Below are 72,089 nucleotides of genomic sequence, written 5' to 3' on the forward strand. Positions count from 1 at the left end.
CTGTGCTAATGCATTTATTCACAACCGGTTTCGATCATGGAGCACTTCACAGTCGAAAAATATCTACTGCAACAAACCCTTTACTACTACCACATTTACTATTAGCACGTTACATCTGTATACGTTGATGGTTAGCTGCAGTTCCCTGCACTAAGAGTCCATCCTCCGCAGATCATCCTGCATTTCACTAAAACTTTCTAGGTTTTAGATTCTGTATCTGCAACGGCATCCCGCTCGAACAGATTCATTGAGATTTCGACGTCATCCACTAAACTATTTACATAGATAGTAAGTGGTAATGGTTGTATAAAACTCCACCTGCCAATGTATGGAATTTCTTTGTTTGTTTGTAGTAATAATTTTTGTAAGAATGACTACAGCCTGTGTTTACATAATGGATAACAGGCTATAATGTAATAAATATGTAAATAAATGAAATAAATAAATAAGTTGGTTTAAATTCATAAGCATATGATAAGGAAAATAACGTCTTATTTGAAAAATTATAACAATATTCTGTAACTCTCTGGAATAATAACTAAATTGCCTACATTCATAGCTCTGTAGTATGAGTAAGGTTTACTTCCTTCGCTTATCTAAATAAATATTACTTTCACTTAATATTTTTTAATTTTTTAAAACACTGATGGAAGTCAGTGAAAACAATGAAATATTTGAAAGACGCGTTTATTAAAAGGTGACCGGTTCTGATCATCACATAATCGTCTTCAGACCTTCAGCCGTATTGATGGACAAAGGCTGTGCATGGAGCAGGAATCGCTGAATGACAGCAGCCAACTGCAGAGTAATCCACAGAACTGAAATCTGCAGACCAGTTGACTATTGCGATTCAGAGGTTCCTTCTGCAAGCAGAGCCATTGTCCATCAGTGTGGGTGAAGATTTGAAGTTGATCATGTGATGATCGAAACCTGTCACCTTTCAGTGTCTTGCGATCTAGACTTTTATAACTAATTTCAAATATTGCTGTAATAGCTAAAGAGAAAAGCCCTTGCACGTCAGTAATAGGGATGGGCCCAAATTTGAGCTCAATGGTACTCTATTCGGGATGCCTCTCTAATCATTAAAATTTCTCTCCTTTCCTGAACATATGGTCAGGAATGCAAGCGTTTTGTCAAGTGGCGAGATGTGGTCACTTAGCTCTATCCAGGCGCAGGAATGGACCGAAAATTGAGCTCTATGTGACTCCCTTCGAAATTTCTCCTCTTCTTTTCGTAACACATTATCCACTATGCGAGCGGTTTATGAAATGGCGAACCATAGTCAACACTACGCGGTAAGCAAAGGAAGCAGCCCTCATCCTATGTTACTTCTCACGCTAGCGTGTACGTCGCAGCGGGCGCGGATTTGACGCGTCGTAAAGTGGGCGGTCTGTGCGGACGTGTGGGCCGCTTCCGGCGCCCATATTTTTATTGCGCTTTACGGCTCGGCGGGTGGGGCGAGCTGTTTCCGACAAACCGCGGCTCCGCGGCCGCAGCCCACCTGTTTAGGCATTCGGCGCGCGCCGTCCGGCTGCAGCCATTACTGGCGGCGGGCTGGTGGCGGGTGGCGGGTAGCGGCTGCGCCCCTGAGCAATGGCCTACGGCGCGGGCCTGCCTAATGCCGCCCCGCACACCCCACCAGCCAGGCTCTCGTCGCGCTCGGATGCATCAGAGTCCTTCGTCCGAGGTTGCTCTGACTGGCTCCCACACGATACCGACTTCTAATCGTCTTATTATCACAGTTCTGGACTCTAAAAAGCACACGATTACATGGAGAGAGCGTCATGTTTACCTCCTCAGCCTAAAGATGCGTTTACAACTGTTCGCCTTGCTCCTACACGCACACGCACCAGGAGGCATGCGTGTAGGTGTGCACCCCTCTTGCTCAACATGTGCGCATGCGTGATTCCATTCACAGCTAGATAGAGCCACTTACGACATTCCACTGATAATACAATGAGGTAACAAAAGTCATGCACATATACATATGGCGGCAGCATCGCGGAGCTGTCCAATCCTACCGCAACGCAACTTCAACCAACTCTTTCTCCCAGACAATGGGATCCATTCCAATATTTATCCCTGCTACCAACTTTAATTCTTCTCCACCTAACCCACTCCACATCAGGGCTCCTCTGTCCTTTCCCTCTACGTCCACCATGTTCCTTTGCTCTTGCAACCACTGTCTTTCCACACGACACACTACTCTTCACCCTCTGCCGTTCCCACCGATTGTATTTTTCCCACTACACCAGCTCCTACTTCTCATCTCCACAGTTTTCCTGTCTATTAGATGCCTCTGTTTTTTCATACAATGAAGGCGTTCACGAACGGATGTTTCAGCTGCGAGAATTCTTCCGGGTTGTATGGCCGTGGTCCATGGAACTCTTTTATCCCTGACGTTTCATCCAAAACTTTGATGGACAGCGGATATTTTCCCAGCCGATTTCACTGCTCTTTTCAGACTCTGTCTCACCTCCAGTCAGTTCCAGTGGGAGGACGAGTTTTATGAGCAGGTGTGGCCATGGGTAACACGTTGAGTCCCACGATCGCCAATTTTTATATGGAAAAATTCGAACAATTACCTCTGGAAAAATCGAATAAGAAACCATTGTGATGGTGTCGATACTTAGATGATACATTTGTGGTTCGGTCACATGGCAGAAAAGCGTTAGAGGAATTCTTTTGTTATTTAAATAGTATAAATTCTAAAATACAGTTTACCATGGAAATGGAAAAAGACAATGCAATATCTTTCTTGGATGTCTTCGTTACGAGACAGACTATTGATAGCCTGAAATATAAAGTCTTTCGGAAGGTTACACATACCGACAGATACTTGCATAAGGATTCCAATCATCAACCACAACAGTAAAGAGGTGTAATTAAAAGTCTAGTGGACAGAGCTAAAAGGATTTGTGCGCCGGAATACCTGGACGCCGAGTTAAAACATGTAAAGCAGGCTTTTCAGAAGAATGGTTATACAACTAAGGAAATAAATAGTTTTGCGACCGAATAACAGGAGGCCTAAGGACAACGATAGGACACACCGATGGAAGAACACGGTTTCTTTACCCTTCATCAAAAACGTAACGGATAAATTCGGCAAGATTTTGAGGAAACATAACGGTCAACCGATTTTCAGACCAACTAAGAAAATAGGCCAAGCACTTCGTCCCGTTGAAGATAAACGTTCCCCTTTGTCTGTTAGTGGTGTATACAAGATTCCGTGTACATGGGGTAGGGTCTACATTGGAACTATAAAGAGAAGTGAGAATGCACGGTTGAAGGAACATAAATGTCTTAGCCGACTAGGAAAACCAACAAGTCAGCCGTCGCGGAACATGCTCTTCAGTCGGGTGATCACGTAGTGAAATTTTCAGAAACTGAAGTTATATGTAGTATGACGAACTATTATCCACGGATATAGAGAAGCCATCGAAATATATAAACATGGGGACAATTTTAACAGAAAAGAAGAAGCTATGAAACTCAGTGATACAAGGACCGTGGAGCTACAGAATTGATGAGAAGTTTTTATCTTTGACGTACTATGATCGATAGTTATATTTTATCCTTGACAAGGTTTATCTCTGCTATCACGTGAAATCCGGACCACGCACACTTTCCACGGTATTTGGACCGTTCTTTCACGTCCGACTTGTCAGTTGGCAACACTCAGCACAACCAGGAGCACCTCCGAAGACGTCCAACGTAGCTTTGGACGAAACGTCAGGGATTGAAGAGTTCCATGGTCCACGGCCATACAACCCGGAAGAATAATTGGCAGCCTATGTTTCTACCCACACCCCCTCAGTCCTATTGCACATATTCTCTCCCCTGGCAATACTCCTCACCGTAACACACGTCCTTCAGATTTTAACAGACAGTGCAGTGTTTCTATCTGAAGATTTTCATCTTCCTGAGATGTGTTTTTAAAATGTATACATTTACGTTTTTTAACATTCTGTCTTTGATTTTTTAATTTAAAATAAAAAACAGCAACAAGTTTTGTTTGTATTTCTCATTGTAATTTTGTTTTAATTCGCTTGACTGAAGAGCGGAGAATTGTACCGCTGACAGTCCACCCCTCGTCCATATGGGGCGAGGGAGATGAAAGAAAAAAAAGCGGAGCTGTCATGTGTATTCTTTCGATTTATGTGAAATGTTTGCTATGTCATTATGATCGAGTGACGGGAATCAACAGACTCTCAACGTGCAGACTCTCAACGTGGAATGGGAGTTCGAGCTCTAAGCATGGGAACTTCCTATTCGGAAATGTCTAGGAAATTCCATATGCCGAGATCCAAAGTGTCAAGCGTGTGCCGAGGACACCACATTTCAATAGTGCCCTCTGATTGTGGAGAACGCAGTGGCAGACGCCTTTCCAATAACGACCGACAGCAGCGGTGTTTGCGTAGTTTTCTATGCTACCAAATAACCGACTATGACGAACTATTATCCACTATATAGAGAAGCCATCGAAATACACTCCTGGAAATGGAAAAAAGAACACATTGACACCGGTGTGTCAGACCCACCATACTTGCTCCGGACACTGCGAGAGGGCTGTACAAGCAATGATCACACGCACGGCACAGCGGACACACCAGGAACCGCGGTGTTGGCCGTCGAATGGCGCTAGCTGCGCAGCATTTGTGCACCGCCGCCGTCAGTGTCAGCCAGTTTGCCGTGGCATACGGAGCTCCATCGCAGTCTTTAACACTGGTAGCATGCCGCGACAGCGTGGACGTGAACCGTATGTGCAGTTGACGGACTTTGAGCGAGGGCGTATAGTGGGCATGCGGGAGGCCGGGTGGACGTACCGCCGAATTGCTCAACACGTGGGGCGTGAGGTCTCCACCGTACATCGATGTTGTCGCCAGTGGTCGGCGGAAGGTGTACGTGATCCTACGCAGTGCCGTAGGGGACCGCACCGCCACTTCCCAGCAAATTAGGGACGCTGTTGCTCCTGGGGTATCGGCGAGGACCATTCGCAACCGTCTCCATGAAGCTGGGCTACGGGCCCGCACATCGTTAGGCCGTCTTCCGCTCACGCCCCAACATCGTGCAGCCCGCCTCCAGTGGTGTCGCGACAGGCTTGAATGGAGGGACGAATGGAGACGTGTCGTCTTCAGCGATGAGAGTCGCTTCTGCCTTGGTGCCAATGATGGTCGTATGCGTGTTTGGCGCCGTGCAGGTGAGCGCCACAATCAGGACTGCATACGACCGAGGCACACAGGGCCAACACCCGGCAACATGGTGTGGGGAGCGATCTCCTACACTGGCCGTACACCACTGGTGATCGTCGAGGGGACACTGAATAGTGCACGGTACATCCAAACCGTCATCGAACCCATCGTTCTACCATTCCTAGACCGGCAAGGGAACTTGCTGTTCCAACAGGACAATGCACGTCCGCATGTATCCCGTGCCACCCAACGTGCTCTACAAGGTGTAAGTCAACTACCCTGGCCAGCAAGATCTCCGTATCTGTCCCCCATTGAGCATGTTTGGGACTGGATGAAGCGTCGTCTCACGCGGTCTGCACGTCCAGCACGAACGCTGGTCCAACTGAGGCGCCAGGTGGAAATGGCATGGCAAGCCGTTCCACAGGACTACATCCAGCATCTCTACGATCGTCTCCATGGGAGAATAGCAGCCTGCATTGCTGCGAAAGGTGGATATACACTGTACTAGTGCCGACATTGTGCATGCTCTGTTGCCTGTGTCTATGTGCCCGTGGTTCTGTCAGTGTGATCATGTGATGTATCTGACCCCAGGAAAGTGTCAATAAAGTTTCCCCTTCCTGGGACAATGAATTCACGGTGTTCTTATTTCAATTTCCAGGAGTGTATATTAACAGAAAAGAAGAAGCTGCGTGAATAACCTCAGAAATCATCGCGGAACGTACGAAAAAGGCATCGTGCAAGCTGGTGGTGGCACAATAATGGTATGGGTTGTGTTTACATGGGATAGACCGGGCCCTCTGACCCGTTTGAACCGATCATTGACTGGAAATGGTTGTATTCGGCTACTTGGAGACCATCTGCAACCATTCATTGGCTTCATGTTCCAAACAACCGGCCACAACTGTTTGCGAATGGTTCGAGCGCACAATCTGTCCACCCAGATCTCCCGACATAAACCACCACCACCACCATCATCATCATCATCATCATCATCATCATTTAAGACTGATTATGCCTTTCAGTGTTCAGTCTGGAGCATAGTCCCCCTTATAAAATTCCTCCATGATCCCCTATTCAGTGCTAACATTGGTGCCTCTTCTCATGTTAAGCCTATTACTTCAAAATCATTCTTAACTGAATCCAGGTACCTTCTCCTTGATCTACCCCGACTCCTCCTACCCTCTACTGCTGAACCCATGAGTCTTTTGGGTAACCTTGCTTCTCCCATGCGTGTAACATGACCCCACCATCTAAGCCTGTTTGCCCTGACTGCTACATCTATAGAGTTTATTCCCAGTTTTTCTTTGATTTCCTCATTGTGGACACCCTCCTGCCATTGTTCCCATCTACTAGTACCTGCAATCATCCTAGCTACTTTCATATCCGTAACCTCAACCTTATTGATAAGGTAACCTGAATCCACCCAGCTTTCGCTCCCATACAACAAAGTTGGTCGAAAGATTGAGCGGAGCACAAACAGCTTAGTCTTGGTACTGACTTCATTCTTGCAGAAGAGAGTAGATCGTAGCTAAGCGCTCTGTGCATTAGTTTTGCTACACCTCGCTTCCACTTCTTTCACTATGTTGCCATCCTGTGAGAATATGGATCCTAAGTACTTGAAACCGTCTACCTGTTCTAACTTTGTTCCTTCTATTTCGCACTCAATCCGTTTATACCTCTTTCCCACTGACATTCGTTCGTTTTGGAGATGCTAATCTTCATACCATAGTCCTTACATTTCTGATCTAGCTCTGAAATATTACTTTGCAAACTTTCAATCGAATCTGCCATCACAACTAAGTCATCCGCATATGCGAGACTGCTTATTTTGCGTTAACATATCTTAATCTCACCCAGCCAGTCTATTGTTTTTAACATATGATCCATAAATAATATGATCAACAGTGGAGACAGGTTGCAGCCTTGTCTTACCCCTGAAACTACTCTGAACCATAAACTCAATTTACCGTCAACTCTAACTGCTGTCTGACTATCTATGTAAAAACCTTTAATAGCTTGCAAAACTTTGCCTCCTATTCCATAATCTCGTAGAACAGGCAATAACTTCCTCCTAGGAACCCGGTCATATGCCTTTTCTAGATCTATAAAGCATAGATACAATTCCCTGTTCCACTCGTAACACTTCTCCATTGTTTGCCGTAGGCTAAAGGTCTGGTCCTGACAACCTCTAAGAGGCCTAAACCCACACTAATTTTCATCCGATTTGTCCTCAACTAATACTCGCACTTTGCTTTCAACAATACCTGAGAAGATTTTACCAACAACGCTGATTAAAGAGATATCTCTGTAGTTGTTACAATCTTTTCTGTTTCCATGTTTAAAGATTGGTGTGATTACTACTTTCATCCAGCCTGAAGGAACCTGTCCCGGCTGGCCGGGGTGGTCGAGCGGTTCTAGGCACTACAGTCTGGAACCGCGCAACCGCTACGGTCGCAGGTTCGAATCTTGCCTCGGGCATTGATTTGTGTGATGTCATTAGGTTAGTTAGGTTTAAGTAGTTCTAGGTTCTAGGGGACTGATGATCTTAGAAGTTAAGTCCCATAGTGCTCAGAGTCATTTGAACCATTTTTGAACCGGTCCCGACTCCCACGCCATTTCAGTTATCCTGTGTAGCCATTTAAGACCTGACATTCCACTGTATTTGATGAGTTCCGACTTAATTTCATCCACCCCAGCCGCTTTATTGCACTGCAATCTATTGACCATTTTCTCCACTTCCTCAAATGTGATCCTATTACCATCATCATTCCTATCCCATTGTACATCGAAATCTGAAACATTACTGTTCGTATTTTCACCTACATTGAGCAACTCTTCAAAATATTCCCTCCATCTGCCCAAGGCATCAACAGGATTCACCAGCAGTTTTCCTGACCTGTCCAAAGTACTTGTCATTTCTTTCTTACCTCCCTTTCGAAGACTGCTAATTACACTCCAGAATGGTTTTCCAGCGGCTTGACCCAAATTCTCTAACCTGTTTCCAAAGTCTTCCCAAGATTTCTTCTTGGATGGTGCAATTATCTGTTTGGCTTTGTTTCTTTCTTCAACATAACTTTGTCTGTCTACCTGAGTTCTAGTATGTAGCCATTTTTGATACGCCTTCTTTTTCCTTTTACAGGCTGCCTTGACTGTGTCATTCCACCAAGCTGTTTGCTTCATCCTATCTTTACACACTGCTGTTCTAAGACATTCTTTAGCCACTTCCAGTACTGTGTCCCTGTACCTTGTCCATTCCTTTTCCAATGACTGTGATTGACTACATACAACTAACTGGTAGCTTTCTGAGGTCACTGTTATGTACTTGTGCCTGATTTCCTTATCCTGAAGTTTCTCCACTCTTATCCTCCTACATATGGACCTGACCTCCTGCACTTTCGGCCTCACAATACCAATTTCACTGCAGATTGAATAGTGATCAGTGTCATCAAAGAATCCCCTGAATATACGTGTGTTCCTCATAGCCTTCCTGAATTCCTGATCTGTTATTACATAGTCAATGACAGATCTGGTTCCCGTGCCTTCCAAAGTATACCGGTGAATGTTCTTATGTTTGAAAAAGGAGTTTGTGCTTACTAAGCCCTTGCTGGCACAGATATCCAAGAGTTGTTTCTCGTTCCTGTTGGCCTCCATATCCTCTCCAAATTTACCCATAACCTTTTCATACCCGTCTGTTGGATTTCCAATCCTGGCATTAAAATCACCCATAAGCAGAACACTGTCCTTGTCCTTTACTCTAACAACCACATCACTGAGTGCGTCATAAAAACTATCCATCTTATCTTGATCTCTCCCTTCACAATGCGAATATACTGGCGCAATCCTAGTTTTCTTGCTACACACTGTCAAATCTATCCACATCAGTCGTTCGTTTACATACCTTATTGCAACTATGCTGGGTTCCATTTCTTTCCTGATGTAAAGCCCTACACCCCGTTGTGCTATTCCTGCTTTGACTCCTGTCAGGTAGACCTTGTATTCTCCCACTTCCTCTTCTTTCTCACCCCTCATCCAAATGTCACTAACAGCTAAAACGTCCAACCCCATCTTACCTCTGCCAGCTCTACCTTCTTCCCAGAGTAGCCCCCATTGATATTAATAGCTCCCCATCTCGTTACCATTCGTTTCCCGAGTTGTATCTTAGGAGTCCCTGGTTTGTCAATTAGAGGTGGGACTCTGTCACCTCCAAAGTTCCACGGCATTTTACTTTGATTGTTGCCAGCATCATATTTAAAGTACCAGGGAAGCAGGTTTCTATCCTTACTTGTCCCCGGTCCCCTTGAATATTACCCCTAACGGTTGAGGGACTAACCGGTGGATTTGGTAGTTTTTGCCGTCTGAGCACAAAGGTGACCACGACTCGGAATATGTCCGAGATGCCCAGCCTTATTCCAAAGTAACTGGTATCCTGACTGTCAGGACCACTTACTTGGCTACTCATACGTTGCCGGTGGTTCATGAACTAGGACACGACAACAGGAACCCACACCATGAACCACCGACATGAACCCTATCGAAAATTTCTGAGCCATAATTGAGAGATCAGTATGTATACAGAATCCTGCACCAGCAACACTTTTTCAATTATGGATGCCTATAAATGCAGCATGACTCAGTATTTTTGCAAGGACTTCCAAAGACTTGTTGAGTCTACGCCATGTCGAGTTGCTGCACTACGCCGTGCAAAAACAGCTCCGATACGATATTGGGAGGTATCCCATGACTTTTGCCAGCTCATTGTTGTCCGATTTGTCAGGAGCAGCTGTCAATGGATCCGTTATATCCATACAACTATATAAAGAAATGTCGTTATTTAACGTTGTTACCAAAAATCTCGAAAAGTTATGGACTGATTTACTACAAATTTTTACATGATGCTGTAATAAGCGTCCAGACGGACATAAGCTACATGTCTTTAACGTCTGAGCTAGCAAAACAGATGTATGAAATCCATACTACGATCCAAAGACAGGTCAATGTTTATAGTTATTACGTAAAATGTGGAATAGTTCTTAACCGATTTCCTTCACGTTTTTACCCACACGCTAATGAAAGTTCCAAAGGACAGAGACTACATGTTTTTTAATGTATATGGTATATAAAATTAGAAGTTGTTAGCAAATATCTCGAAATGATATTCACCAATTTACTTTAAATTTTATATGACACTCTAACGAACATTTGGACAGACATCAGCTACATTTTTTAATATATAATTTATGATAATAAATACATGCATAATACATTGTAGGGAAAAGTTGTCATCAAAAAACTCCAAATTTATTGACCGATTTAATTCATATTTTTACACGATAGCCAAATAATTATTCAGATAGCTATATATTTTATGTATGAATGTATAGTTTCGCGGCGATATGAGTTAAATAAAATTTTCTCTGGCTTCCAGCCGCGTCAGGTGGTTAAAATCCCACGAGCTTTCGACCGAGCTCTCCTCAGTCATTGTCAAGTGGTAAGACTGACTGCTGTGTCGCTGTGGCCGCGTCGTTATTTAGCCGGACTGCTGGCTATGACATCACTGGTGCTCTCTTCCTCGCCATATATGGTAATGTTTTCGTCCCGCGTCCGTCACGCCCGGGTATTTTCTCATAAGTGTTCAATTACATCTTTGAGTTTCATTTTAGTTTACCTGTAGCCTCCAAATTCTACGAAAGAGTGGTTGTATGACGTGCAAGACATTGAACTGAAATCCAATTTTCCACACGATTTGGGGATCTGGTCGACAAACATAATGATTCTACAGTAACCATGGAATAGAGGAAACAGCTATTTCAGTCATAACCACGATTTAAGCATTCTTTTATTTTATGTCATCGACGCGGGCGACTTATGAATCAAAGCTGCTATCAAAGAAACAAGGACAGCTTCTGCAAATCCAGGGCTCCGGCATCACTCCTCTTCTTTAACATATATCCATCAGAAGTGGGAAGGAAGGCATGTTGTTTTGTCCACGTTTGCGGTTGTTGTTTCCAGACTGCACTCGCTTGTGAGAAACTGTTGACAGTCAACCCGTTTTACTCTTTATAACCACCGAACCCACAAACAAAGAAATGCTGGGTAACGCTCTTGAAGTCCATCTGCTTCTCGTTAGCTCACTTGGTCAAAGTTGTAACGCGAAAGCAAATGGGAATGCGAGGGGAAAACGGAATCTTTTAACAGGTGTAAACTCCTGGATGTTGGTGTACATACGGCGTTTGTACGAGAATGCTGTCTCCACAAAGGCAACATCGCGCCTATAAATGAATTTAAAAAAGCCTTCCATTGATATCCTACAACTAAAGGGATACATTAGATGAGGTATCTAGTCATAAAGATTTTCTACTCTAGCTTAATTACGAGATCGATAATGTAGAACAGACATCTTTCTAAAATGAGTACAACTGAATACCCTAAAATTATTTATTTTCAAACAACAGAAAAATCCTGCAGCCGTTGTGGCCGAGCGGTTCTAGGCGCTTCAGTCCGGAATCGCGACGCTGCTACGGTCGCATGTCGAATCCTGCCTCGGGCATGGATGTGTGTGATGTCGTTAGGTTAGGTTAGGTTAGGTTTAAGTAGTTCAAAGTATAGGTGACTGATGATCTCAGATGTTAAGTCCTATAGTGCTCAGAGCCATTTGAACCATTTTTGAACCAACAGAAAAATCCAAAAATGTATAAAGTTAATAGAAAAATTAATACTACTCGTAATCGGGATTTGATTTAGGACGAATGCATGTGACTTTCCTCAGAATTGCGAAGCCATTTATGAGGCAGACATACTAAGTTAGCTGATACTCAATAGCCCCGAGAAACAGAACAACTCCGTTCTCACTGGCAATGACAGTGAAGAGCTCAGAGAATAATCAAACGGAACTCCACATATTTATTGTGATCGTTTCCCTACTTGCCGAGACGTGATTCGTATATCATCGATTACAGTGATATTACAGCGTCGGTTTGCTCAATGCCGTTTGTCACTGTGCAGAGGATGTACGCTGCGTACCTACAAATTATGTCCACACAGCGGACGTAATATACCGTCCGCAAACTCCTAGAGCTGAAACTACTTCAGTACAACACAGAACACGGGTGAGGATTTCTGTTTGGTCATAAGCCAAGAACAGAAAATCAACTGAAATATTCATTGCAAAGAAGCTCTTCCGTATGCCTCAGACAAAGACTCATCACTCTACTTACAGAAAAACTACGAGGGCAGTTCAGTAAGTAATGCAACACTTTTTTTTCTGAAACAGGGGTTGTTTTATTCAGCATTGAAATACACCAGGTTATTCCCCAATCTTTTAGCTACACAACACTATTTTTCAACGTAATCTCCATTCAATGCTACGGCCTTATGCCACCTTGAAATGAGGGCCTGTATGCCTGCACGGTACCATTCCACTGGTCGATGTCGGAACCAACGTCGTACTGCATCAATAACTTCATCATCCGCGTAGTGCCTCCCACGGATTGCGTCCTTCATTGGGCCAAACATATGGAAATCCGACAGTGCGAGATTGGGGCTGTAGGGTGCATGAGGAAGAACAGTCCACTGAAGTTTTGTGAGCTCCTCTCGGGTGCGAAGTGTGTGAGGTCTTGCGTTGTCATGAAGAAGGAGAAGTTCGTTCAGATTTTTGTGCTTACGAACACGCTGAAGTCGTTTCTTCAATTTCTGAAGAGTACACAATACACTTCAGAGTTGATCGTTTGACCATGGGGAAGGACATCGAACAGAATAACCCCTTCAGCGTCCCAGAAGACTGTAACTATGACTTTACCGGCTGAGGGTATGGCTTTAAACTTTTTTTTGGTAGGGGAATGGGTGTGGCGGCACTCCATTGATTGCCGTTTTGTTTCAGGTTCGAAGTGATGAACCCATGTTTCATCGCCTGTAAAAATCTTTGACAAAAAATTGTTACCCTCAGCCACATGACGAGCAAGCAATTCCGCACAGATGGTTCTCCTTTGCTCTTTATGGTGTTCGGTTAGACAACGAGGGACCCAGCGGGAACAAACCTTTGAATATCCCAAATGGTGAACAATTGTGACAGCACTACCAACAGAGATGTCAAGTGGAGCACTGAGTTGTTTGATGGTGATCCGTCGATCATCTCGAACGAGTGTGTTCGCACGCTCCGCCATTGCAGGAGTCACAGCTGTGCACGGCCGGCCCGCACGCGGGAGATCAGACAGTCTTGCTTGACCTTGCGGCGATGATGACACACGCTTTGCCCAACGGCTCACCGTGCTTTTGTCTACTGCCAGATCACCGTAGACATTCTGCAAGCGCCTATGAATATCTGAGATGCCCTGGTTTTCCGCCAAAAGAAACTCGATCACTGCCCGTTGTTTGCAACGCACATCCGTTACAGACGCCATTTTAACAGCTCCGTACAGCGCTGCCACCTGTCGGAAGTCAATGAAACTATACGAGACGAAGCGGGAATGTTTGAAAATATTCTACAAGAAATTTCCGGTTTTTTCAACCAAAATTGGCCGAGAAAAAAAATGTGTTGCATTACTTATTGAACTGCCCTCGTATTTACCTCGCTCCTTGCGGTGAAATTAACTCTTTACAAATTTTAACAGTGAGACTCTTCACTGATATTCTTGTCCGCGAAGTCTCTAACTTTCTCCCCGCGCGATGTGTCCTCTTTCGACTGCCGTAGAAGAGTTTCCTTACACGCCGTACGCTGGTTTCCTGCGAAGCTTGTAGCGCCTGCATGTGCGCTCCCTGCAATGAATCCTGCAACCCGTTACAAAAGCAGTGCCTACCGCTACGGGGGTCATGAAACGGCCAGTCGTCTGCAGTTCATACTCCGTGTATAAGAACATTCTACAACTCCTCCTACAACTAAGGACTCCAACAATCAAATTCATTTTTCTGTATTTTGGTGGGAAACACTGCTCGCCGTTTCCCGCGAGAACATGTGCGAAGGGTCAAGTCGAGTCCGCCATTCGTGACCCCTGAGAATTCGTCCATACTAAACCGATACCTCCTTCTCTTGTAAGATGCTATAGCTCTTCACACCCAGCTTCTTGCATCTGTCTGTTTTTAAAGGCAGAAGTGAGTCTTCCATCTGCTCACAAGCATCGCCATGAGGGTGAGCACCAGCGGGGCTGTAAACCCACTGCCTCCACACTGTTCTCTTCAGAGAAGCAAGAACATCCCACCTAGTCAAATATGACATGGCTTCTTTCCTAATATCCCATCTGGCTATCATCGCTTTCACAGGAACGTGAAACCGTCACTGCTACCTGCTTCAGCGTCCAGTTCAGGTTAATACTCAAGCGTGCAACACCACAGAAAATGTTAGTCTGTTTCAACCAATGAAACGATAAATTATTCGAATACCCATCGTAAATCACGATTTCATATCGAATGAAATATGCAAATAAACTTATCGAATATTACATGTATGGAGACAAAATATTGCCGGCTTGAGCAGGGAGACATAATAACACAAGATGTCAAATGAAGAGAACCGCGAGGAAGTGTATCGCTGTTGCAACAACGGGACAGACTGTGGTGCCTGTGCAAAACATGCGTGAATTTGCACTGTTGCAAGTGCCCTCTTGCCTCATTGTGCAATTTCCGCATGCACCTAGTGCGAACGGAAAGTTGCACTAATGTAAACTGAACAGGTACACTGAAGGTATTTCTGTTAGAACAGCGTGGCGAGGAAAACCTCGACAGAGGCTAAAGCCTCCAGGATCCCGGATAACTTACACGTTATTCGAATAAACACAGCATCAGCCACCTTTTTATATAGTTTTATTATATATAACAATACATTTAGGGCTTTTACACATCTTCGTCTTACGTTACAGAATTAGATCTTTGTATATACACTACTGGCCATTAAAATTTCTACACCACGAAGAGGACGTGTTACAGACGTGAAATTTAACCGACAGGATACGATGCTGTGATATGCAATGGTTAGCTTTTTAGATCATTCACACAAGGTTGGCGCCGGTGGCGACACCTACAACGTGCTGACATGAGGAAACTTTCCAACCGATTTCTCATACACAAACAGCATTTGACCGGCGTTTCCTGGTAAAAAGTAGTTGTGATGCCTCGTGTAAGGAGGAGAAATGCGTACCATTACGTTTCCGACTTTGATAAAGGTCGGATTGTAGCCTATCGGTTTATCCTATCGCAACATTGCTGCTCGCCTTGGTCGAGATCCAATGACTGTTAGCAGAATATGGAATCGGTGGGTTCAGGAGGGTAATACGGAACGCCGTGCTGGATCCCAACGGCCTCGTTGTACTAGAAGTCGAGACGACTGGCATCTTATCCGCATGGCTGTAATGGATCGTGCAGCCACGTCTCGATCCCTGAGTCAACAGACGGGGACGTTTGCAAGACAACAACTATCTGCACGAACAGTTCGACGACGTTTGCAGCAGCATGGACTATCAGCTCGGTGACCATGGCTGCGGTAACCCTTGACGCTGCATCACAGACAGGAGCGCCTGCCATGGTGTACTCAACGACGATTCTGGGTGCACGAATGGCAAAATGTCATTTTTTCGGATGAATCCAGGTTCTGTTTACAGCATCATGATGGCCGCATCCGTGTTTGGTGACACTGCGGTGAACGCACATTGGGAGCGTGTATTCGTCACCGCCATACTGGCGTATCACCCGGCGTGATGGTATGGGGTGCCATTGGTTACACGTCTCGGTCACTTGTTGTTCGCATTGACGGCACTTAACAATGGACGTTACATTTCAGATGTGTCACGACCCGGGGCTGTACCCTTCATTCGATCCCCGCGAAACCCCACATTTCAGTAGGATAATGCACGACCGTATGTTGCAGGTCCTGTACTGGCCTTTCTGGATACGATACAGGAAACGTTCGACTGCTGCCCTTGCCAGCACATTCTCCAGATCTCTCACCAATTGAAAACGTCTGGTCAATGGTGGCCGAGCAACTGGCTCGTCACAATTCGCCAGTCACTACTCTTGATGAACTGTGGGGTCGTGTTGAAGCTGCATCGGCAGCTGTACCTGTACACGCCATCCAAGCTCTGTTTGACTCAGTGCCCAGGCGTATCAAGGCCGTTATTACTGCCAGATGTGGTTGTTCTGGGTACTGATTTGTCAGGATCTATGCACTCAAATTGCGTGAAAATGTAACCACATGTCAGTTCTAGTATAATGTATTAGCCCAATGAATACCCGTTTATCATCTGCATTTCTTCTTGGTGTAACAATTTTAATGGCTAGTAAAAATGGTTCAAATAAAAATGGTTCAAATGGCTCTGAGCACTATGGGACATAACTTCTAAGGTCATCAGTCCCCTAGAATGTAGAACTACTTAAACCTAATTAACCTAAGGACATCACACACATCCATGCCCGATGCAGGATTCGAACCTGCGACCGTAGCGGTCGCGCGATTCCAGACTGTAGCGCGTAGAACCGCTCGGCCACTCCGGCCGGATTTAATGGCCAGTAGTGTACATCGATTTTAACCACTGCAGTTTGAATCCTGCAGCTGCGGTCTACAGCTGAAGTGAAGTTACAGTCTTTTGCACATTCTAAAACTACTTCTAAGAGGAAAAAAAGAGTCAGTTATAAACTTAATACTACTGCCCATAAAACCTGCCTAATAGGATTAAAATTTTGGATGAATATACGATGCAGGCAGTACATCAGTTGCGTCGTTGTACTTTAACTACTCGTAATTAAGTAGTTAGGTCTCTATATTTTGCGTCTTTGCAAGCGAAACTAATCGAGTGGTCACGTGCAGAGGAATGTGTCACTGGCTGAAGAATATTCTGTTGAAAGAGAAAGTTCAGTACACCACTGTGCAGTTTCACAAACTCGTCTGTTTGATGACATACCTGCGAAACCTTCGATTTCATCAGCGCGTTCTATTCGATGCGACGCGTCCTTCGGAGCTGGTTGACTGTAAAGTGACACTTCTGTTCTCCACGGCACAATGAAGATTCAAAATTTACGTGGCTAATGATCTATCGTTTCTTATTGGGTCATTGTTATGGCAGTATTAAATTCTAGCTGTTCCCACCCATGAGTTGCTATCGCTCAATCTGGTCAAATGGAAAAGACAGAAAAGAGAAATCACACTATTCTAATATGTGTGAGAAATGGATACACGTCCTAAGCCCCTTCTTGCTCCTGTGTCGTCCATCTCCTCTTCCTCCTTTCTTTGTCTATCTCCTCCTCCTCCTGCCTCTCTCTCCTCCACTCTCTTTCCATCTCCTCTCTCCCAATTTCTCTGTCCATTACCCCCTTTCTCCGTCAATCTTCTCCTCCCCTGTTCTCTCTGTCTCCTCCGTCCCTTCCCTTTCCCCTCTCTGGCCACCACCTCCTCTCCCCTTTCTATGTCCATCTTCTCTTCCCGCTCTCTCCATCTTCTCCTCACTCCTCTCTCTGAGATGTCCTCCTTTTCGCTTCCTATGTCCATTATTGTTATTGCAAATTCTGATCTGAAGTAGTATTCTAATAATAAACCTTCATAAATACAATTTTCCTGTTTGCTGACAACGTTTTACTGTTACACACAAGGTGGAAAGAAGTCGTGTCACGATATCTTAACCCTGGATATTGATGTCAGTAGTAACCAAAACTACTAATGTTGTGTAGGTCGACGACGCATCATTTTTAAACTGCGTAAACTTGGCTCCACGCGCTCCTATTGGCCGAGGGATTCACCTGTTGCCGTTCGTCGGTTGACGGGCAGCGCTATGGTTGGAGGTTCACAAATACAAATGCCCTTCGCCTCGTCACTGCCGCAACGTGATACGCACACATGTCGAATAGGCCTTGCTGTTCGTCTCCACCTGACGTCAGAAGCATTTACACGTAAGCTATGCTACGGAGCACACACGGGTCACCTGCGATTTAGTCATCTAACAATCATGGCGGCACAATGTTCGTTTGAAGAACAACGAGATATGGTTTTTGTTTATGGACTAGCCGACTGTAATGCCCTTGAAACTCGACGGTTGTATGAGTGACGGTTCCCAGCAAGACGCCACTCACGCCCACAAACGTCTACAGCAATTCACCGGCGACTTGGCGAAACAGGCTCGTTAGCGGGATATCATGGTGACTCTGGAAGACCTAGAACACGACGGGATGCTGCATTAGAAGAGACTGTTCTCGAGCGCTTCGACGAAGCACCTACGACGGTTGGACACATGTGGGTCACTTGTCGGTTAGTCTGGAAGCTTTAGCGGGATGACAGCCAGCATCTATTTAGTTTCAACCCTGTGCAAGACGTAAATCCTATGGCTGTAGTTTCTGCGACGCGTTGCACGACTTCCCCGCCGTTGTGTTGTTTACCGACGAGTGTCTGTTCCATCGGGATGACCTTTGGAACACTCGAAACATTCATTACAGAGCAAGGGGAAATCCTCACGTCACGTATGTCCACGGACGCCAAGAACGACTTCCTCTCAGCATTTGGGCAGGCATTGTGGGTGACCATCTGACTGGGCCGCTCCGTCTACCTCCTCGACTTACTGGGGCAAATTACCTTTACTTTTTGCAAGAAACTCTACCCGGCCTCCTGGAAGATGTACCCCTGGACATACGGCTACGGATGTGGTTGCAGCATGATGGGACGCCCGCACGTAACAGTCGTGCTGTGCGTGGATATTTAAATGAACGCTTGGGCGGCCGAGTAATTGGCAGAAGTGCTCGTGGGACATGGTCCCCGTGATCACCAGGCCTCACGCCAAAGGACTTTTTCCTGTTTGGATTATTCAAGGTTCTAGTTCACCCATCCGGATGCGAACCATCTAGAAACGAAGAGGAATTAATGAATAACATTGAACATGCCGCTAACCACATCAGGGCAATGCCAGGAATCTTTGAAAGGGTTCTGCAAAACACCATTTGACGTTACCAAGCTTGTGTCGCGTCAGAGGGTTTCCAGTTAGAGCACCTGCCTTAAGTAAACAGTGTCCTATCTACAAAAAAAGGCCCTTTTCAGGACCGACACAATTAGTAAAAGACTTTCTGTACGCGTACTAAAAGCTGTTGACGGCTGTTATTAATCGTTTCTTAAAGTGCATCTGCAAATATGGTTTTACAGCTTTCCGGCAAGGGACATTATTCGTGGTATGTTTTATTGCGTCTGTGCTATTGTTGGCGTTATTTTCATGTAAGACACAATCGACTTCGGCTACGGCTAGTCAGCGAAAATGAACAAACGTAAAGCTAACATATAAAGATTTCATCATCATAAACTAAAGGCTATGCCTTGTCGATTTAGTCACGTCCCTCTCTCCATTGTCATCCTCTTCAATTCTTCATACGATTTTATCCCCATATCTTCTTTGATATTATGAAAATAAGTTGCTCTTGGCATGCCTCTTGGTTTTTTCCCTAAAACTTTTCCTTCAAACACACTCTTTAGAAACTGGTTGTGTCTCATTGTGTGCCCTATCACTTTTTATTTTCTTCTTCCTATATAATTTAGCAGCGTTCTGTTCTCATTCACTTCTCTTAAGACCTGTTCATTACTTTTTCTATCTACCCAGCTTGTTTTCGTCATTCTCCTCCATTTCCACATTTCCATTGCTTCCAGTCTCTTTTTCTGTGCCTTTCGCAGAGTCCACGCTTCACATTCGTATGTTACGGCACTTCAGAAAAAAGTTTTGGCAAACTTTATCCTACTTTCTAGGCTTATATGATTGTTAGTCAATTCCTTTTATTTTGGAAAGCTTGCTTTTCCAGGGCTATTCTTCTCTTTACATCTGTGATACATTTATTGTCGTCAGTGACAGTGCTTCCCAAATAACAGAAGTTCTCAACCTGGTCTAGAACATCATCGTATAGTTTAATATTAACTTCACCATTTTCTGTTCCTTCCCTACAAGAATAGTTTTGGTTTTCTTATTATTTATTTTTAGATTAAATTCTCTTAGTATTTTGCAAAGTTTTGCAACATAAACTCCATTTCCTTTACTGAGTCAGCAAGTACTACTATATAATCTGCAAAACGGATACAGTGTATTCGTTCTCCGTTAATTTTAATTCCTTTGGTTATTCTTTTCAATTTTTCAATGGTTTTTTCTATAAATAAGTTGAAGAAATATGGTGATAATTGGCATCCTTGCCTTACTCCCCTCCTTATTTTTGCTTTCTTTTTCACTCCATCCACTTCTATCTCTGCTTCCTGCTTTTTATACAGGTTCCAGATTAATGTTCTGTCCCTCCGATCAAGATTTATTTCCTTCATTGTTCGGAATAACAATTTCCAATCAACCGTTCCAAATGGTTTTTGTAAATCTATAAAGGTCAAGTTGGTTTTCCTATTAGCTCCAATTCGTCTTTCTAATACCATCCTCAGAGCTAGTATTGCCTCTCTAATTCCATTTTCGGATCTGAAACCAAATTAGTCTTCTCCTAGGTATGCCTCAATTTTCTTCTTTATTCGATTTTTTCTTATCTTGGAAGTGTGGGATAGTAAGGAGATAGTTTTATAGTTCTCACAGTCCAGAGCATTTCCATTTTTGGGGATTATTACTGTTTTGCCGTTGCGCAAATCTGTGGGTGGTTCTTTTCCATCTTCATAGTACTCTTTAAGAAGTTTATAAAAGTACTCTTTTGTTGATTCTCCAATTTCCTTCAGTATTTGTGCTGGGATGTTATCTGTGCCTGTCGCTTTGCCATTACTTAGATCATTCAAGGCCCTGTTGAATTCCTCTTTAGATATAGGTGGCCTATCATGTCGATATCCAAACTGCTCTCTTCTTCCAGAATTTCCCCCTCATTAGCAATATCTTGTCCTTCATATAGTTCCTCAATATACTCTTTCCATCTTTCGCATACATCCTCTAATTCGGAAAGTAGGTCACCGTTTTTATTCTTGACGATATTAGTTTTTGTTCTTGGCTTAATCTGAATTGATTTAACTCTAGAGTAGGCTCTATGAATTTGACCTCCACTTAGATCTTGTTGAATTTCCTTACGTTTGTCCTGCATCCACTATTCTTTTTCAAATCTACACTTCTGAGCAATTGCATTTTTTACTCTTTTGTATTTATCGAAATCTTTTTTCCTTAGTCTGTTTCTTTCTTAATAAGGCCTAGTATTTCGTGGTCATCCATGGTTTCCTCGGCTTTAGTTGCCTTAATCCTACCAGTTCTTTAGCAGCTACTTCTACGGTCTCTTTAAATCCTTCCCATCCTTCCCTGTTACCTATCAGGTTATCGGTCAATTCTTTCATGTCCACAGCTACTTGCTTTCCCTTAAGTTTTTCTACAAACCATCTGTGTTGGTTAGTTCTTTTATGTTTCTTAAATCTGCTACTATAGTCTGCTATCACTAGAACATGGTCACTGTCTATATCATATCCAGGGTATGAGTGGCTAGACTTTATTTGATTCATAAATTTCTTCGTGACTAGGATATAATCTAGCTGATACCTTTTGCCATCTGCTGGACTTTTCCGTGTATATCTTCTTCTCTTGGACATTTCAAAACACGTATTGGTGACTATCATCTCATACTGTTCACAAAAATCTAGATAGCTTTCTCCTTTAGCATTCATTTTTCCTGGCCCGAACTTGCCATTCCATAATCCTTTGTTATCTTCACCAATCGATGCATTGAAATCACCAGTTATGATAAGATTGTCCTTTTCTTTAGCCAGTTTCATTAAGTCATCAATTTGCTCATGTACTACTTCTACTGTCTCATCCTTGCGATTTGTTGTTGGTAAGTAAACGGCAATTACACACAAATCCGTGGGTTGTGCTTTAATTTTAATCATCATTATCTTATCACTGCAGTGATATGATAGATTTAGCCACTGTTAATGATTTACATAACGGTGCTTCTGTTATACAACCTCATGATCGGATTTACTTTACTCTTCAATTTCAAAGAAAAAGGAGTGAATAGCGAAAACCTTGCAAGATGAGACAATGAAATGGCCGTATTTTATGCATGTGTGTTTTTTCCTAGCCCCTTAAATTTTTAGCACTTTTTCAGGTGTAGCAGTGGAATACTCCATTTCTTTCTCTCTGAAGATAAACACTGAGTGTTTACCGGCACTCGTGTTCATTCAACAAAAAGCCAGACAATGGATTCATAAAGATGCATCGGAGGAATCATATGTATTCGGTGGCTCAGCCGCAAGACGAATAACCTGTATCCGCGAGCTCTGGTCTCGTGAATAATTCATGGATCACGTACATGTGTCACTGCTCCCTTAGCGGCCTCGTGGTTGGAATTCTCGAGGCTCGCGTGACTGGGAATAAGGCATGAAATGTGCAAGTGAAGCCACCCAGGGTAGTTCAAGAGCGCCGCGCCTTCGAGGCATGCAGTGGGACCACACAGAGACAGCGGTATGCTGCTGGAAACAAAATTAGTTTACAGAAAGCTTAGTTGGTAACTTTCGCCCGTGGCTTTTTATTTTATTGACGCGTGGTATAGACAACACACATCCACTGTCACATTACAAGTTCAGTTACGTCTACACTCTGCGGAAGGCGCTTCTGGTGTCACAATATTCCTCTTCCCCCCCCCTTCCCCCCCTCCCGTTTCCTAGTCCAATAAATACTGTTACGTGGGGAGAAGAGCTATCGATAACCCTCCGTGTGAATTCCGATTTCTCCGATTTTCTCTCGTAGTTACTTATAGAAACGTAAGAAAATGGTTCAAATGGCTCTAAGGACTAAGGGACTGAGGTCATCAGCTCCCTAGACTTAGAACAACTTAAACGCAACTAACCTAAGGACATCACTCACATCCATGCCCGAGGCAGGTTTCGAATCTGCGATCGCAGCAGCAGCAGCAGCAGCGCGGTTCCGGACTGAAGCGCCTTAAACGCTCGGCCACAACGGTCGGCTATAGAAACGTGTGTGGGAGGTAGTAATACATGACCCGTCTCGTCTTGGAACGTACGCTCTCGACATTTCAACAGTAAACCTTTGCGTGGAGCGCAGCACCTCATTTTTAACATCCACCGCTGTAATTTCTTGAACATCTGCGTAATGCTATCGATCCAACTAAACGATCCCGTGATGAAATGCGTCGCTCCTTGTTGAATCTTCCCCCTTCTATTAATCCAGTGCGGTAAGAATCCCCCAGAAACGAACGGCCCTGAAAATTCGGTAAGCCACTTCCTTCATGGATGAATTTTATTTTCTTAAGTTACTCCCAATAAATCTCAGAGTAAATGCGTCGTGTCTTGCCATTTGTTTTCTGTGATGTATTGGAACGGAGCAAATAAATAAGGGGACAGCCTCTTTAGCGTCAGGTGCTGGGGTTGCGGTGAAAACTGGCATGGGGTGAATGGCGAAGAGGGAAGCGGGTGGGATTTTGAGAGACACTATAGTCCTGTTTGAAAGGCGCAGGGCGGGACGTGGGGGCGTGGAATGTGACACGGAGAATTCCGTCGAGAGTCTGGCTTCAGGCTAAAAGCATTGACCGCCCATGGGGTACGAGGGACAGTCTATCCAGCCCCGCACGTCTAAATTTTCCTGGAGTGTACCAGAAAACGGAGTCAACGAATCACTGCCCTGCATTTAAACTGTGTATGTTCTGTTTACTATGAAAAGTAATTCATATATTCATAACATGTAGCAAACGAGGGTCTGGCTGCCACAGAATTATTTGAAAGATTAACTGGTTTTTCAGGGTCGCATAATGACATCACAGGCTGAAATAACACGGAGAGAGCCATTGGTCCTTGACTGGCTGACACAAAATTCGTCGTGTGGGCCAGTATGTAGACGATATCTGGGTCCAGGTAATTTTCAACATCTTCTTACCGTACCACATCTCTCACTCCCTCTTAGCTATCTCCATCACAAGCTGTTTTGCTAATAAGGTTGCGGAACACCTTCATTTCGTTTTCTTTATGGCCCCCAATTTGTATGTTAAGTTTATCACTAATCTAATTTCTGCTAGTCCTTACTAATTTCTTGTACTTCGGTACATTCTCAGTACACAGTTTGTGTGCTCATTAGACTGTTCATTCAATTCTTCTTCGCTTTTACTGTGGACGGCAACGTCATCAGTGAATCTTATCAAATTGATGTTTTTTCACCTTAAATTTTAATGTCAGAATTGAGCCTTTATTTTATTTCCATCATTACTTCTTGCATGTATAGATTGAACAGTTGGGTGAAAGACTGCATCTCTGTCTTACACCTTTTTCATTGTTCCTTCTTGCTTCTTGTAATTGTTGCATTTTATCCGTCTTTCGCGATACCCTGCAACTATTTTTCTGGGAATTTTAACATCTTTCATCAGTTTACATTGTCGAACGCTTTTTCTAGGATGAGAAAACGTATAAACGCGTCTTCATTCTTCTCAGGTTTTGCTTGTGTTATCAAGCGTCACTATGATGCCTTTCCCTTTGATAAAGCTCAACGTCGTCACGCATGAGATTATCATCTTTCATTTCTTTGTACTAATTAACATGCTGTATTTAGAAATATATGAAGATATTGAACGGTTAGCTCAGTATGTAAAGTAAGATGGAAATATAATAGTCATGCAGGACTGGAACACGGTTGCAGTAAAAGCAACAGAAGAAAGGTTTACGGGAGAACATGGACCTGGCAGTAAGAACGAGAGTGGAGAAAGACTAATTGAGTTCTGCAGTAAATTTCAGATGGTAACAAGGAATTCTCTGTTCAAGAATAACAAGAGGAGGAGTTATAGTTGGAAAAGACCAGCAGACACGAAGGACTCCAGATGGATTGTACATGGTCAGTTGGAGATTCCGAAATCAGATACAGGACTGTAAAGCGTACACACTGGTGTATACGGACTCAGATCACATTTTGGTGACGGTGAAGAGCACATTGATGTTTAGGAGAATCGTCCGAAAGAATCAGCGAGGTAGGAAGTGGGCTACTGTAGCGCTGCGGAAAGACGAGATGCGTTTGAAATTCACTGAAGATGTGGAATATCAGAGTAGGCAGCTCGGATGAAGACTAGTGAGCATCTCAGAAAAGGACAATCACTGGTGCTGGGCAGACAGACATAGGTACAAGCAAGGTAATTACGAAGGAACCTTGGTTGAAAGATAAAATACTTCAATTGATCGACAAAAGGGAGAAATGCAAAAATGTTCAGAGAAAGACAGGAATACAGCAATATATGTCCCTTAGCATGCAGCTTTACTGTATGATCACATGATGATGGCGTCCTCTTGGGTAAAATATTCCGGAGGTAAAATAGTCCCCCATTCGGATCTCCGGGCGGGGACTACTCAAGAGGATGTCGTTATCAGGAGAAAGAAAACTGGCGTTCTACGGATCGGAGCGTGGAATGTCAGATCCCTTAATCGGGCAGGTAGGTTAGAAAATTTAAAAAGGGAAATGGATAGGTTGAAGTTAGATATAGTGGGAATTAGTGAAGTTCGGTGGCAGGAGGAACAAGACTTCTGGTCAGGTGACTACAGGGTTATAAACACAAAATCAAATAGGGGTAATGCAGGAGTAGGTTTAATAATGAATAGGAAAATAGGAATGCGGGTAAGCTACTACAAACAGCATAGTGAACGCATTATTGTGGCCAAGATAGATACGAAGCCCACACCTACTACAGTAGTACAAGTTTATATGCCAACTAGCTCTGCAGATGACGAAGAAATTTAAGAAATGTATTATGAAATAAAAGAAATTATTCAGATTATGAAGGGAGACGAAAATTTAATAGTCATGGGTGACTGGAATTCGAGTGTAGGAAAAGGGAGAGAAGGAAACATAGTAGGTGAATATGGATTGGGGGACAGAAATGAAAGAGGAAGCCGCCTGGTAGAATTTTGCACAGAGCACAACATAATCATAACTAACACTTGGTTTAAGAATCATGAAAGAAGGTTGTATACACGGAAGAACCCTGGAGATACTAAAAGGTATCAGATAGATTATATAATGGTAAGACAGAGATTTAGGAACCAGGTTTTAAATTGTAAGACATTTCCAGGGGCAGATGTGGACTCTGACCACAATCTATTGGTTATGACCTGTAGATTAAAACTGAAGAAACTGCAAAAAGGTGGGAATTTAAGGACATGGGACCTGGGTAAACTAAAAGAACCAGAGGTTGTACAGAGATTCAGGGAGAGCATAAGGGAACAATTGACAGGAATGGGGGAAATAAATACAGTAGAAGAAGAATGGGTAGCTTTGAGGGATGAAGTAGTGAAGGCAGCAGTGGATCAAGTCGGTAAAAAGACGAGGGCTAGTAGAAATCCTTGGGTAACAGAAGAAATATTGAAATTAATTGATGAAAGGAGAAAATATAAAAACGCAGTAAGTCAAACAGGCAAAAAGGAATACAAACGTCTCAAAAATGAGATCGACAGGAAGTGCAAAATGGCTAAGCAGGGATGGCTAGAGGACAATTGTAAGGATGTAGAGGCCTATCTCACTAGGGGTAAGATAGATACCGCCTACAGGAAAATTAAAGAGACCTTTGGAGATAAGAGAACGACTTGTATGAATATCAAGAGCTCAGATGGAAACCCAGTTCTAAGCAAAGAAGGGAAAGCAGAAAGGTGGAAGGAGTATATAGACGGTCTATACAAGGCCGATGTACTTGAGGACAATATTATGGAAATGGAAGAGGATGTAGATGAAGATGAAATGGGAGATACGATACTGCGTGAAGAGTTTGACAGAGCACTGAAAGACCTGAGTCGAAACAAGGCCCCCGGAGTAGACAATATTCCATTGGAACTATTGACGGCCGTGGGAGAGCCAGTCCAGACAAAACTCAACCATCTGGTGAGCAAGATGTATGAAACAGGCGAAATACCCTCAGACTTCAAGAAGAATATAATAATTCCAATCCCAAAGAAAGCAGGTGTTGACAGATGTGAAAATTACCGAACTATCAGCTTAATAAGTCACAGCTGCAAAATACTAACACGAATTCTTTACAGACGAATGGAAAAACTAGTAGAAGCCAACCTCGGGGAAGATCAGTTTGGATTCCGTAGAAACACTGGAACACGTTAGGCAATACTGACCTTACGACTTATCTTAGAAGAAAGATTAAGGAAAGGCAAACCTACGTTTGTAGCATTTGTAGACTTAGAGAAAGCTTTTGACAATGTTGACTGGAATACTCTCTTTCAAATTCTAAAGGTGGCAGGGGTAAAATACAGGGAGCGAAAGGCTATTTACAATTTGTACAGAAACCAGATGGCAGTTATAAGAGTCGAGGGACATGAAAGGGAAGCAGTGGTTGGGAAGGGAGTAAGACAGGGTTGTAGCCTCTCCCCAATGTTGTTCAATCTGTATATTGAGCAAGCAGTAAAGGAAACAAAAGAAAAATTCGGAGTAGGTATTAAAATTCATGGAGAAGAAATAAAAACTTTGAGGTTCGCCGATGACATTGTAATTCTGTCAGAGACAGCAAAGGACTTGGAAGAGCAGTTGAATGGAATGGACAGTGTCTTGAAAGGAGGATATAAGATGAACATCAACAAAAGCAAAACAAGGATAACGGAATGTAGTCTAATTAAGTCGGGTGATGCTGAGGGAATTAGATTAGGAAATGAGGCACTTAAAGTAGTAAAGGAGTTTTGCTATTTGGGGAGCAAAATAACTGATGATGGTCGAAGTAGAGAGGATATAAAGTGTAGGCTGGCAATGGCAAGGAAAGCGTTTCTGAAGAAGAGAAATTTGTTAACATCCAGTATAGATTTAAGTGTCAGGAACTCATTTCTGAAAGTATTCGTATGGAGTGTAGCCATGTATGGAAGTGAAACATGGACGATAAATAGTTTGGACAAGAAGAGAACAGAAGCTTTCGAAATGTGGTGCTACAGAAGAATGCTGAAGATTAGATGGGTAGATCACATAACTAATGAGGAAGTATTGAATAGGATTGGGGAGAAGAGAAGTTTGTGGCACAACTTGACCAGAAGAAGGGATCGGTTGGTAGGACATGTTCTGAGGCATCAAGGGATCACCAATTTAGTATTGGAGGGCAGTGTGGAGGGTAAAAATCATAGAGGGAGACCAAGAGATGAATACACTAAGCAGATTCAGAAGGATGTAGGTTGCAGTAGGTACTGGGAGATGAAAAAGCTTGCACAGGATAGAGTAGCATGGAGAGCTACATTAAACCAGTCTCAGGACTGAAGACCACAACAACAACAACAACATGTCCCTTAGGAAAGAAGAAATTGCAAATGCAGGGCAGCCAAGCCGAAATGCCTACATCAAAGATGTGAAGAAATCGAAAAAGTATTTTTCGTCTGGAGAACTGATTCGGCATTGAGAACAGTCGAAACAACCCTCTGCGAAATGAAAAACACTTGACAGTTCCACAGTTAAAAGCAGGTAGGGAAAAAAGTTCATTGAAGGTGTCTCTGAGGGGAAGGATTTGCCTGATGACGTGTTAGATGAAGAAATCGGAGTCGATAGGGTAGTGATACGGGATCAAGTATTAGAATCAGAACGTAAAAGAACTTGGGAAGACTTTCGATTAAATGAGTTAGAGGGTATAGATAACATTCCATCAGAATTCTAAATTAATTGGGAGAAGTGGCAACTAAATAACTATTCACATTGGCGCGTAGAACATATGAGGCTGGCGATGCACCATTTGACTTTCGGAAAAATATCATCCATGCAGTTACGAAGTCAGAAGGGGAGATAGGTGCGAAAGCTGTCGCACAATTAGCTCAGCTCATGCATCCAAGCTGCTGACAAGAATAGTACATAGAAGAATTGAAAAGAAAGTTGAGGAACAGTTACATGACGATCAGTTTGGCTTTAGGAAAGATAAACAGCGAGGCAGTTCTCGCGTTGCACCTGATAATGGAAGCTACGTTGAAGGAAAATCAAGACAGGTTCTCAACAGTCATCTACCAACAATAAGCGTTCGACTATGAAAATGGTGCAAGCTGTTCGAAATTTTGAAAAAAATAAGGGTAAACAATAGGTAAAGACGGGTAATATTCAATATGTACAAGAAGCAAGAGGGAGCAATAAGACTGGAAGACAAAAACAAAGTGCTCGGATAAAAAAGGGGTAAGACAGAGATACAGTCTTTCGCCCCTACTGTTCAACCTATACATCTTAGAAGCAATGGCGGAAATAAAAGAAAGTTTCAAGAGCGGGATTATAATTCAGTCTGAAAGGATATTAATGATGAAATTTGCTGATGACATTGCTATCCTCAGTGGGTGTGAAGAAGATTTATAGGATTTGCTGTACTGAAAGAACAGTCTAACGAGTACAGAATATGGACTGAGAGTAAACCGGAGAAAGACAAGGGTAATGAAATGTAGGAGAAATGAAAATGGTAAGGAACTTATCATCAGAATTGGAGATCACGAAGTAGATGAAGTTAAGAAATTCTGCTACGATGGGAGTTACCCGTGACGGACGAAACAAAGAGGACTTAAAAAGCGGATTGGCAGAGGTAAAGAGGGCATTCCCGGCACAGAGAAATCTGCTGGTATCAAACATTTGTCTTAATCTGCAGAAGAAAATTCTGAGAATGTACGTTTGGAAGTGCACCATGGACAGTAAAGAAATCTTGAACGGTCGAGAATCGAGGCGTCTGAGATGTCGTAACGCGGAAGAATGTTGTAACTCAGGCAGACTGATAAGATAAGGGATAAGAAGACCTGAGCAGAATAGGCGAATATACGGAAAAACGCTAACAAGAAGGAGGACCGGATGGTAGGACATCTGTTAAGACAACAGTGAGTAACCCCCATGGTAGCAGAAGAAACTCTAGAGGGTAAAAACTGTAGGGGAAAACAGAGATTTGAACACATCCAAAAAATAAATAAGGACGTGGCTTGCAAATGCTACCCTGATATTAGCGCAGGAGAGGAGTTCGTGGCGAGCTGCGCCAAACCAGTCAGAAGACTAGTGATACAAAAAAGAAAATGTAAAAGACAGGTAGCTCAACATGTGGGCGTTCTGAAGTTAATCCATGTAAAATTTGCACTGTGTGACAAGTGACAAGTGCAGGTGTTATGTAATTTCGTTATTATCTTGCTGTTATAGCGAGAAGTTGAGAAAAACAGTTGTCACACTGATGTTGGTAATTCCATAGTTTCGCCGCGCAGGATTAGCCAAGCGATCTAGGCGCTGCAGCCATGGACTGTGCGGGTGGACCCGGCGGAGGTTCGAGTCCTCCCTCGGGCATGGGTGTGTGTGTTTGTCCTTAGGATAATTTAGGTTAAGTAGTGTGTAAGCTTAGAGACTGATGACTTTAGCAGTTACGTCCCATAAGATTTCACATACATTTGAACATTTGAATTCCATTGTTTAGCCAAATGGTTTCAAAGATATTTCTTGCCGCAATACGGAAAAGGTAGAGGCGATCAGTGTTCACTCGTAGATCTGCTCTGTGGAACAGGGAGTGTGGGGAAGCTACGAGGGCGGGCTGATTAAAGCGGAACGAGCAGAGCAGGGTGGAAGAGAGCAGAGGTGGCAACTTGTAGCCACTGATAGCTGCCGACGATCGCGAGCTTCCAGCGTCGGGTCCGGGAGCCGCCCAGAACAATGGAGTCTGCGCTGAGAGCTTCGCTTTTATGCGCGGCAGGCGTCAGGCTACGGCGACAGGAAACGGAAGGCGGCCCGACGGCGCTTATCTCGCGAGATAAGGTCGGGCCCTCTGCTCCCCGGACGCGTGCCCGCGGGATGCGTCCCCCGGGACACGCGGGCCCCAGCCACGTGGGACTCTGCCGGGCTGCTGGACACCGACTTGACATCGTGAGCAGTCACGCCTCTCACCTACTGCAACTTCTCTGTAGCAGTCACCGCATAATAAAACGGGGCGACAGAGTGGACGTGCTGTCAATTGAGTCATTTGGGTCTATGAGCTGGAATGGTGCTAAATGTTCCAGTTAATGAAATTCTTTTAATGTTTCCATAATAATTTCTTTGACCACTAGGCCTCTCTCTCTGCTTCGGTATTCATAATTCCATAAACAGTTAATTTCGTGTAGAATAAAAAGAATGTTCAAATGTGTGTGAAATCTTATGGGACTTAACTGCTAAGGGAATCAGTCCCTAAGCTTACACACTACTTAACCTAAATTATCCTAAGGACAAACACACACACCCATGCCCGAGGGAGGTCTCGAACCTCCGCCGGGACCAGCCGCACTGTCCATGACTGCAGCACCTCAGACCGCACGGCTAATCCCGCGCGGGTCGTGTAGAATAGATGTGTGGGAACAAGCTCCTATTTTGATTTATTAAATTCACAAGACACTTCGGACAATCAGACACCTACCTTTGCTTTATTTCACGAGTTCATTGGTATGCTACCTTTAACAATAACTCTCCCACCATTATTTGCACTAGTCGAGAAAACTGGCGTTGCCCAGTAGTTGTTTATAGCTGGGCGTCTATGTCTGTATCATGTAGCATTTGGGCTTGTGTGTAATGTGTATGTGGTGTGCGTACTGTAAGACCAGATTAGTTCACTTGTCGCTCTAACGAAGTAGGCGAGTGTCGGCAATATATCTCGTGGTCTTATCGTGGCGTGTTTATCTTCTGCCGTTAGGTCAGACGATAGAAATGCCACTTGCACGCTTAGAGTAGCAGATTGACGGTGACCAACTTTAAACAGAACTTGATTAATTTTCACACACATTTATTAAAATAATAAAAAGCATAGATATTACGTAACTTGATTCTGGATGCTGTTTACAATTGACAATCTAAAGTTCCTTTGGTCTTGGTACGTTAATTTTATTCTCACATATATCTGATACTTGACAAAGTGTCTATACATTTATCTTCATGGCTATGTACAGGAATATGGTAATCTTATTAGGCGCAGACTGAAACTTGACTATAGACTGGTACAGACTAATGCAGACTGTTACAGACTGGTGCAGACAAATGCAGACTGACTAGTCGGAGGTCTGTACACTCGTTATAATAACTAGCGCGTTCATGTACCACTGCGCGAGTGTGATCCGCGAGGAGAAAAGGTTCTACGCTAGAACCAATCTCATTGGCCGCGTTACATATTAATACGCTGATCGGCGGAAGCAGAGTTTGGTCCGTCTTTAAGGCAGCGCCATCTCGTAGTGCGGAGACGGACGGGCGCTGCGCCTGCGCTGTTGTACTTAGCGGGGCGCGCTCTAGTAGGAAAGTTGTGTACGCGCTGACTACGCGGAACTATGTACACAACAGTTTATGATGTCGTATTTCCTGAATTATGTGTCGTACAGTGGTACTTGTAGGTACATTCAACGGCATGTGTGGATACTGTCAGCGGAATTTATTGCGAATAGCATTACTAGCAAAGAAGTAATAAATTTTAACGTCAGCCAAGATGCGACAGTTTTTCACACATCTCATTGTTTATGAGGTTACATCCTAATCTCTGAGTCGTACCATGGTATAATTTTCCAGTTATATTCAGTGGTATGTGTGCATACCGTTTGTAAAGTATGTCGCAGTTACAGTTAGTTCTAAGGAAGTAATGAATAGTGGAAAGGTGGTGAGCGCTAAGTGTTTTTCCCTTCATAATTAATTAGGAGGTCTCGCAAAGGAAAAATTTCTTAAGAATTTGAAATTATGTGCAAAGTTTGTTGCAAGTCACTACGCGCTGTTATTTTGAAATAGGGGATGAACAAAGTTTGGGAATCCATTCGTCTCGGTGTGCCCTTCTTTTTCACCCCCACCCCCGCCGTTTTGATAGGTAGATGGTTCTTACTCCCAAAGCGATTGTCGCCTCACAGTAAAGCATATGTGTACCAAGTTTGTTTGAAATCGGTACAGTGATTTAGGAGAAGATGTAGAATACACACACACACACACACACACACACACACACACACACACACACACACACACGCACACACACCAGTGAATAAGGAGAAGATTGAAATACACACTTTTTTATATTATTTATTGACTACATATGCCACTGTACGCACAGACTTTCATGTAACGATGCATTAAATCTCATATACATCAGGTCACAGTAATGGCGGGCAAGAAAGCGAATGTGTCTGATATACACTCCTGGAAATGGAGAAAATAACACATTGACACCGGTGTGTCAGACCCACCATACTTGCTCTGGACACTGCGAGAGGGCTGTACAAGCAATGATCACACGCACGGCACAGCGGACACACCAGGAACCGCGGTGTTGGCCGTCGAATGGCGCTAGCTGCGCAGCATTTGTGCACCGCCGCCGTCAGTGTCAGCCAGTTTGCCGTGGCATACGGAGCTCCATCGCAGTCATTAACACTGGTAGCATGCCGCGACAGCGTGGACGTGAACCGTATGTGCAGTTGACGGACTTTGAGCGAGGGCGTATAGTGGGCATGCGGGAGGCCGGGTGGACGTACCGCCGAACTGCTCAACACGTGGGGCGTGAGGTCTCCACAGCACATCGATGTTGTCGCCAGTGGTCGGCGGAAGGTGCACGTGCCCGTCGACCTGGGACCGGACCGCAGCGACGCACGGATGCACGCCAAGACCGTAGGATCCTACGCAGTGCTGTAGGGGACCGCACCGCCACTTCCCAGCAAATTAGGGACACTGTTGCTCCTGGGGTATCGGCGAGGACCATTCGCAACCGTCTCCATGAAGCTGGGCTACGGTCCCGCACACCGTTAGGCCGTCTTCCGCTCACGCCCCAACATCGTGCAGCCCGCCTCCAGTGGTGTCGCGACAGGCGTGAATGGAGGGACGAATGGAGACGTGTCGTCTTCAGCGATGAGAGTCGCTTCTGCCTTGGTGCCAATGATGGTCGTATGCGTGTTTGGCGCCGTGCAGGTGAGCGCCACAATCAGGACTGCATACGACCGAGGCACACAGGGCCAACACCCGGCATCATGGTGTGGGGAGCGATCTCCTACACTGGCCGTACACCACTGGTGATCGTCGAGGGGACACTGAATAGTGCACGGTACATCGAAACCGTCATCGAACCCATCGTTCTACCATTCCTAGACCGGCAAGGGAACTTGCTGTTCCAACAGGACAATGCACGTCCGCATGTATCCCGTGCCACCCAACGTGCTCTAGAAGGTGTAAGTCAACTACCCTGGCCAGCAAGATCTCCGGATATGTCCCTCATTGAGCATGTTTGGGACTGGATGAAGCGTCGTCTCACGCGGTCTGCACGTCCAGCACGAACGCTGGTCCAACTGAGGCGCCAGGTGGAAATGGCATGGCAAGCCGTTCCACAGGACTACATCCAGCATCTCTACGATCGTCTCCATGGGAGAATAGCAGCCTGCATTGCTGCGAAAGGTGGATATACACTGTACTAGTGCCGACATTGTGCATGCTCTGTTGCCTGTGTCTATGTGCCTGTGGTTCTGTCAGTGTGATCATGTGATGTATCTGACCCCAGGAATGTGTCAATAAAGTTTCCCCTTCCTGGGACAATGAATTCACGGTGTTCTTATTTCAATTTCCAGGAGTGTAGTTCTGTGGGGTACTAAATAACTGTCTTCTTCAGATAGAAGAATTAATATTATGACCTGTAGACTATGTAATCTTATTTCTGAAGTTACATATACATATATGAAAATAGTAACTGTACTCGAAAGAACAGATACCATTGATGACCTTGCAGCTTCTCTAGAATAAATGGTAATCTATCCCGGATAGACCGCCTGTCCCGTAAGCAGGAGATCCCGGGTTCGAGACATGGGCACACATTTTCAGCTGTCCCCATAGAGGGATGTCAACAACACCTGTCGGCAGCTGAGGGTTTCAATTAAGTATCATTTATTCTAGAGTAGCTGCACTGTCAACAATGGTATCCTTTCTTTCGAGAACAGTAACTATCTTCATATATAGTTAAAAGGCTACCCGGCTATTGACCTTGGTCTGTGCGAATGCGCACACGTTGCCCGAACTCTTACGGGAATCGTTACCTTAGCGGGCGCGAGTAATGAGTGAATGGGAAAAGTATCTATTAGGAACATTACTTATGTAGATTGTGGAGAGTTGGGAATGTGGGTTTCACGGGAAGCGGGCCAGGGATAAGCCCCTGCAGACGCGCTCTTCATCTGTGTCCTCGGTGACTCAGATAGATAGAGCGCCTCCCATGTAATCAGGAGATCCCAGCTTCGAGTCCCGATCGGGGCACACATTTTCAGTTGTCCCCATCGAGCTAAGTCAACAGCACCTGTCGGCAGCCGAGGGTTTCAATTAATTATCATTTACTTATAGATATTCTCCTTAATATAATATTACACGTACCGTCAGAGTGAAGCTTATACCTGTAAAGCGATTCCAGTGTTTCGATCACTTTGGCTTCCTCCAGTGTTTTACTTTCTGTCCCTCCACGATTACCTGGCTATCCTGTGCCAATCTCTTTACAGTAACATTTACACAAAACATCCTTAATTATTTATTTTGCATGCTGCAGTGTCAGTCTTTCGTTGCAATGTTTCCCTCCTATGGCTCCCATAGTACCGTGTAAATAATTTCCTGCTTCTTGACACATGTCCTACCAAGTTGTCTCTTCTTAGTGTTTCCCACATACATACATGAGCGAGAAGTTAACGTGAGTCAGCGGTTACAGTAAGTGCATGTAAGTTCGCGAGTCTCGACGTGAGCATGAATCTCTTTTTATTTTTCAATCTCTCTTATTTTTCCTTCATGGTCGCCGACCGCGGTGGACGAGCGGTTCTAGGCGCTTCAGTCCGGAACCGCGCGACTGCTACGGTCGAAGGTTCGAATCCTGCCTCGGGTATGGATGTGTGTGATGTCCTTAGGTTAGTTAGGTTTAAGTAGTTCTAAGCTCTAGGGGACTGATGACCTCAGATGTTAAGTCCCATAGTGCTCAGAGCCATTTTTTTTTTTGTTAAGTTCCTTAGTGCTCAGAGCCATTTGAACCTTCGTGGTCAGTCCGCGAAATATACCTAGGAGGAAGAAATATACTGGTTGACTCTTCCTGGAACGTATGTTCTCGGTGACAGAAGGATAAATTCGACAATTCTTATTAAATTTCCCGTTGGTCTTTATAAGTTTCAATTGTTATCGGAGTGTTCGTCTGATACGACTGAGACCTACGTCGGGGGCTTATTGAGAACTGCATAACACCCAAACGCACACACACACACTTGAGAACAGATTACCCGTTTTCCATCCCACGCCGCTCCACACTTTGCAGGGGGCGACGTTGTGTTGCGTAGACGCAGATCGAGGGAAGAGGCTCGCCATCCGGAAGTGAGGCGGCAGCAGCTGCGAAAGAGCGGCCAGCCGCCTTATTAAAAGTTAGCCGCATCCGAATAACTGCCGCCTCCACTCCCGCGGTCTGCATTATTAATTTGCGACGGCGCTCCAGGGACACTGCGCTCATCTCAAGTAGCCATTGATTTACACTTAAGAGCACACTTTTTCTCGAGTTCCGCCAACTTCTCCTGGCGGATACCTCTCGTTTTTCTTTCGCAGTTTAAAACGTCGCTAAGAAATACGTCTGGGACAGCCATAGTTGCGTCTGCCTTTTTTCTCCCATATTTTATTGCTACCGAAATCCTTACCAACCGTAGGGAAGGCGTTTCTGAATCATCACCTACTTGCGATTAATTCTGTTTCACGTGCAACGTCATGGCGGTAGCCTGGTGGCTTCGTCATCGAAGCGGTGCTCTGTGTTATGAGCGAATGTGCTTTGAGTTCAACTACTTGTAAAATAGGTTCCTAAACTGAAGTTTGTAAGTGCTGAGTATTGGTTTGTTATATTTGTGGCAACGGGGCGTGTGGCAGGGTGTGTTGTGGGGAGCAGGCGTAATTGCGTCAGTGCACACTGTGGGCGTGATTAAGCAAAGTAAACAGACGTTGATTGTATTCGCCACAAGCGTGAAACAGTTGTTTATTCAGTGGTTTTCAGAATTGATTGGGTACTGAATTCTTGTGATTGGACCAGTGGTTCACTAAGATTTTGTTGTGTGACTGCCATAAATGAATAAATTGTCATGTGTGTAAAAAACAGTAATACATATTTTCTAAAAAAAAAGTTATTCAGACGTAAGTGTATGTAGGTTGATAGGTTTATTGGTAGCTAATGTTTTAGCTCTCAGGTATTGATAGTAACAGTAGAGCAAGGTGATAGTAGAGGCTATATTGCTGATCCTAAAAGAGTTGAGTATTCTTTGGCATCATAAATGCTATATTTTTTCTGATTATAACAGTCTGCCAAACTTGTTTGTTGGCTAGTGACCTAGTGTGTGGCCAGACTGAATTTGTTCTGTGTTTGACATTGTTTTGTAGTTGTCATAAGGATATTTTCTGCTTGGTTACTTTAGCTCTACTTCAGTTCTTTCAATGTGCAGAAAATTTTATTGATTTCATTGTAAATGGTTTATGTTGTGTTAAATGAAAATTTTAATGCAAAATAAAATAACTAATAAACTGAGCCCTACATCTGTGCAACCCCAGCCCAGCTCCACTGCACCTAAATCTCCTGCTACATTTTGGTAACAGAGTGTGGTTGTGGGTTGTACTGGCAGGAGCATAGTCTGATATCATTACAGTATAAATAAGATACTGTGTCTTGCTTTCTTGTGTGTTGTTTCAGCGACTGGAATGAGGGATGTATTGAGTGCAGCTTAGCTTAGAGAGGATGAACTGGTATGTGAATTGACTGGTTCCAGCCGATATGGAGACAGCAATCCCAGCAGCTTTGGAACGTAACGGAACAGGTAGTGCAGCTGACTGAAAGGCAGGGGGTCATCTGGTGTGGATCCTCATGGTCAACAGCATGCACTCTACAGTGTGCTCTGAAACACTTAGGCCTGCACCAGGATTGAAGTCTGTCATCAGATCTACTTACAGAGTTTGCAAGCCTCTGACATCCATTTTCTGTGATGAGGCATGGATGTCTAGCACTTTTACACTTTCGCTCCGTCGCCATTCTTCAATCGCTTTCCACAGATATTCACGGCAGTGGCGTGTGAACCGCAGATCATCTTCACTGTTTCTAGAATGCACGTTCCGGATTGTTGGGCTACAACAATCTGACCGTTGCTGAAGTGGATCATGTCAGAGGATTTCCCCATTTTCGGGAGGTGTCGTCGGATTCCCTGTTTATCTCTTTCTTTCAAGTTTACCCTGGCGTTTATCCAGTCTGGTAACGGGTCCATTTGTTCATAATGTGGCCAATGTTTGTTTCATTCACTTTGTAACTAGATGCCCATCCTAGCGTCGTAATGGTCAAGCTAACGTAAGCTGCGGATGTCGTGTGGGTCGTCTATCTGTCTGTTATCGTATTTTATCACAGCAGTAGGGTTATCTTTTATGGGTGTTCACAATGTAAGCTGTAAACGGAACTGGCGTGTACTACCACATTCTCTTGCTGCTTTTGGCAGCTTCAGAATCTTTGTTCATATCCTTAGAATAATTTTTATCATGTCAAACACTAGCATCTGCCTCCATGGCTGCCAGGTACATGTTTTTGATAGCTATGTGGAGGAGACAAGTACAGCTCCCGTTATTGCCAGGGATTTTTCCATGGTGGGACAATTCTGCCTCTCGGTGTCAATTTTGGAGCTGCTACAGTGACTAGTGGTGGCTTCAAAGCCTGATAAGTTGACAAAAGACTGGCAGAGCGTTTTACCAACCGCACACACTGCATGCCACGTCCGAGTGACGCCACTGGGAGAGGAAGGACAATGTGGCAGCCACTCCATAAAGTATGGTCCGTCATGTTCGGAAGGCAGAGCTGGTACAAACTTTACGCTCTACAGTCCAATGATATCTATTCAGTGCTACCATTTTCTAAAATTCAGTGTGTACTTCTTTGTTCTCCTTACGCTTGCAGGAATGCGTTGTCGAACTCCTTGTGAAACTTGTTTCCAGCACTAAAGTGTATCTCTCGACCTGGATATAGGAACTCAGTGTTTGTGTTTAAAAAATGTAATGGAGGCAAGAAAGTGATAAATATTTCGAGCTAGCTTTATCAGAGAGAAATGAGATGTAGTAACAAAGAATATGTTGCAGCAACTACGAACCATGTTAGTTCGAGCATTAAGGATTAAGCCGATGAAATAACGGAAATGGTAACTATTTTACAGTATTACTTCAACTGAAGATGGGAAAGCAAGAAATAAGTTACGATGGGGAAAGTAAAACAAGAAAAGTATTTATAGTTGCTGGACTTTTCGAAGGAAATGAAATCCATGGTTTCCAACTTCCATCATCTCAGGGGGAACCGTTGTTTGTTGTTACGTCAATGAGAAGAAATTTCATGTTGTGGCGCATCATTGCTCCGAGCGTATCGGCTGATAAGTGCGTGTCTAACTCGAATATTGTTATTTTAAGTGCGTATAGCGTGACAAGGGCGTAACGTATAGCGTGGCTGTGAAACTTCAGGCGTGAAATGTGCGGAAGAAACAATCTAATGCGATCTACAGCATGTGTGGAACAACACAATTAGCGTTCAGAGTCTCGTAGGAAACGAGTGGCTCGAATTCTTTTGTAGATGGATTGTGGGAAGAAAGCCCTGACTAGGAAAAGTGAGAAGTAAATAAACGACCGAAAGGAAGCCGTCCCTCTGTATTACAAATTGTGTCCGGCGTCAGAGGTCGTGGCGCGGCATTACTGAACAAGGCCGGCTGACAGAGAGCGCGCCGGACGTGAGAACCAGCGCTACAAAAGGAGGAGGCGAACCCTGGGGGAGGGGGTGGAGGACCCCGTGACGAGTAATGGCGGGTGGCCGGCAGGTGGCAGTGCCGGCGCATCGACAGATGCCGCGTCATCACCACCACCGGCTCCAGCGCCTCAGCCTCCCCCAGCAGCCTACAAAAACACGGCGTCGGCTGGCCGCCTACCTGCTACCTGCTACCTGACCGGCGCCGCAGGGCCGAGGCTGTGAGGGCAGCTGTCTGACGAGCAGACAGGGCTCCAGCAATCACGTACGGCGGTGCATGTTAACGCCGTGGGGAGACGCTGCACCCTCTGAACGATTCCGCTTCTGCTTCCGGCCGGCTGGGGTGGGCCACCCACACCTCGTTCGGAGTTTACATTCAGTTGTCGTGAGGAACCCCAGACACGTCGCGTCTGTCTCTTACTCTACGTGTGGAATTCGTGCCTGGGATTAGCCACAACAGTCATCTCCCATGGGTTAAATTGAATAACTGTACGAAAATGACATCTAGAAGATGATCGTTGACATTCAATGAAAAAAAGGAAAAGGTCTCAGAAAAGAAGAAGTGATGGCAAACAAATAAAGACGTTCAAAACAGGATCACTACCATATATCTTTGGTAACAGATCCCGGAGCAGTCAAACAAAAAATCAAACATTTAAATGTTTGGGAGAAATTATTCGAAGCAAAGGAATGACCGAAGAAGCAAACAAAGCGGGATCTCAGGAGATGGAGAAGGCGTGTCAAGTCTCCAAGGACACCTGCATTAATAAAAATCTGATTCCATTAATGCGAAAATTAGACAGTATTAAAAGGTCATAAAACTCCAAGCTCTCTGTGCAGCGGACAGCATTACCACAGTTAAAGTGCGAGAAAAGAAATTAGAAAAGAAAAAAAGGAATGAAAAGGAAATTATTCGAATATTTTTATGAACTGAGAAGCAGTAAAGAAGTCTATCATAAATTCCCAAACTCCCTGGCTCAACTGGGAGAAGGTGGATCAGTATCTATGGACAGGTGAAAAGAAAAGGACGGAAGACACTATACTAACTAAAGGAACATTCCAACATTTCAACTATAAAAATAACAAAAACCAACAGATCAAAGATACTCAAAAAGAATTACAAGAGATGAACTTAGCTGAAGAATACATTCAAAATAGAGAATAATTCAGAATTAAAATATAAAACTTCAAAGGTTTTCATGAGAAGTAGGAGGAAACGTGAAGGAATCTTAACCCAGGAGCAAAATCAAGAGCAGAGCGAGATAATTAAAAAGTTTACTGAGAAGGCAGGAAAAAAGAACCATTCGAAAGCACTAATCCTTCGGAAATTGTTTTACGTGATCCACAGTTGACCGGTTTCGACACAAGAATAAGGAATACAGGTCGGATTCAACTACAGAATAAGAAGTCATACTTGTAAAGTGCCGGTTTCGACACAAGAATAAGGAATACAGGTCGGATTCAACTACAGAATAAGAAGTCATACTTGTAAAGTATCATTTAAGAGCCAATACCGACATGATGTTATGTAGGTAGCTTAGCCGGTCATTGTGTAAAATCGGATTGAGGTCTCAAGCATTTCAAGTGCAGTGTGCTAGACCAGCACAATCTGCTGTGCGACGGGTGAGTGTCATATCCGTTGATATACCACGCAAGTTGCGGGATCTCCGCACGTTTCAATCGGGAAATTTCCGTAGTTTAGCTATCTCTCAGAGGAGGATGGACATTAACCTAATCTCATCCTCCTACGTGACAATGATGACACATCTGTATTTACAAGTCTTATTTTATTTGAAATCGATTTCAATGTTACATTAAACCATCTTCAGGCCCCGCAATGATATAAGGGGGATCATGTGGATACCGGGTAATGATCATTATGCATCTCACAGAGGCTGCAAGTACCGCAGTAAACTATAATGGAATTTCTTTACTGCTTGTGGTATGAACTGTGACAGCACAACAACTAGACAGACTGTACTAGAAAAGTGTGGCTGATACCCTCAGCAAACACCTAAGCGATTCGCGGCATATAGATGTAGATGTACAAATTATGGGGCCGTTTATTCGCACCTAGCCACGGGAAAGTCTTTATAAACATTTATCTAAATTTATTATGTTTCAAAGTCGTTAATGAAACTTTACTTCCAAACGACATTCTAGATAATGAATAACTGAAACTTGTAACTATATATATATATATATATATATATATATATATATATATATATATATATATATCGGCTAATGCACTCATTGTATCCCCCACTTCGCTATGTTTTTGAGGAAATATGTTTACATTCGACATATTCGAGCTCGTGAGGTTGTCTTAAAGCCTTTCATGTCGGTAGTATTCCGAAGAACATTTAATCTCTGTAATATTCCGAACCTACATGGCACGCAATGAGTTTGGTATTAGCTTTCAAATCAAATACGTTCCATATTTTTTACATATTCGTCTTCCTTGAGGACCATTTCACTTTCGATCTGTGGAAAAACAATTGCACGTCCCGTTTTAAGTAAATATGTGATCTGTATGAAGCAATGGAACGGAAAATAATTAATTTTGTGGTAAGTTCTGTGGGATCAAACTGCTGACGTCATCGGTCCCTAGGCTTACACACTACTTAAACTAACTTACACTAAGGACAACACGCACATCCATGACCAAGGGAGGGCCCGAACCTCCGGCGGGCAGAGCAACGTGAACCGTGGGAAGGCGCCTAGACCGCACGGCTACCCCTCGCAGCGAACGGAAAATATATCTACCTATATGTACATCAGTCTGTCCCTATGCAGCTTCAAAGAGTAAGTTACAAGTTATTGTGGCAGCCCAAGTAACTTACGTTTCATGCTGTAATACACTTCAAAGTGACACGATTGAGCCGTGAGAGAGCCTTTATCGTTACCTGCCAATGTAACGCTACGTCTTTGTCCCGTCGTGTTGTAACAGGCTTGGACGTCTCGCTAGGGGGCAGTGGCGTCGTGCTTCGCGAGGATAACGGCCGTGCATTAGGTACACAAAGGAGTTGAGTGTCCACTGCAGTACTGTGACTGGTGGATGGCATATTGCTGACGTCTATATGTAGCGGCCGAGGACTGACTTTGGCGGTTGGGTCCGTTTGGAGTATCTAGGAGGACATGTTAACCGTTAACGGGGCGGCCACGTTGTGGGTTGTTTGCTTCCTGCCTGGGCAGCGGCGAGTCACGGGTTAGAGTTCGAGTCCGTGGTGGACAGCGGGTCCGTACAGGTTTTAATTTCACCCAAGAAAAACGTGGAAACTACCGCAAGCATGTGCTTTTCAGCCATCGGATGACGGTGAGGGGAATTTTGGACAATTCCAGGATCCTGCCATAACGTGTCGTCATCCTGGTTATAGGGACATATTTTACTGTACTACTGTGTGGTCCACACCAGTGTGGCGCATTGGTTATGCTCTGTTTTTGTAATAAGCAAGTGTTTTACTTCTGTTAAATTTTGCCGGCCGCGGTGGTCTCGCGGTTCTAGGCGCGCAGTCCGGAATCGTGCGACTGCTACGGTCTCAGGTTCGAATCCTGCCTCGGGCATGGATGTGTGTGATGTCCTTAGGTTAGTTAGGTTTAAGTAGTTCTAAGTTCTAGGGGACTGATGACCACAGCTGTTAAGTCCCATAGTGCTCAGAGCCATTTGAACCATTTTTTTGTTAAATTTTTGTAAAGTTCTGTCTCACGTTTGTGGGAAGGTTGCTGAACGCAGTTCACTTGCAGGCCTCTGGTTCTGCATTCGTATATTTAACTTGGGAGTGTGTACTACGAGAGGAGTCAGTGCCCTCGCCTTATATCCGATCCACAATTAAACTGAACGCAGCTTGTTGTACTGCATAGAAATACTTTATTCCGTAATACTTTACCGGATGCTATTCCTTAATAGTTTACAAAGAGCGTAAGATGCCCACGAGCTGTGGCCCTTGGCTGGTCGAGACATACGTCTGCACGCTGTGCTGTCTTCAGGCTACATGCGGCATCCTCTCTTCAGATGGTTCAAATGGCTCTGAGCATCATGGGACTTAACTTCTAAGGTCATCCGTCCCCTAGAACTTAGAACTACTTAAACCTAACTAACCTCAGGACATCACACACATCCATGCCCGAGGCAGGATTCGAACCTGCGACCGTAGCGGTCACGCGGTTCCAGACTGTAGCGCCTAGAACCGCACGGACACCCCGGCCGGCGGCATCCTCTCTCAACAGCCTCTCAGCAGTAGCTTCGTGCACGTAGGACCTAGAAAGTCCAGTTCCGCACACACGGGGTTAGAAAATTTCTCGACAGGAAGCAGATTACACTGGGCAGACTGATCTGTCCAGTTTGCAAAATGCCACTAGACGGCACATGGAGTGGCAAAGTGAGTTACGGATATCAACATTGCCTTGTCAGTATACACGCAGTAGGCCGGCGAGCAGACATTGTCTGTCTGTATGTAAGCTATTTTATTTGTGTTTACATCCTATATAAAATTGTGTGAAACCTATGTCTATGGAAGCAGTATTGCTCAAATTTTTATTATTACTTGCTTTGAGCATGTTCTATGCTACTTCGGCGTTAACTCGTATATGTATTTTATTTCCTTCCGTCTCTCACACTGGTGGATGTTTGATAGTTGTTCTATGGTATATTTACTATTTTTTTGTTTTACTGTCTGATGACTAAATATTTGACCTGCTTTATGTATTTTAAATTCAAATTAAATTCTGTGTGCTTGTCTAAGTAGTATTTTGGAAGCTTGGTGTCTTTCTGGCAGCCTCTTACTGTTTATTGGCCTTGATAATGTAAGAAATTTACAAATCGTAAAAGATAGCAGAGGGCCTTTTTTGTCAAAGTTTTCTGTTCAAGAGCTGCTTTCTATGTTTCGATAACTCATATGAAACGTAGTTAGCCACCTGATGCAGATAGTTAAATTTTGATGTTCAGTGTGAAAGGACACACAGTCTTGGCTGAAAAACTGCATTTTTTATTTTATTTATCCGGAAGTGACACGTTTCGCCTTACAAAGACATCTTCAGACCGGATGGCAAAATAATGCGATAAGCACATAGGATGCCGCCCAGAAGGAAACAGCTGTGGTCAGAATTTGCAACAATATTGTTTTGTGTCTAATACAGAAGTCAGTTAAACACGGGAAAGCGCACCTAAACCACATGAGAGCCCCAGAGGTCACTTGACACAGACTGCTACCACAGCTAGTTCCCACATGCTACTTCCGTTTTTACTTATTTTGGCTGGCGATTAATGCGAGCTACCAATTTCAACTGCTTTAAAATCGTGTTTAAACACATTGGTCGCATGGAGGTGCTTTATTAATTTCTGTATTTCTTTATTTTGTTGCCTGTTACGGCGGCTAATGGTTTCAACTGGTTTTAGTATATTATTGCTTGTGCTCTCACTATTCTGGGCGTTCACCAGAGCGGAAAACTTAACAGGTTGTAAATTGCTTTTCTAAAGTGTTCACCTGGAACATTCAGAGATTTCTTGTCGACTTTGGTGCTTGATCATATTAATTTGGGCCAACGTAGCTCCCTACCGTTACAACGACACGTGACATTTATCAGTAGAGTCACAAAGTATCGATACACAACGACCAGAACGTTATATCAATCGTACAGTTCCTCGACGTTAGAAATTCGCTCTTAAGTCACGGAGTCAATCGACAACTGCTGTGCGAATGTCCTCATCGTTGGCAAATCTGCGATTGGTGCGAATCTGTTGGTCGACTGCCTACACATTGTCGAATTGTTGGTATCATTTCGTTAGGGCTGAAATCGACACAGCATTTAGTCTATATACGAGGGCTGTTCAATAAGTAACGGAACACATTTTTCTCTGGAAGCAGGTTGGTTTTATTCGGTATTTAAATACATCATATTATTCCCCACTCTCTTCTCTAAAAAAACCCTATTTTTTAGCATAATATTAGTTCAATGCGATGGCCTTATGCCACCTGACTGGGCCGGCCGCGGTGGTCTAGCGGTTCTAGGCGCGCAGTCCGGAACCGCGCGACTGCTACGGTCGCAGGTTCGAATACTGCCTCGGGCATGGATGTGTGTGATGTCCTTAGGTTAGTTAGGTTTAAGTAGTTCTAAGTTCTAGGGGACTGATGACCACAGTAGTTAAGTCCCATTGTGCTCAGAGCCATTTGAACCGTTTTGAACCACCTGACTGGGAGGGCCCACATGGTGTCATTCTATTGTCGACGTCAGAGCCAACCTCTTGCTGCGTCAATGACCTCCCCATCATCCACGTACTGCTCCCCGTGCAGTCCATCCTTCATTGGGCCAAACAGATGGAAGTCGGAACGTGGCAGATCAGGCTTGTAGGGTTGCTGAGGGAGAACAGTCCAAAGAATGAGATTTTCGTTCTGCAGCGGAGTGTGCACTGATATGAAACTTCCTGGCAGATTAAAACTGTGTGCCGGACCGAGACACGAACTCGGGACCATTACCTTTCGCGGGCAAGTGCTCTACCAGCTGAGCTACCACCAGTTTGGAAGGTAGGATACGAGATACTGGCGGAGGATAAAGCTGTGAGGACGGGGCGTGAGTCGTGCTTGGGTAGCTCAGTTGGTAGAGCACTTGCCCGCGAAAGGTAAAGGTCCCGAGTTCGAGTCTCGGTCTGGCACGCACTTTTAATCTGCCAGGAAGCTTCAGTCCACAGAAGTTTTGTGATCTCGTCTCGTGTGCGCAGACTTGTGTGGGTCCTTGTTGTCATGTTTGTGATCGGTGGATCACTTGGAAACAGAGTGTCCACACATTCCAACATTGGAGGTGTCACAGCTGTGTGCGGTCGACCGGCACGTGGTAAATCGGACGGGTTTGTGTGATCTTGTTATGATGATGACAGACGCCTCGCCCAAAGACTCGCCGTGCTTCAGTTCACTGCCAGGTCTCCTTAGATATCACGCAAGCACCTGTGAATATCTGCGAAGCTCTGGTTTTCCACCGACAGAAACGCAATGACACCTCTTCTGCTTGGAACGCACCTTCGTTACGGACGCCATTCGGGAGGCTGCGTATAGAGCCGCGACCTATCGGAACTTCAGTGAACTCTTGGGGCTAAAGCGAGAATATTGCCCGACGTCCCACAACAAATTCCACATTTTTTTAACCTAAAATGGCCGCGGAAAAGATGTTGGCTTACATACTGAACGCCACTCGTATGTACAATATGGCGAGAATGGTAATGTCTTCCTCAAAGCTTTTTTGGACTTTTTACGGCATTAAGAAGGTAAATGCGAATGATTTTGTACAGATAATCATTGGTATAGTGTTTCCTAATGTACGTTGTAATATCTTAGGAACGTTACGGGACGGCCGATGGTCCATTGCAATCAATCAGAGCCGTACTCACGTTTACGAACTAGCGGAGCTAGCGGATGCAGTTGATGTGACCGATGTTTACCGCTTTACGGAAGGAGTGCCTCGTTGGATGGGCGGTAACAGGAATAAGTGGAGCAAAGAATCTGATGTTGCCATTTTTAAAGTAAGTCGACGATTTTATATCCAAATACACTACTGGCCTCTAAAATTGTTCCACCAAGAAGAAATGTAGATGATAAACGGGTATTCATTGGACAAATATATTATACTAGAAATGACATGTGATTACATTTTCACGTAATTTGGGTCCATAGTCCTGAGAAATCAGTACCCAGAACAACCACATCTGGCCATAATAACGGCCTTGATACGCCTGGGCACTGAGTAAAACAGAACTTGGACGGCATGTACAGGTACAGCGGCCCATGCTGCTTCAACACCATACCACAGTTCATCAAGAGTAGAGACTGGCGTATTGTGACGAGCCAGTTGCTCGGCGACCATTGACCAGACGTTTTCAATTGGTGAGAGATCTGGAGAATGTGGTGGTCAGGGCAGTCGAACGTTTTCTGTATCGAGAAAGGCCAGTACAAGACCAGCATCATGCGGTCGTGCATTATCGTGCTGAAATATGGGGTTTCGCAGGGATTGAAAGAAGGGTAGAGGCACGGGTCGTAACACATCTGAAATGTAACGTCCACTGTTCAAAGTGCCGTCAATGCGAACAAGAGGTGGCCGAGACGTGTAACCAATGGCACCCCACGCCATCACGCCGGGTGATACGCCAGTAAGTCGATGACGAATACACGCTTCGAATGTTCCTTCATCGCGATGTCGCCAAATACGGATGCGACCATCATGATGCTGTAAACAGAACGTGCTTTCATCCGACAAAATGACGTTTTCCATTCGTGCACCCAGGTTCGTCGTTGAGCACACCATCGCAGTCGCTCCCGTCTGTGATGCAGCTTCAGGGGTAACCGCAACCATGGTCTCCGAGCTGATAGTCCATGCTGCTGCTAACGTCTTAGAACTGTTCGTGCAGATGGTTGTTGTCTTGCAAACGTCCCCAGCTGTTGACTCAGGGATCGAGAGGGGGCTGCACTATCTGTTACAGCCACGCGGATAAGATGCCTGTCATCTCGACTGCTAGTGATACGAGGCCGTTGGGATTCAGGACGGCGTTCCGTATTACCCTCCTGAACCCACCGATTCCACATTCTGCTAACAGTCATTGGATCTCGACCAACGCGAGCAGCAAATGTCGCGATACGATAAACCGCAATCGCCATAAGCTACAATCCGACCTTTATCAAAGTCTGAAACGTGATGGTACCCATTCTCTCCTTACACGAGACATCACAGCGACGTTTCACCAGGCAACGCAGGTCAACTGCTGTTTGTGTATGAGAAATCGGTTGGAAACTTTCCTCATGTTAGCACCGGCGCCAACCTTGTGTGAATGGTCTGAAAAGCTAATCATTTGCATATCACAGTATCTTCTTCCTGTCGGTTAATCTTCGCGTCTGTAGCACCTCATCTTCGTGGTGTAGCAATTTTAATGGCTAGTAGGGTAGTTTTAGTTGATTTTAGATTATGACCTCGTGTCTTTTTGAAGTGCGTCTTAGACAGCCAGACGATGATAGCTTGCCTCCCAAAACGTGTCGCCAAGGATTAATTTTCTGTTAATAACGATTATATCCTAAAGTATTAATATCAGCTGTCTTTTGATATTAAAGTATTTATTCCTGCCAACGGACAGGATACTTTTATCACTTGGTGTATCAGTCTGGTCTTTCAGGCAAGTCGACGCCGAGGTCAGTGTGGATACAAGGGCCAAAAGTGTCACCCCGCTGGGGGCTTTGGGGTGGGCGGTTCCCAACTACCGCTTCGACTGCGGCCGACACTATTGGAGTGCCGATCACGCGCGGGGTGGGCCGCAGCGCGATGAAAGCTTTCGCTTGGTCAGCTTAACGCCGCGCCGCGCCGGCACAATTGAACGCTGGCTGCACACCCCGCCGAACTCGGGCACCCCTCCGCAGCGCGCCTCCAGTGTCCGCGGAACGGGCAGCCGTGTCTTATTGTCTCCCGCCGGGCGAGCGGGCGCGATCGCTGTTACTGCCACCTCGCCACTTTTCTGTCGTTTTTCTTGTCGCTGCAGCAGACACGGCAAACAACGGGGAAGCAATCCGGTGCTGTATCACGCTCGGAATACTTCATTTTCGCTTACGCCATTTATGTTGTGTGATAATTAAACGGAACGTCGTCGATTTGCCGAGACCCCAACTTCAGTACGTCACCAGTTCGCCAATGACATCACCTTCCTAGCCCTCAGCCGTACCCTCCAGTAACTCCATCAGTACCTTTAGTGCCGTCTCAGTCAGTTCACTTCCTCGTGCAACAAGTCTCTTCTCATCTGAATGACGAATGTGACGAATGGGTGCCAAAAACTCAATTTTTAAAATTTATCGTAAAATATTCGCAGTATTTTTCTCAGCATGAAAATGCTTACTTAGAGGAAGCTGGATCGAAGGATGCCCCAAAATTGGAGGAATTTAAAAAAGTGGCTGCAAGTTTGGTTCTCATTGCTTCTTCTTCTTTTTTTTTTTTTTTGCTAATTTTTGGTCTCTGATGTTGAATAACCTGGGAGAACATCGTGGTTGCTTTATTTTTGTGTATGCAGAGAGGTTAGCCATTTTTTTTGACACTAATATTTGTGAGATTAGTCGCGGTAGTTCTGTCTGGGCCTTCAGCAAAAACTTTAGAAAATTTGATATATATTTTAGTAGTGGAGGAAATCTTTTAAAATGTATCACATTATATCCTTTGAGAAAGGCAGTATGAGCTACCTTCTTTCATATGACACCCTCTAGTGATAAATCACGTCGTGTACTTGGCCCACCTGGCAGTACGTCATGGCGTGGCTACATCAGAACTATTATTCAAGGTAAGAACTACACCCATAAGCATTTTTCGCTATTTGCTGTAATGGAAGTCGTAAAATCTATGTATAGGGATCTCTGTGACACAAGACAATTAGAGAAGTAGGACTTAAAGCCCAAATGAGAGTTTTAAGAACTGTGTATGGGAACAGATACCAAAAATGAAATGGCAGGACTAAATACTTTGAAGAAAAGTGTGCTGAATGCTCTTGCAATGTTTGAGTGGTGGTTGCAGCGTCAAGGTTTAAGGTCATGGAATTGATGGGAGTGCCTGTTCGATTAAATATGCGAAGTACCTTAACTGCCATTGCCTGCAGGTGATTTCTCGAAACAGAGAAATTACTTTTGGAAGCAGCTAAAGAAGCATGTACAAGAATAAGTAGTCTGGAAAAGGAAAGTGGGGAAGAACATTTCTATTGCCTGCTAACTAACCTAAGGACACCACGCACAACCATTCCCGAGGCAGGATTTGAACCTGCGACCGTAGCAGCAGTGCAGTTCCGGACTGAAGCGCCTAGAACCGCTCGGCCAGGAAACGATGCTATCTAGTATCGATTTTATATGATTCTTTCGGTTCGGTTTATTACATTTCCGTTCTATAAGATGAGTTTAGTATACCAGCGACCTTCCATCGGCTGCTAATTCTTTTCCCTGTTTTTCCTTCCGTCTCTAAAATTGATCCCAAGGAAAGGAAAGTACTGACCTTTTTAGTTCTCTTTCCCTCTATGTATAAGTCATCTGGATCAGTACTAAGGCACTTTGTTTTCTGATAATTAATCTTCGATCCCCAGTTTCTGTATTCCATTGCTAACTGATGAAATATATAATTTATATCCTACCTGCCTTGTGAAATATAACTGCTTGATCAGTAGCAAATACTAGGTGATAGAAATAAACTCGATCTTTAATTTCTAGCCCCATACCACTGAAATTACGGGAACATGTCTTAAGGATTAGATTTTAAAAAAGTCTTGTAACAAACCCTTGCTTCTTCTAAATTTTTGAGGAAGTCTGTTACAGATTTTCACTTGACATATGTTATCTTTATGCATTTCTTGTATTATTTTAATTAAAGGACCCTTTACGTTCGCCATACGTTATGCTCAGTGGCAGGGGTTACAAGAGAGACGTTGGATTTAATAACGTGATTTCCATTTAAAATTTCGATAACGTACATTCCTAGAAGAGTCAGCCGATACAGCGCTTCCTCCTACTTACATTTCGCGAAAAGGCTGTGAAGGTAAAATTAGAGACATTGAGGCTTAACAAGCCTAACAATAATCTTTCTATCCGCGGACCATTCGTGAGCTGACAGGAAAACTGAGGGGGGGTTGGGGCGGGGAATGGCAACAGCACGCGAAGTACCGTCTGTCACACGCTATAATGTGGTTTGCAGAGGGTAAAAGTAGATGTTATAGTAACTTATGTGGTACCATTCCTACTGTGGAGATAATAAAAATAAAGTTATACAAGCGCCATGAAGTAAACCAGTGGAAAATAAAAACCTGTTTTATTAGCAGCTCTATGTGGTGCACAAATATTCTTTGAAATATTTATGAGCCACGTGGCCCACCTGCACAAAACATTGTGTTTTCCTATCAAGGTCGTGCTTGGTTGTGGGTTAGTTTCGGGGTGGGGTCACTGTTTTCTCAGTGGGTGTGCCTACTGTGGTATTTCCGACAGTTCACCTCCAATATATACACAAAAATCTCTTTCTTAGCTACTTCACTTGCTTACGTTGGTGAATCACCAACCGGTAGTGAGCTCGTAACAACTGAGCACTGCATTCGTTTGGAAGTAATTTCTGGTTTTGTTAAGGAAATAGACGCAGTTTATATAAAAATCAAATGTAGTAATTATAATTTTTGACGTAGGAATACATTTCCGTTTGCACAATCTGGAAATATTGTCAGCTTAGTGGAAGGCTAAGCCCGTCCTTAGCTGAAGTACACAACAAAATGTCTGCGGCATCGTTCCGGAACAGATCCACAGTTCATGCTGCGGTATTGTTACTTCTCTATCAAATTACACTAAAACTACAGTTTTAGTTGCCTCACTACCGTAAGTTAAACTGCGTTCAGTCAAAGCCCTGAGAAACAGCTTCCGAGCAACGATCGGTGACCCCGACCGGCACCGACATTATTAATGAACCACAGAAACCAAAAGATATTTTACTCCTTCAAAGAAACGTCAATGTATCGAACTATTTTGATTTTTAAGGTCAGAGCCTGTATGCATCTCTGCCAACTACAAGCCAAATTACAGGTTCTTGAATGTAATTGTCCAGAAGTAAATATCTGCCTCTATTATCGGAATTCTTCATATTTGTGTAACAGCATAGAGCTTCGATTAGCGCTCAGTCCGGAGCCGCGTGACTGCTACGGTCGCAGGTTCGAATCCTGCCTCGGGCATGGATGTGTGTGATGTCCTTAGGTTAGTTAGGTTTAAGTAGTTCTAAGTTCTAGGGGACTGATGACCACAGATGTTAAGTCCCATAGTGCTCAGAGCCATTTGGACCATTTTTAGCTTCGATTATTGTAGAGATATAACTGAAACGTCACGAATGTTAAATATTTATTTTACAGTCCTGTTTCAGCATGGTATTCCTAGGGCTCCGTACCTCGATGGGAGAAAACGAAACCATTATGGATCACTTTGTTGTCCGTCTGTCAGTCTGTGCGTCCGACTGTTGGGAACACTGTTTCTCAGGAATTAGTACACGTATCAAGTTGAACGCTATGGCACATATTAAGGCTGTCGGTCCCTTGGCGGTGTAAAAAGAATTGAAAGTTCTAAGATTACGGAATCAAAAGGTACGACCATTTATGTCACATAATTGGATACTCTCAAACTCATTCATTAAAACCTACGGCGTACTTCCAGATAGCTTATAATATTGACATTTCGGAAGAACATTGGTTCACAGTGCAACTGAAAGAAAAAATAGATAATGGTTAATCTGTAATTATATAACACGAAAAAAACCATTTCTTTTGTCATTTGTTATCCGATTTCAGACTTAAAATTAAAGCATTTCTCGGAAATCTTAGAGTGTCAGTGTGGATAACAGCTAAGAGTCGTCGAGATTGTTGATTTCCGGAATTACGTTTATGCGGGGTCCACAGAACTAGAGCACTACTCGCTCCTTGCCAGTTACTTTTTGTTTTTGTTTTAGTTTTCTTGTTTCATTGCACTCTCAATGAACAATCCACCATGCTGTTAATTATTCCCCAACGATCCGGTCACGATTTAGTTCATTCTTTCGCTGCATACTGTAGCTTTAGATGGTTGACGTGTCGAATGCGGATAAGGCAGCAAAATTTCGAGGCTGGGGCGCTCAACCGGTCAACGGGTTTAGTCTGACTGCTGGTAGGGTGCTGCCTATCGTTCGCAGCGAGCTTATCGCTCCTGCTACTGGTAGATACCCGGTACTCGATCTGGGAGCAAACTGAGTGGACCTGGGACCACCCTGGAGGGACTGCAACGAAGAAAATTCCCCGTTTCTATTCGGCACTGAACCTGGGACCTCCAGTTCCCAGCACATAGCGCTCTACCCTATAGACCACCACGGCCATTTTCATTGCTCAAAGTGGCTCTAAATTACGTTCTCCGAGTGGTGGCAGCCATACCGCTATTTTTTACTTCCGGCTAGGAACTTTTACTTCATTTTACTTCTCGACATCCGAGGGCGAGTACCTCGTATGAGTCCCTCGGCCTCACGTACCGTAACCTTACTTCCAGGTTAGGTTACTGTACAGGTGAGCGTGTTTTTTCCTCTTTTTCTACATTTCTCCTACAGTTTAATATTACTGTATAGGAAACTCTAGTTGCCAAAGGTTGTCTTCAAGGCTCCATTAGTGGTCAACTGTTACGCGATGTTTGTACTAAACGCCTATTACATGTTGCTGTTGAAGGTGTTGCGTACGCAAATGACTTCGTAATAGTTGTGTCTGCAAACTCCAGGGTGACACTTGGGGGAAATACGAATGATGTCCATTTCCAGATGCAGCACTAGTACAAGGACAACAGACTGCCTATAACTGTTCATAAAACACATTCACATTTCTGAAGGGAAGATTATCTCTTGCCAATAATCTGTCTCTGAGGTTTGACGGAATCCCTGTAAAACAGCACTGTTTGTAGATATTTAGGCATCCATCTAGTCGAGGAAAGACAGATTCTAGATCTGGTTAATCTGATACGTGAAAGTCGCTAAAGTTATGCACAAGATTGCTCGTACTGGCACTGCTGACAGTAAATTACCGTTGCATGTGATGCAGTCATATCACGAAGCTTTCTTCAACGCTATTATGGGCTTCGCTGCCAGCGTCCGGGTGCATCGCCTTCGACTTGGCAGCTACAAAACGATGCTGCGACGAATTCAGAAGAGCTTACTTCTGAGGCTTATCGGCGCATTTCGCACTACACCTGTCGATGTATTACTGGTAGTTCTTAGAATATGTCCGAAGGATATCGTGATACCTTATAGGGCAGCGCTTGGTTGTTGGGGCGTGGACAACATGATCTTTCGTACGAGACCACAGGAACTGATATTACAGATGAAAGACATTTACGAGCATGGAAATTAAATGAAAAGCAGTCTGACTGGGACGGTAGAAGCACTGAAAAGCGGGTTTACAACATATATCCAAGTATCAGGAACAGGCTCAAACAGCGTAACATTGAATCTACTAGAGGTATCATGCAACTATTAACAGGTCACAATCCGTATCCCAGACAGCTGCATCGAGTGGGATTTAGTAACACACCAATCTGCGAATGTGGAGAGGAAGGTTTCGCCGATCATTTAGCTTTCTGTTGCCCTTTTTTTTTAGGTAAAGATGGACTGCAGACAGTTTCACTGCTATCTGCAAACAATTGGAAGTGACCAAAATTTGTGGACTATAGTTAATATGGTGGCACACAGAATATCTTAAAGGCAGTTGCTTGATTTTCAGTGGTGGTGGTAAGTTCCTGTGGGACCAAACTGCTGAAGTCATCGGTCCCTAGGCTTACACACTACTTAATCTAACTTAACTTACGCTAAGGAAAACAAACACGCCCATTCCTGAGAGAGGACTCGAACCTCCGACGCGGGAAGCAGCGCGAACCGTGGCATGACGCCCTTGATTTTCAGTCAGTGAGGTCAAGTAGACGCTCTGAGTATCAAAACAACGTCAACAGATCACAAGAAACCTTTCCTCCGTTATGCACAATGATAAGCATATAGATATTTAAGAGAAACTTCAAAATACATATATTCGCAAATAAACAAGAAACGTTATAAAAAATGAAAGAAAGAAAGAATGCTGTGGCCACTCACACAGGTATGCGTAGACTCGAGGATTGCCGACGCACGTGTGGGCAACGTACAATATGGTATCAACAACAGGTTTAGAAGTTAGTAGGCAAACCTTGAGTTAATCCGAGGCTGCCAGTAACATGTATAGCAATACAAGATGGGAGTTATTTATTTGCAACTCGTGTTAATTCATTTTATTTTATATTTTTATTCATTCCTTTTTTAAGTTGTCTGTTTTATTTCTACATTAATTTTACCAATGGTCGCTGTAAAGTAATTTATTACTATATATGAAATATGCATGATTGTGTGTCACCATGATTACTGAATACGTACGACCTGTTTAGAATTTCCAGTTAACTGGTCAAAAATTAGTGGTAATACATTGCATGAACTGAATTGTTTAATGAACACCTGTTCTCGTGACACTCTGGTGACTAAGCATTTAGTTCTTATTCTGTGTTAGACCGTCTTCGCCTCTGGCTCTATTGTCTGATCTGCTACCTGCTCTCGTTGCCAACTCCGCTCTCGTCACTGTAAGTACTTTTTACGCAGATATTCTGTCTGCACAGTCGTTGACGTCGATCCACAAGATCTTGTCTAAGTGACTCCGTTATTGCATCGTGTGAGTGTGCTAGTCCTCTTTCCTGCGACCAGTGGTCACAGAATATAAGTACCCGCTCCGTCCACAGACACAACCAGCTTCCTGATGGAGATTTACAGGCACCAAATATGTGGGTTACGACCCGTGCAGTTGAGACTGACATGATTCTTTCTCATCGCTCCCTCATAATGGGGAACAAGAATGCATACCCTACAAGCCTTTTCGCATTGTCCCATTCCCTTTCCAATTGTGACGAAATTTTGTCCACAGTTTTTAACGGTAACTGTACTCACCACCTTGCAGCGCAGAACGCTGAGATTTCTCCCATCTGGAGGGCTTCGTTAAGAACTTCCGTCAGGAGTGGGGTGATCTGCGGCGAAACCTGCCCCGGCACTGCTGAATGAATTTCATCACGTCCGTGAGCGTCTCACTCTCATTAACTTCTTAATGGATAAAGAGACTTCCTCTTGTGCGAAGGGGCGAACAGTAGAGTCCGTCACGTACTGTGTTTTATGCTGTGCTCGTAACTGCATGTTTTTAGACTCGTCAATCTGTGGATCATCGTCAGGGGGAGCTCATACGGCAGAAATTCCGATCTCTTGGTCATTCCACCATTGCCCTATGTCAGAGAGAGCACTATCACGTTTGCGGAAATTGCTCTTTCACTGCCATTGATCTATTTTGAATGAAAATCGTTACAGTGCGAGGTCAGGGTTCCACGCAGACAGGCAGCTGTGTACTGATGCATCACGATAAACAGTTCCATAGTCGAGCCAGAAGAGTCGCTTCATCCTATTCCAATCATCATATACCACACTGTTCCCCTACAGGGCTGGCTGAGATGTTGGTAGCAATCATCTTGCCCCATTTTTTTCATCCGTTCTAATTGAACCATGCACCACTATAGTACTTCTCGTGCGAGTACCCGCTAAATGTTCCACATGAGACCTAACCGGTATCGATGCTCACTTTCCCACCATTCCGCTATTTTAGTTTCAGTGGCATACACAGCGAAAATAAATTTTCCGAACAAAAATATCTGCTCCTACAATTATACCACTAATGTTGTATAGTACAAGACACACGCTTTTTCTTTGAGTAAACACTAATCCTTCTTGTTTAGCACCCAAACATTTTTTGGTGATGTTTCACCATCGTCAGAAGATTCATTTTTTTGGTCAAACAGCATGTAAGGAAGTCAACCATTATAGAGTATAGAGTAATGAGATTATGGTGCTTACATTTATAACATTATTAATAGAAAATGTTTACATTAGTATCACGTACTAATAGTCATATTTAACTTGAAGCTCTTGTGTCCCTGTCTGCATACAAACAATTTTTCCTTTTTTGGCATGGAATCCGCCTTGAACAAACACAATTTTTCATCTCTCACCCAGACATGTTTTGCTGGACGTACATTATCGTCAAGAAATGAATAAATGAATAAATAAAAAATAAAAACGTCGACGATGTAACTTCAGCTAAATATATCTGGGTAAAAAGAAATGAAAATGTGTTTGCTCGAGGCGGACCCCGCCCAAAAACGAATTTATGTGGCTACCTGACATTTGTGACACAGCTGATATTTTTCTGCAGTCTGTCATCTGAAATTAACACGTTTAGCGCCGGCAGGGACAGCAGAGGTTCACGCCTGACGCAGTGTGCTGCACGCCCCACAGTGTTTAGTTATTTCGACCGTACGTGCAGCTGCAAATTTCAAAACTTTGAATAAGATTGTGTACCCGATTTCCTGTACACCGGTCTCAGCTCAATCGAGAAATACAAATTAATGCAGAATACAGCACTATATACTGCACTAAACGTAGCGGAGGTCGAGCCTGCCGGTGGTCAAGCCGCAGTCAACGTCTTAATCAGGATTTTTCAATATTATATTGCTTATTTTTACTAAGATCTTAAGGCTAAAATGAAACTATTGCCTTTTTCAGCTTTGCTAATTTTATATTATAGAACCGTCATTATCTTATATTCTCCCGTCAACGCCGCTTTGTTGTTTTATTCCTTAAGTTCACTTTCCTACACAAAAAATTTTGTGGATGTGGACTGAGCTGTAGGAAGACGTTACGAGGTCAAGAGACAAGTGAAAGCATTAGAAAATGATGTAAAGTAGACTCCATTGATGAGTGGGTATCACAAGAATCCATGGAAGGAACGAACGTGTAGACAGGATGGATTAACGGAAGAGAGTGAAAATCGTAAGAAATAAATTACCAGCTGGTGAAAGAAATATTAATATTGGCCGTCCACAGGTTAATGCAAGTGCGAGGTAAGCCACTCCAAATGTGATATGCTGATACATTAATAAAAAGAAATTTGAAAGCGAGAACACAAACGTGTAGTCGTTGTGCTGTGCAGGTGCTGGATATCAGTTTATGGGATGGAATTCCGTGCCTGTTCTACTTGGTGGGTCAATATAGACATAGATAATTTTGTATGTGGAAGGCGCTGGATTCAAATGGCTCTAAGCACTAAGGGACTCACCATCTGAGGTCATCAATCTCCTAGACTTAGAACTTACTTCCTACTTTTACTGTGTCATTTCTTCAGCTCATACCATCAGTATCATCTAAATTCGTCAACCCCAGTACCCTTATGTTCAACATATAAACTGTTTTCAAGAAGGGCTCCATTCTGTTTAACTAATCTTACAAGTCGTCTGTGTGATAAAACTGGAATATCGTTAGAAATCGTAAGCTTTGATAAATCGTGTTCTTGCCGCCTAGATCCTTGTCATTGTTTATACTTATTTCGTAATTATTGGTATTTTTTTCCTAAATGCGTTTTGTCGTGCATATTATCTTTGGTTCAGATGTATCTAAGCACTATCGGACTTAACATGTGAGGTCATCACTCTCCTAGACTTAGAACTACTTAAACCTAAATAACCTAAGGACACCACACACATCCATGCCCGAGGCAGAATCCGAACCTGCGACCGTAGCAGCAGCGCGGTTCTGGACTGAAGCGCCTAGAACCGCTCTGTCACAGCGGCCGGCTAAGACGCTTGAGTTGCCGTCCGATGATGTACCATATGTGCTTGATTGGAGACAGATCTGGCGATCGAGCAAGCCAAGGCAACGTATCGATACACAGCACGGCATGTTGGCTTATAACAGCTGTATGTGGGCGAGTGTTATCCTGTTGGAAAACACCACTGGATTGTAGTTCATGAGTGCCAGCACAACAGGTCGTAGCAGCATACTGATGCACAGGTTTGCAACCAGGGTGCGTGGGATAACCTCGAGAGTGTTCCTGCTGTCGTACGAAATCGTAAGAAGACCAGGCTCTTGATGGCCACTTGGCACTGTGTTCGGCATACGGCTATTGCGCATCATACTGCATCTGCAGCGGCAATAAGTTCAATGCGTGTCCAGTGTGTCAAACACGCAGACAGATTGGATATAGGCCCTCAACTGGCCTCCTTCGAATCAAAACATGGTCATCACTGGCACAGATGCGGAATTAACCTTCATCAGAAAAAACAACAGATCTTCCCTCCCGCCACCCAATGAGCTCTCTGAATTAAACGTTTTGTAATACGTTGCTGTGTCACTGTGGTGCCAGCTGGCGCTCAATTTTCTGCTGCTGAGGATGCAGAATGGTATGTGAGAGCCATACGCCGAACACGATGATATTCCCTCTCAACAATGCCGTTTGGTCACCTGAACTCTTGTCTTTTTGCGACCGTACCTTCTCGTGACCGCTCCTGCCAACAACTGTGTACATTGCTTTCATTCCTACTAAGTCTTTCCGCAGTATCGCAGAAGGAACATCCAGCTCCTAGTAGAGTGGGTGCACGACCTCGGTCAAACTGAGTAAGATGTTGATATTGGCCTCTTTGGCGCCTTAAAGGCATTCGTGCCTAACATAAACACACGACGTCCAATCTCAAAGGTAACTAACTCTCGCAACCCATACTGCATGAATTTAAAGCAAATCTGATTTACATCGTGATACTGGCGCTACTATCACCTCTATAAAGCGGCTGACGAGGAATGTGAATAATAATCTTTCAGACGTAGAAACATCTCTACCAACTTTCAGTTATGTCGCGTAAGTTGTTGGTGTTGTGTCCTTTTTTTTTTTGCCTGAGTGTATTTATCTTTCTGAACAGATGCCTTTATCTTCACGTAATCCCGCTGGCACACACAGCAAAGGGAACTAACCTTACCACATTACATTTCTAAAGTAAATGTAAATGCACCTGATGGTGGTAGCATGCTGTCGAAACGTGACGTGCTAGTAAAATATTAGTAAAAAGTGAATGTTGCAGCACATATTATTCTACTAAAAACAAGATTAACTAGTACTCCTCCTGCTATTACCATTACTACTGCTACTTCATCCGTGTTCTAGTCCATAGCACTTCTGAGCGCCCCGTGATGCTCAGGTGCGCACTCTGCCTCGGTTAGGGCTTAACGGCCGCCACGTGTGAGTTGGCGGCTAGCACGGCGGCCTTCGCCTCCGGATGAGAGCGGGCATTCCGGGGACACGGCACGCACCTGGAGACGCTGAGCCGGCGCCTATTGTCTGCTGTCAATGGGAAGCGGCGGCGGAGGAGGAAGAGGAAGGCGCCTTTATGAGCCGCTGGCCTTGATTTATAGAGGCCGCCTCCTGCCGCATAATTTATGGAGGCATTTCCCCCTTTTTTTCTTCTCATTTTAGCCGCAGACACGAAATTCTTAAGAGGCTCTTGTCAGAACGTCGGCAATTTCGTTAGGCCATGATTAAAGCTCGTTACGGCGTTATTTTGAGGCTACACACGCCGAGGGCCGTAAAGGAACCACCCCGCCCCGCCTCCCACCGTCGTGAGTCGCCGCCGCAGTTACTGCGCAGTCACTCAGGCTACCTCGGCACCCGCAGAAGGGCCACGGTGTCACGGGAGTCCAAATGCCAGACTCATTTATCTCGTTGGTGCAAACACCATCCTTCCTCGAATGAGTAGCTTCCGTTCATCGTATTATTACCCCAAGAGATCTTCGTAGTCCATTTGCAATTACTGTGAAAACTAACTTCAGTTTCTCTGAGAAAAGGTGGAATAGGGTACTTCGAGCTACGAATTTCTTAATAAAATATATTCCGCGCTTGTAGCTCTATAGTCCTCAGTTACTTATAATAATACTTATGTTGATATTTTTACTTTTGGAGGATGCAGTTACAACTGAATGAAACTCAACTTTTGTGGCATACACGATTCGCCTTTATTCTTTACAAGGCATCTTCAGTGGCCAGGAATATGTACATATTTTTCTTTCTAGAGTTTAGTTTGCATTTGGCGCGAAGTATATATGGGTCATAAACATTTCCGGTTCTTTTCTTTACTACGATGCTGCCTTGCCGCAATGGTAGCACCGGTTCTCGTCAGATCATCGACTTTAAGCGCTGTCGGGCTGGGCTAGCACTTGGATGGCTGACCATCCCGTCTGCCGAGCGCTGTTAGCAGGCGGGGTGCATTCAACCCTTGTGAGGCAAACTGAGGAGCTACTTGATTGAGAAGTAGCGGCTCCGGTCTCGTAGCCTGACATACGGCCGGGAGAGCGGGCCGCTGACCACATACACCTCCATATACGCATCCAGTGACGCCTGTGGGCTAGGAATGTAACGGCGGCCGGTCGGTACTGTCGGGCCTTCCAAGGCCTGTTGTAACGTCCCCTTAGAAAAATTAATGAATTACTGTGCTGATATTATGTGCTTATGTTATCTGATTTTCAAACAGCTGAGCAAAACTGAACGTACTCAGACATTCACTAAAGTGACACGCAATATTTTTAGCGCAACGCAATCTGACTGTCAAAAATCCCTACAAAAGAATGGCCCTGACTAACAATAACCTATACCTTTCATGAATTCTTACCTCACAAAAACCTTCGTCACTCGAACTACTGCAATACAGCGAGCGCCAATACTGCCAGCTAAATAAAAGGTTCTAACTACTGAAGGCACTAACTACTGATAGGAATAGTTAGCAAATGAAAGATTTTGATAGAGAACAAACAATGTAGTTACCTTAGTAGTGTTACAAAGTCATAATATATATATCAGTTCATGACACCCAGTCTTACAAATTTACCGTCTCTGTCCAGATCATCCGCTCTCACAACTCCGCCATCTCACTCCCCACATCCACCACTGCTGGCGGCTCACCTCCAACTGCGCAACGCTACGCGCTCTTTTAACATCCAGCTGCCCAACACTACAATAGCAAATGTTACAACAATGCCAACCAGCCACAGACTGCACACAGCACAGTCAGTGATTTTCATTTAAAGTGCTACATGGCGTTACCAACATCAAAACCTAAACAGCCTACTTACACTGTTCGGACGGAGTTTATTTTCGTAATAATTTTAAGATAAAAATCATTCCACTTGTAGATGCAGCCATTAAAACAAATACGTATTCTTTCTCTCTATCTCTTTCTCTCTCTCTCTCTAACACACACACACACACACACACACACACTCACTCACCACTCACATGCCCACACAAACAGATCAGAGATAACACAAAACTACATTCAATAGTTGGCAGTACCATTCGACAGTTGGTCACACCAACCAAAACATACCATCGAAAGAAGTGTTCAGTTTCTAGTGCTGTGAAGTCTGAAAAAGAAAATTTCATGTGGCAATCATAAAAAGAAGAATAGCGGCACAAACGAAACAAAAGCACAATTTGTAGAGCAACATCCACGAAACCTGCAAGCAGAAACATAAAACCATTACTACACCATAGAAAAGCGAACTGGCAGAACTGTCTATAACCTATATATACAGCTCCCAAAAATGTAAACTAAGTAACATTAAAATAAATAAGCACATATTCCCGGCCACTGAAGATGCCTTGCAAGGGATAAAGGCGAAACGCCGACGACGCAAAAATTGTGTTTCATTCACTTGTAATTGGACGGTCCAAAAGAATAAATTATTAAAATTATCGATATACCGCATTCTTAATAAGATTTCGTAGCTACAAACGAAAACATACTTTTAATCTGCATTTCACAATTTTTTCATGTGATTTAGGCATCCGTGTACAAGCCCATAATCTAATTTTTTAACAATGTCACGTCTTTTGCGTATGAAACAAAGAATCTGTAGAATGAACTGACGCAGTAGTTGAACGTTTAATTTTAATATCTTAGTCAGTTACATGATTCAGTTCTTCAAATAACCTCTGAAAGCTACAAAAATATGACGATTGGTTTTCAGTCAGCAAGAGGGACTATATGTTGAGCTAAAACGTAATTCATCTTCGTGGAACATTTCAGTATACAATCATCTAAGTAATCCTCATGTTTCTATTGCTATATTCCTGTTTCAATCAAAGAGAAACTGATACGAATTAAGCTGTTAATGTTATGATAGTTGAGATGTGAGTAATCCAGACTTACTATAATTGTGTCCGATAAAATATAGGTTAAGGCTGGACTTTTTAATATTAACGTCATACGTTAACATTTGGTATTTGTAAGCGTACAGGCTTTTGTAATGTTTAAAATTCATGACTGCACACAACTGCATTACTCCAAAATTTATTCATAATCGATTTCAGTCGTTAATGGACCCTTCATCTTGCGCAGTTTTGATATCATAATCAGATGAGGTGGTACAGTTCATAGCCATCGTAAATCATCACTGCACAAGCCGTCATCTCCTGTTAGCTCAAAAATAAAAGCAAATATAGCGCCTCGTAATTTCGTCATGAATCACATGACAACACTGGATTAAGACATGATCCTCAATGAAGAAAATTTGGAATATTCGATTATTTTCAAAAGTGAAGTTTTTCCGGTATGTTCTCTTTTCGTTCACTGTACTTCCTCAATCCATTTTCTAAGTTGGTCGCATTTTCCCTAAGCCCGTATGCTATGAGAACCCGGTGAAAAGGTCAACGCAGAAACATCAGTACCAGTGAACAATCGAGTTACGACTGGAGGCATGGTCTGGTATGCTATAGTTGGAGTTGCAAACGGTGGCGGTCGAGTTTGGGTTTGTTCTGCGCATCTACGTCACGTATTCTCCGACAACCAGTGAGTGTTCAGTATGCACTGAGCGCTCTGCTGTGAATGCCATAGTTAATGCGAGCATTAAACGCTATCGTAGCGAGTTGTTTAGTGAATTTTGATTCCATTTGTTGCGAGTTATCATCGCTGATTGTGGTGGCAAATGATGAACCCTGCATAAGCAAGCGAGAGAGATAATTTGTAGGATATACGCCTTCTTCAAGTAAAAAGGACGCGCAAGCGCGTTTCGCAACTGTATTTTGGAATCGTCAACAATGCAATCACCGTCCGTGCCTTGACATGCGCGAACCGCCATCGTTCGTGCATCGGACTATAACAACTAGTTATCGGGGGTTCTTACTTGACAAAAAAAAAAAAAAAAAAAAAAAAAAAAAAAAAAAAAAACAGCAGAAAAAAGCAGAGTTTCGCAACATGATATTTTTCCAATGAATAAGCTAGAGACAAAAGAATTTCAGACGTCAAGAGAAATCGATTGTACAGCAAGAACCTTCAGCGCAAGAAAGATTATTTTCACAGAAGACATTCAATTGTAGTGTGTCACACAGATAATGTTTATTTATTTTGGTTCATTATGCAAGCAAATATTTCTGCAGGAAAATCAATTCTAAACACAAAACTCGAATCGAAGAAGGTTTTGGTGAACTTTTGGTAGGTAGGAGGCCCGACAAATTATGTTAAGGCAACTACAGGGGATTTGCAGAAAGTCTGGGCTCGAGTTTCAGTCTTCCAAAACGTTTGACTACTCATGACATATTCATTATTTTGTGTGTGTGGCATTACTATCCAGGTTCATATTACTGAATTGTCATTGATATCATTCACCTCATCTAATCGTTGTAGAATAATTAATTAAACTGATATAGAATTACGTTTACTAGATGACTGTGCGTAACTGTATAAAATGTCTTGGAGTAACGGAGGACTCGAGGAATATATTTATTTATTTACTGCTGATCTAGTGTGACCATATTAGGGCCATACGCCTCTCTCGTACCTCTTACCAGGAACAACATATGCCAAAGATATTACAAGACATCCTAAAGAATAAATGTAATAATAATAATAGTAAAGAAATAGACCAAAATGATAATAATAATAGTTATAATAATAACAACAATGGGCGTTAAGCGTTAAGAATGGTATAGATTAGTTTCGCACACTTCAAGTTACATTTAGAATTATGAGAAGCAGAAAAGACAAAGGCGGTGAAGACTGAAATGACGATAACAGTGTCTGTCAGTGAAGAGTATAACCGAAATGAAGAAACCTGCCAATGGTGGGGATGGGAAAAGTTGTAGAGGAGGGGGGGATTGACTGAGCGAATCTCAGACTAGTAAATGGAGCAGGTGACTATTGTGCTAGAAAATGGGCCATTAGCTGTCCTTTGAAGCTTGAAACAAATTTTATTTCTCTGCTACTGTGAGGAACATTATTCCAAATTCGTGTTCCAGATACAGAAAATGGTTCAAATGGCTCTGAACACTATGAGATTTAATATCCGAGGCCATCAGTCCCCTAGAAATTAGTACTTGCACCTAACTAACCTAAGGACATCACACACATCCATGCCCGAGGCAGGATTCGAACTGTAAGTAGGCTGTTTAAGTTTTATATTGGTAACGCCACGTAGCGCTCTGTATGTGCTGTGTGCAGTCTGTGGCTAGTTTGCATTGTTGTCTGCCATTGTAGTGTTGGGCAGCTGCATGTTAACAGCGCGTAGCGTTGCGCAGTTGGAGGTGAGCCGCCTGCAGTGGTGGATGTGGGGAGAGAGATGGCGGAGTTTTGAAATTTGTAAGACTGGATATAACTGATATATATATTATGACTATTAAGGTAAATACATTGTTTGTTCTCTATTAGAATCTTTCATTTGCTAAGCCTATCAGTAGTTAGTGCCTTCCGTAGTTTGAATCTTTTATTTAGCTGGCAGTAGTGGCGCTCGCTATATTGCAGTAGTTCGAGTAACCAAGATTTTTGTGAGGTAAGTGATTTGTGAAACGTATAGGTTAATGTTAGTCAGGGCCATTCTTTTGTAGGGATCTTTGAAAGTCAGATTGCGTTGTGCTACAAATATTGTGTGTCAGTATAAGCACAGTCAAAACGGTTCAAATGGCTCTGAGCATTATGGGACTTAACATCTATGGTCATCAGTCCCCAAGCACAGTCATGTATAAATTATTCTAAGGGGACGTTCCATATGGAACGTCCCCTTAGAATAATTTATACATGACTATGCTTATACTGACACACAATAGTTTTAGCACAAAGCAATCTGACTTTCAAAAATCCCTACAAAAGAATGGCCCTGACTAACATTAACCTATACGTTTCACAAATCACTTACCTCACAAAAATCTTGGTTACTCGAACTACTGCAATACAGCGAGCGCCACTACTGCCAGCTAAATAAAAGATTCAAACTACGGAAGGCACTAACTACTGATAGGCTTAGCAAATGAAAGATTCTAATAGAGAACAAACAATGTATTTACCTTAATAGTCATAATATATATATATCAGTTACATCCAGTCTTACAAATTTCAAAACTCCGCCATCTCTCTCCCCACATCCACCACTGCTGGCGGCTCACCTCCAACTGCACAACGCTACGCGCTGTTAACATGCAGCTGCCCAACACTACAATGGCAGACAACAATGCAAACTAGCCACAGACTGCACAAAGCACATACAGAGCGCTACGTGGCGTTACCAATATAAAACTTAAACAGCCTACTTACAGAACCTGCGACATGGTCGCGCGGTTCAAGAACCGATCGGCCACACCGGCGGCCTCCAGATACAGAAAATGATTTATAGAGCATAGCAGTGTCATGTAATGGTACAGAAAAGATTTTACTATGTTGAGAACGAGTATCTTTGGTCCGCTGCTCAGACAGTAGCGTAAGGTTGAAGACAAAAAGAGAGGGTGCAAAGATTGAGAAGCCGATAGAACAAATATACGGTATGATAGTTTATACGCTTATCGCTGCATAACCATGGTAATTGTTCATAGGCAGCAGTGATATGAGTGAAATAGCGTACATCGCAAATGTATCGTACACAAGCGTTTATCGCCAGTTCTAACATGTATGAGCGTTCGTAGGAATGACTTTCAATAGTATCATCACCATGGTCAAGTATAGGGAATAGTAGTCAATCTACGAGTTTCTTTTTAATCGTGGAAGGAAATACTTTTATATATTTCCGTAGATAATGAAGTGAAGCTGACACTTTCCTCTAGGCTGCAGCTGCATATTCAGACTACACTTAGTGACGGGTCAGAATTATCCCTAAGCTCTTAGTAGGAAAAGGAAAGTTTATGCTCGTACCGTTTAGGATTACATGTGGAAGAGGCCTTATGAACTGATGAGAAATAAGCTGAGAGGCAAGACACAGTATTAACAAAATATGCGTTGCACTAAAGTACAATAACAAAGTAAGACAGGGCAGTAGACGCCAGCCCGTGTGCCCGAGCTGTTCTAGGTGGTTCAGTCTGGAACAGCCCGACCGCTACGGTCGCAGGTTCGAATACTTGCCTCTGGCATGGATGTGTGTGATGTCCTTAGTTTAGTTAGGTTTAAGTAGTTCTAAGTCTAGGGGACTGATGACCTCAGATGTTAAGTCCCATAATGCTCAGAGCCATTTGATCCACAAGTCTTTTGTGAGTGACTAAGATTGCTTGCTTTTTCGATGGGTGAAATTTCAACCCTGTGTTCTGCGCGCGCTCTGATAAGGCAAGTAAATCAACGTTTACATGCTGGAGCACTGTGTCCAGGTTTGTTGGACTTGCACCTAGAATAAGTGAAGGTCGTCAGCGTATAAGTGACATTTGTAGTGGGAGGGAATAGTTGACATATCATTAACATACACTCCCGGAAATGGAAAAAAGAACACATTGACACCGGTGTGTCAGACCCACCATACTTGCTCTGGACACTGCGAGAGGGCTGTACAAGCAATGATCACACGCACGGCACAGCGGACACACCAGGAACCACGGTGTTGGCCGTCGAATGGCGCTAGCTGCGCAGCATTTGTGCACCGCCGCCGTCAGTGTCAGCCAGTTTGCCGTGGCATACGGAGCTCCATCGCCGTCTTTAACACTGGTAGCATGCCGCGACAGCGTGGACATGAGCCGTATGTGCAGTTGACGGACTTTGAGCGAGGGCGTATAGTGGGCATGCGGGAGGCCGGGTGGACGTACTGCCGAATTGCTCAACACGTGGGGCGTGAGGTCTCCACAGTACATCGATGTTGTCGCCAGTGGTCGGCGGAAGGTGCACGTGCCCGTCGACCTGGGACCGGACCGCAGCGACGCACGGATGCACGCCAAGATCGTAGGATCCTACGCAGTCCCGTAGGGGACCGCACCGCCACTTCCCAGCAAATTAGGGACACTGTTGCTCCTGGGGTATCGGCGAGGACCATTCGCAACCGTCTCCATGAAGCTGGACTACGGTCCCGCACACCGTTAGGCCGTCTTGCGCTCACGCCCCAACATCGTGCAGCCCGCCTCCAGTGGTGTCGCGACAGGCGTGAATGGAGGGACGAATGGAGACGTGTCGTCTTCAGCGATGAGAGTCGCTTCTACCTTGGTGCCAATGATGGTCGTATGCGTGTTTGGCGCCGTGCAGGTGAGCGCCACAATCAGGACTGCATACGACCGAGGCACACAGGGCCAACACCCGGTATCATGGTGTGGGGAGCGATCTCCTACACTGGCCGTACACCACTGGTCATCGTCGAGGGGACACTGAATAGTGCACGGTACATCGAAACCGTCATCGAACCCATCGTTCTACCATTCCTAGACCGGCAAGGGAACTTGCTGTTCCAACAGGACAATGCACGTCCGCATGTATCCCGTGCCACCCATTGTGCTCAAGAAGGTGTAAGTCAACTACCCTGGCCAGCAAGATCTCCGGATCTGTCCCCCATTGAGCATGTTTGGGACTGGATGAAGCGTCGTTTCACGCGGTCTGCACGTCCAGCACGAACGCTGGTCCAACTGAGGCGCCAGGTGGAAATGGCATGGCAAGCCGTTCCACAGGACTACATCCAGCATCTCTACGATCGTCTCCATGGGAGAATAGCAGCCTGCATTGCTGCGAAAGGTGGATATACACTGTACTAGTGCCGACATTGTGCATGCTCTGTTGCCTGTGTCTATGTGCCTGTGGTTCTGTCAGTGTGATCATGTGATGTATCTGACCCCAGGAATGTGTCAATAAAGTTTCCCCTTCCTGGGACAATGAATTAATGGTGTTCTTATTTCTATTTCCAGGAGTGTATAATGAGAAAAGCAATGGGCCCAATAATGATCCTTGGGGGACCCCTGTTACTCTGCTACTACATCCCTCCATGTACAGCATAAACGTGAGTGTTACTAACCACTGCTTTGTCGATCGTTAGTAGATCCTACCAAAAGATAGACCAGTGGTGAAGTGATCCACGTAGTTTTTCTGAAATCTCTCAACGTGGATCGTTTCGAACGAGAGGAGCATAGCCTCTTATCGCTGTAGGGAGGCGGCATTTCATGATTGAAACGATATGACATATTAAGTTAGAAGATGGTAGTTTGTGGAATTACAGTTAGTATCATGGCAAATGAAATAGCAATTTCCAGACGAAGAGAGCAACTGCCATTCAGTTAGCGAGGAGTACTTCCTCTGCCCTCACACGTGGAGTGTGTACCTAAGAACGGATCAGAAGATAAATCACAGTTGTGCTGGTATTGGAAACGATCCCATTCTCCCGCTGGATCAAGAGTTCGCCACGGCTTGACACCGAGTCCACCCACCCAGGACACGCCGATAGAGCGTGGTGTCGGCGGCCAGGTGACGACGCCGGCGTGCGGGCGGAAGCCGTGGCGGAGCGCGGCTATGTATAGCCAGCCAGGACGCCCGGTGACACTGAGTGACGCGGCAGCCCCTCCCTCGACCCTCCCTGGTCTCGCCCAGAAGACGCGACCCACGCTTCCGCCGGACACGGCCGCGTATTTGTCCTGGAGGCGAGCCAGAGGTGTCACTCCGTCCTCTGTGTCTGTGTGGATGGCCGCCGCGCCGGCCCTGGCCTGCCCGCTTTGAAGTCCCTGTCGCCCCGGCCGTGTTTACTTTGTCGCTGAAGGCACCGTCACGCTGCGTCTGACAACAGTCGCCCTACCTTCACACGGAAAATTCCTCGCTTTCCCCAGGCCAGTCGATAAGCCGGTGCAGTCGAAAGATTCCTTCCGAATCTGATGACATCTTAAAGGAAGGAACCACCAAGACCTGCTGATGACATACACCTTTATTCACAAGGTTTAGCTTAACCAGTCATCACTAGGTATTACAGAACTTTATTAACAGCATGTACAGTAACGTTCTTACTGTGGGGTCAACGAAAAAGGAAAAAGAAAGAAAAGGACCGTACTGCGACACTGAAACTACCGCCAATAGCAAAATGCATAAAAACAGTGAACAAAAAAGTGCACTGATGGTGTTAAATATTCTCCGTATCCTGTCTATCGACGGTGGCCCGGGAGGAATGGTCAATAATCAAGCATATGACAGCAACGATGATTCGAAGCAAAAAAAATCCGTCGAACATGGGCTGTAAAATGAATACCTTTAAGGGAGGTAGGACGTCAAACGGGCCGACTTGGAGCAGGAAAGGCACCACAGGACGTTTTAATTTCCACTGTCTGTACTTTTACACGTAAATTCATAAAACTTTGTCAACATGACCAGGAAGGATTCAGGATTCACAATCGTAGCAGCGGAAGTTCAAAAACATAACAAAATAATTTTTTTTACATGTGAAATTTCATCATTTTTTCACTTACTATTGGCTGCATTTGTTGTTATAGGTACACTTTTATTCATAAGTAAGAGAGACTGTTCGATGAATTTTGCACAGCATACAAATCATACTTACAGGAGTCTGAAACTCTAAAATCTATTTAATTTTCGAAAAAATGAATGAGTTGTTACGTTTTGAACTTAATGTTTAGAAAAAAAATCAAATTTTGTACTTAATTGTCTCAATTTTTACCACAGTTTTTAATAGATTTAGAAAATTCTGGAGTTTCATACACCTGCAAGTATGGTTAGTATGTTGTGCAAACTTCATCAAAGAATCTCTCTTACTTGTGAAGAAAAATGTTCCTATACCAACAAATGCAGCCAACAGTAAGTGAAAAAATGGTGGAATTTCGTATCTAAAAAAATTTATTTTGTTATGTTTTTGCACTTCCACTTTATGTTATGAGTGTGAATCCTGAATCCTTCTTGGTCACGATGACAAAGTTTTTTGAATTTGTTTATAAAAGTATAGACAGTAGAAAACAAAATGTCCTGTGGTGCCTCTCCTGCTCCAAGTCGGCCCGTTTGACGTCCTACCCCCCTTAACAGCTATGAGCACTTCTTCGTCTTCGATACTCTGAAAGAGATCTCTCCTACTGTACCTTCTTTTCTTCCCATATTCTCAGAGATGATAGTGTGGACCAAAACGTGAGAAAAATGACTGGAAGACATGGGCTCTAACTTGCATACCTCAAGAGCTAGGATCACATTATCAAAAATGGTTCAAATGGCTCTGAGCACTATGGGACTCAACTGCTGAAGTCATTAGTCCCCTAGAACTTAGAACTAGTTAAACCTAACTAACCTAAGGACATCACAAACATCCACGCCCGAGGCAGGATTCGAACCTGCGACCGTAGCGGTCTTGCGGTTCCAGACTGCAGCGCCTTTAACCGCACGGCCAGGATCACATTATCGTCTTCGCTACTGTGAAACACACCTCTTCTGCAGAAGAAGTGCGCTTATTACCTGTATAGACTATACTCTGCATAGTCACTACACACTGGCAGATGGAAACTGAATGTAGAGCACGAAAATTATTTAGCTAAATTAATGCGTTTAACTATTGACAGCAGAGACAGTGACACAGGATAACTTTTCAATTCATTTTATCGACGTCACCGTACGAGTGATACCGTACAGTTTGATGTAAATAATTTTATATCACCTGGATCAAATTAGGTAGTGGCGTGGTTACACACCGGACTCGCATTCGGGA

This window comes from Schistocerca serialis, chromosome 1, assembly GCF_023864345.2.
Source record: "Schistocerca serialis cubense isolate TAMUIC-IGC-003099 chromosome 1, iqSchSeri2.2, whole genome shotgun sequence".
Lineage (NCBI taxonomy): Eukaryota > Metazoa > Arthropoda > Insecta > Orthoptera > Acrididae > Schistocerca > Schistocerca serialis.